Here is a 71,633-nt window from a genome sequence, read left to right as displayed (position 1 = left end):
CATTAGTTTAATGGAATCCCATAAAATCACAAGCAAATCTCAAACACAGCGCGGCTTCACTTTGAATGTTTAGGTTGTGTTGTCAGCACCATATTTTCAGTTTTGAGTCAGAACAGTGCATATCCGGAAGGGTGTGAACTTTCGTGAATTGGAAACACACCACATCAAAGTGACGACCATCTAGGTAGCTTTCCTGTTTATGAGCTGACGTTAGCTAAAGTGTTTTACAGATTTTACAGATTTTGCAGATTTCGCTCCAGTTTCTCTCTGCTATCAAGAAAGCCATTAATCTCAAACAGAAAAGGGGGACGAAAAACCATGTGACTCTCTTGGTAATTATCCATGCACATCCCATCTTTAATGTATTAATTACCTCCCTTAATTCTCTTTTAATCTGGCGCTGGGTGTTGACTCCAGAGATGATGATGATACACTGAGTGTGTGATCGGCTGTAATGAGATGTCGTCCGATTAATACGGCGGGGAGGCCAAGACATTACAGCGACAGTTTGTCCAAAGCAATCAAAAATGAGTCCGTAAATAAGACATAATAGATAAATGCAACAATAGATGAGGAGGAGAAGAAGAACGGAAGTTGCAGGGAGGAGATGCAGTGTTGTGTGTGATAGGCACGGCCCACGTTGCAGGTATCCAATTCAGGCTAATGCTGTTAGTCTCAGCGTCGGGCCATGACAGAGTCGTCACCGCTCTTTATTTATTTACCCTGACACATGCACAAACAGACATGTCACATATCCTGTAGAGTTAGTTTGATCACACAAACCCCCGCTGCGTAGCATAGCAGGCAGTTAGCAATCCAAACACACACACACACGAGCTAATGTGCATAATGCCTTTCCTAGAGCATGTCCTTCATGAGCGCACATCTCTGAATGCTCATAACAAGTCCTCCTCCTCCTCCTCCTCCTCCTCATTGTTCCTGTTTCAACTTCCTGTCTATGGATCTAGCCTCTGGGCTTGCCTTCTCATGTCATCTCAGGGTGTGTAAGCCTGCAGACCATATGGGCTCTGAGGGGCTTAGCGGACCTCCAGCCAGCCCCCCCCCACCCCCTCCACCCTCCCCTCCTATTCGGACGGCCTACTGTCTGAGGGGAATTCAGAGAGGAGCATCTTGTCATCTCTTCAGCTGCTTCATACTGTCTGGAGAATAGAAGAAGACAGAGCTCTGAGTGCTTGTCGTCTCACGTTCTCGTCCCGCTTTTCCTCTCCTCCTCGCCCCGTTCCATTTAAGCCTTCGCGTTTTGCATACATCGTCAGCAAACGCCGTTCGTCGCTCGTCTCGTCGTTGTGTAATTATTGTTTGGTTTGTGATTTGTGGATCTCGGCAATGCAGGGTGGACAGATGGCTCGATGTTGCTTACCAATGACTCTCTGTCTCTTCCTCTCCATCACATTTTCTCTCTCTCTCGCTCTCTCTCTGTGTCTGTTTGTGTGTAAATGTTCCAGTGTGAACCTACATGTCTTTTGTGTCTAAGTGTGAGTGTTTGTGTGTCGTTAGGAATATCTCCTCCATGGACCATATGGTACAACACTGCCTGCTGGGCAAAGATAAATCCCGCATGCAAAGGCAGCAGAGACACCAGTGCACAGACGCACACACATGCTCCACACAATTAGCCCAGCCTCGCTATCATGTACTTGTATTGTGCGTTGTAATTAGTCTGCACCGTCACGTCTGTTGTTGTATAACGGCGGTACCCAACAGGCCTGTCTTGTGTTCATCTGTCAGTCTAGCTGCCCTCCTCCTCCTCCTCCTCCTCCTCCTCTTCCTTCTCCTCTCTGGCTGATTTGCTTTTTACCTGCCTATATTTGTCTACATCACATTCTTTCACATTCTTTGCCCCCGGCCTACCTGAGTCACCAGGCCTTTTCCTGAGATGTAGTGCAAAAGTCAACTTCTTCCCACACAGCCAACTGCCCGAGCGGAAGTTTGTCTGTTCAATTTGTTGCTTCGCATGTCGTGACTCTTTCTCTCTACCTCCATTTTTTCTTAGATTTAGCCCCTCAGTTGCTAACACCAGATCAGCCATTATTCAGATCACATCGACGACTTTTTCTTTTGCACCTTTAGATATCATCATTATTGATGTGTTTATATTCGGCTCCAAATTCGGTGCGACATTTGGATCAACTACAACCTGATCGTCTAATTTCCTCTTCTTTTCCAAACTATACAAAAAAGAAGAATTACAGCACTAATAATGTAATTAGTGCAGCATTTGTGGTGTGTTAAAAGATTTACACACCATTTGGGAACTAATGGGAAAACAACAGCAGTAACTCCACACCTGAAAAGCGTATATATTTGTCGATAAGACGGCCAAACTGACAGCCACGCCAGTAAAATCCTTAGGTTTTGTTTGCTTGTTCCTGTCTGCTTGTGTTTGGTACCTGCGTAGACTTGCAGCGGAGCCAGACTGCACGAAAAGGGAAGGTCACTAAAATCAAAACACTCCAAAGCTCCCACGCCTCTCCTCTAGCCAGGCTTTCTCTCCCAGATTAGACAGATCACATAAAACCGTTTACCTCTGGTGTGTCTGAACACCAAGGTAAACAATGAAACAGGCGGTTTCCTCTAGAAATGACTTGTTGTTGTTGGTGGCGGAGGCGGAGGTGGTGGTGGTGGTGGTGGGGCTGAGGGGGGAGGTGGGGACTGTAAACTCCCCCGTAGCACAAATCCTCCACCCCCACTGCATCTTGTGCCACTGTGTCTGCCAGCCGTCTAACGTGGTAACATGGATGAGGGCACAGCTGGAAGGGGGGAATGCAAAGAGCCGCACAAAGAACGGGGCGGTGCGCGGGGACGAGGAGGTGCGGAGGGTGGTCAAATGCAAAGTGTGATTTTGATGTTTCAGAGCAGCAAGAAGAAAAAGGACACGGGGCAGGGATGGAGCGAGAGTCAGACGCGCCGAGCGGGGAGGTTAAGGATAAAGAGACGGGCGCAGGAACAAAACCGACCGCATTCAATATGAAACAGAATTTCAGAGGTAGCACTAGCTTAGTCGCCATGACAACAACACACTTAAACCACCATTTAATTGGTGCTGTCTGCACTTGTCTGTTGTATCTCAATCCGCTCCCTCTATATACAGTATATAATTACACTGAGATCTGTGGGTATTGTGGACCAGCACAGACCTGCTCACGATATGATATATATCATTTTTTCTGTTGAGAAAATGCAAGTTATCTGTAAGCTAAGGCTCTGTGTAACAACCTGTTGTGGCATTTTATTCCTAAAAGCAAATCTCTCAGGCGAGATTTACCTTCTGCTTATTTTCCGCTCGGATGTGTGGCTTGCAGGCAACCTTTGTATGGCATTTCCTACGTCTTCTGTCGCACACGTAACATCCACGCACGCACTAATCTAACACGCAGTAAAGCTCCATAATAAAAAGGCTTTCAGGCCGGGGCTTGCTTGTGGAGAAGGTGATGTGACGAAAATGCCCGTCTCCAGGCCCCTGCGCAGGAATCCGCGCGTGGCGGGCATCAAGCGGCTTCAATCACGTCCCCATCCCCAAGCCTAATAATAATCGTTTCACAGGTTTCGGTGTTTGCGTTTTAGCGTATTCTCGTGTGTGCACGCTGCGGAGCGTGCGAGAAAACGGAGGAGAATTAAGACGGGGAGACGGCAACATGGTTCGCAAAAGGCAATTTACTGTTTCTCAAGGTGCAGAGCTCTGAATGTGTCTTTCAGTGCTCCCTGTGGGTTATTTGTCTATTTTCAGAGAACTGTAGGCGGTAAAGAGTAAGTGTTCAAGCCAGGACAAAATGGAGATGTTCTCTTAAGAGCGCAACAGCTGCAGTGACAGAGGAGTACATCTATGGTTAGATGACATTTAATCGGACAAGAATCGCAATTCAAGTGCATGGGGGACGTTATTTAATGTTATTTAATGTTATTTAATTCCAATTGCTCTCATTCTTTTCTTTTTTTTCGTGCCTTTGTGTATATGTGATTATAAAGGTCTTTGAATCGACGTTTTCAACACACCGACTCCCACTGCAACAGGAAGTCGAGCCTCTCTGAGATTTATATATATAACTGATGCCAAACACAAATAGCGTCACATTTCTCTGAGTGCGAATGCAGGATACGCCGTTCACACAACACATCTCCTCAATCCCTGCCTTTTCCGCTTCAAAAACGTGAAGACCCAGCTGGCGGAAGCAATTTATTAAAGGGAAGATATTTTTTACAATAAAATGTTCATTTTCTTGACGTTGTTATCAACCGTGGGGACATTGAGATCCACAAACAAGCAAAGCAAGTAAATTCAACCTCAGCAAAACTCGAAGCTTAATAGAAAAAATGAGAAACAAGGTTGGGGGGGGGGGGACATACAGTAGTGTTTTGATGTAAAAACGCTCAGACTCAGCTGTGCATTCCTGTGAAGTGAATTCATTCCCCATGCCTCCTGGGGAACACACACACACACACACACACGCACACACACACTCACATGCTGCAGAGTTTTGTGGCTGTGTCTGAGCCTGCAGTTGATAAGATTGGGTTGGGTTACACAGCTTGCAGGCAGATACTGTTGTAGCCGTTGACAGGAAACTGAAACAGGGTGGGATGGTGCGCCTTCACATTTGCGTGGCCGTTTGTGGCCACATGTAATGCGGGGCTTGTTCGAGCACTCACCCCTCACCCTTAGTGTCAAACGCTGGCCAAACGCTTACCCAAAATTCACTGTTTTCGCCTTGATGAATGCCTCTACTCACTCCTGGACTGAGTAGGCTCTTGTGCTGCTCTGTGTGAATGAGTGTGTACCCACAAAAAAAAAAAAGGGAGCAAAGAGAGAGGAGCCATACTGTAGGTCAGTCTGCATTCTGCCATTCGGCCACCAGACGGGACAGTGGGCTGACTGTACTAGCTGGCACTATTGTGTTCTGGTGAATGGAGGCCCTGTCGTAGACCCACAAACACACTGACCCCGCTCTGTTCTGCGTCCAAGTCTCGGGTTTCAAGTGCAGCGTTTGTGTATTGTTAATGCGATTTTCTGCACAGGCATTTTAATACGCGGAACTCCTTTTACACAATTTCACACATGAATGCGAGGAAAAATGCTTCAGGTTTACGAGGCAGAGCTACTTCCATGAACGCTGTCTCTCTCTGAAACCAGAGAGATGCTGGACCTGTTTCATCGGAGGCTAGCTGCACTGTAGCTGCTGTAGTTGTGTGATATTATTGTGTTTTTCCCCCTCCAAGAAATAAGTAAATGAGGCTGTTAATGGACTTCAGTCAGGAGAGACTTCCTTCTAAGTGTACAGCAATGATTTTATTAATCATGTGTACATTATGAGAAATGTGAGACTCTTTGGCGATTGCACCCAGTGGGGATGTCTACACCCTGGTGGTGTGAACTGGAGGCTGGAGGTGTTAGGTGTGTCAAAGACACTTCGACATGTTCAATCGTGGCAAACTCTGCGAGGCTAAACTTGGAGCTACTAGAGTCGTCTAGTTGTAAAAACATGAAGAGGATAAGTGAGGATCAGATCTTCCTGACTGAACTTAACGCTGAGCTTTATTGGACCCACTAGCTGTGGCTATGGGAAACCTAATAGAGTGAAAACTGACTCCAGACCTACTGCATAAAAATTTTCAAGTAAGCGCAGAGAAGAGAAGATTGAAACATTTAAATTAAACGTTAAATCTAATTGTAAGAGTAGATGACTTTAGTAGTCAAATAATGAGTGCAATTAAAATGCTAATTAGATATTTACTGTTTACGGTGTGATATTATTACCCTTTTAGGGTATGAGAAGGCTGACTAATGTGAATTTGATAGGATCAGTACAAGGCACAGATTGACATTACACCGTCTTTAAACATAGGAAACAGTATTGTTTTCTTAACAATGTGCTATATTTAGCGATACACCAATCAGGCATAAAAACAGACCTAATATTGTATAGGTCTCCCTCCCTGCCTCCGCAACAGTTCTGGCTCATCAGAGAATAGACATGGGTCTTCTGGGGGTGTCCTGTGGTGTCTGACAACAGGATGTTGTTAGTGGGGGGTCCTTTGGGTCCTATGGTTTGAGGGGAGGGGCCTCTGTGGATCAGGCTTGTTCCAGTGCATCCTACAGATGCAGTGAATTTGCTGCAATCAAGGAGTGTCATTGCTATGAGGTGGAGATGCTTGGTCTAGGTGGGTGGTACATGTCTAAGTAACATCCACATGCCAGAACGTCCAAACGTTTCCCAGCAGATAGTCAGTGTCGGTGGCCGTAATGTTATGCTTGATCTGTGGCAGGAGAAGACAGAATCAGTTGCACCACTGGTGAGAATTAGAAAGAGCTTCAAGAGGATCAACAGGATGAAAGGTCAGGATGAAAAACCCTATGAAGCTCCTGCAAATCATCAGAGCGCAGTTACTCAGAGAAGAGCTCTATTCAATATTCTGACTCACTTACCGAAATTAGACCGAGCAACTTGTGCGTGTTCATGACGAATGAATAACACAGGTAACAGATTTTCTTTTCATGTTGCAATAAGCTGCTGGTAGCTTGGTGCACTGATTCAATCACTACCTGTAATCCATAGGCATGGACGGGCAAATGCACCCTAACGCGCTCCGTTTTACATACAGGCTTCGAAATTCAGGTTTGTGATGTGAAGGGATGTCACGGTGAAGTGCTCCATTAGTCTGTGGGGCTCACAGTCAAACAGCTCGTCTGGGAGTGGAGGCTCTCTTTCAGTGCACCATCCTTAGAGAGAGGTGCATAAAGGAGGGGTTAGCTGAGTGTAGATAGATGACTCACAGTGTGTAGGAGCAGGGAAAATAGATTAGAGTCCTCTGGACCCCGAGGCTTTTTATTTTATCACGTATTGCAAAAGGCTGAAAGGAAAACAAAAAATCGACGATCGGAATGAGGGCTATCTATCTATCTATCTATCTATCTATCTATCTATCTATCTATCTATCTATCTATCTATCTATCTATCTATCTATCTATCTATCTATCTATCTATCTATCTATCTATCCGTTGTAAATATTTGATTTCTGTTTTCCTTCCTGCCTCTCTCTGCTGCTGTGTGGGTGTGTTAAGTGTCAGCCTGCTGAGCTTTTACGTTGTCCTGAGATAAAGAGCATTCATCTGCATTATGGCACCACTCATTACATGACTGACACGAAACAAGATGCAACAAGGCATTTACAAGTTTATGTCCTATATATATAATTATATATAGATATAGGTGCTGTCATAGACTCTCAGTACTTTGGTCTTTTAATTGTTAGCAAACCACTTTCCTTCTTAAACAGAAGCTTTAGACTCTATATTGTAGTGAGTACATTGGAGGCTACTACCATATTAAGACTGGGGCGCACCAAAAATTTAAAGACCTACCTGCAACAAAGGACTGCTGTGTGAGACACCACGTCGCTTGTGTCTGGATCAAAATGTTGCACTTGAACACACCTCAAAGACTATTGTAACACAACTAGTGTATATCTGACAACCATGGCGAGGACTAGCAAGTAAGTTAGGAGGCCATAAAGAGCTACAAATTGTTGTACAGAGCTGGCATTTCCTGAAACACAGTGATCCAGTCGGAGTACGGTTTGCTAACTCATGGTGATCATGTCGTAGAAATATTTCCGGAGCCTTCTGAGTGTTCCCTCTTGACGTTGACATTCTTTGTAATTTCTCTTTACCGGTTCTCTAAGCTGCACATCCAGTCAGTGAGTGATGTCTCTTACTGTCACACTGATTCAACAGGCTATTCAGCAAAAAAACTAGGATCCCAGACGCTCATCAACAGCCTGACAACCCCGAGCAGCTGACTTTAGGGAATTGTGATATCACTGTAAATTCCACAAATACACTTTGAAAGCAAAGCTTGACCCCTTGTTGTGAAGCATTGGTTTGTCTTGTTCGTACCACATGTTTTCTGTCAAATATCTTACAAAAGCTTCACAAGATCACTGTCCACTGTCCACTGGTCATTCTCTAAGTAATCCACACAGGTTATATGGGCTGATATTTATATATTTACAAGTAAGATGATACCTGGAGAAGGTGATGACATTATGCAACAATAACACTACGCGCGTGCACATTTCGTGTACGTTTTAAAGTGCATGCAAAATGCTTGAGCAGTGTCCTACAGCAACTTTTAATTGCTATAGCACACTATATTTTGATTCCGCCGTTTCATTTTAATATGTAACATCTCTCTGTGAATTGTATGCATTGTGTAATGCTTTCAAAAACATCCTGTAATGAAACAAATGTGGAGGACCACTTTAGACCAGACATCCCACTCATGTGCAGAACACACACATCTCCGTTTAACAGGTGGTAAGGTTGTAACAAACAATGTGACTGTGATGTATTTATTGTTTTGTTATTTTTATTACATTTCAGTAGCTCAGCTTTGTTAGATGCAAAATTACAGATATGTTACATCTGTATATGTCAGTGATGATGCAAAACTTTAGATGCGTGACGTCTAACTTACAACTGCATCGTATCTCTGAGGATCAGCTTCAAAATCTGCTCTTCCTGGAACCAGTGACATTTGTGGTTCACAGAAGACGAACAGCTTCTACATGCTGACATGCTTATTTTTTACCAAAACAACAATTGGATTCTTCAGTAAGAGTTCAGCGGATGTTATGGACAATGGATGTACCTTGTATTGATTTTCACATAGAGAACCAGGGTGTTCATTTTAAGCACGGAGATAGAAGGTAAGCTAAGGCTGCAGCTGCATTAGTTGCATTAGCCACGAGGATATGGCCGGCACACCTCTATCCTGACTTGGACAGATTTCTCAGTCAATGCAACACTGACAGAGGGATGCAGACCTTCGTTCCTCCTACGACAACCATCACCACTGCTTAGATATCCACCTAAAAAGTGGCCAGTGTTACCTTTCTTATGTAGGACTACCGCTTTAACAGTCAAGACATGAGCTCACTCCTTTCAGTGATGAACTCATTGCAGGTTTTTTTTTTTTCTTAAAAAAAAAAAACACATCCACCTGCTTTAACCGTTCATCCCCACAGATCCCAAATCATTGCAGTCACACTGCAGTGGAGGGGGTAAAGTTGTCAGTGATGTCAGTCATGAGGTCCCGATGATATCATGGTTTCCGCGGAGGCAAGGCGTCTTAAACCATTTATTGTAAATGTCTTCGGCACCCAGCAGATTTTGATCATGTGACAGTGACTTCATAGTGCCTCAGTTCTGGAGTGCATGCGCTGTGTCAATACATCCCGGAGGGTATTTCCAGACAATCACATTTGGAGAAAATTTCCACCGTGCTGCCTCCATAATGTGTCACTAGTGCCGGAAGGAATTGATAAGTTGGCGAGTGTCAAGGCTCTCCTTCAGCTGCCGCGTGCAGTTTTTGTCCCAAGACTTACCAGGGTTTCTGTGAATAAGGAAACATAGACCCTCGCGTGAAAAAGAAAGGTCAATAACACCAGTGCGAAAGAAAAAGAAATACGAGTGGTGACTGAATACCAGCTGAAACCACAGGGACTTTAGCCTGGGAGGAAGATGATGTGAGCAGATCATAGAGAACGGGCTGCTGCCAAATTTGTCAGCGGCAGACGTGGCATGTTGGGCAGAACTGTCATTCCGTGATATTCTGGGCCGCTCAGGAACAGTGGATCCATGGCAAGCTGAGAGGGTGTGGGAGGGAAGACTGACAAGAGACGCAGAGGAGGGATCTATTCACAGAGCCTCTCTGTGTTATGGCTGACTGACAAGACAGCGAGGTGTGTGAGATGGATGGATGGATGGATGGATGGATGTATATATAAGTGATTTATAAGGACAGTCGCGTTGAGTGCGTTGTGTGCAAGTGTCAGACAGATGTGAGTTGTCAAACTGGATGATGTTTTATTTTATTTTTTTTTCGTTCTGCCTCTCGGTGAGAATGCTTTGAATGAAAAGAGCAATTTTGTCTGTCCTTCAAAAAGCACTCGCACACAGTCACAGGCTCTTCAACCGCCGCCAGTTTGAGAGTTCAGATTGGCCTAGTAGCACGCGTCAATAGTACTAAGCATCAGTGGACTTTGACTCACAACCCCGTCACCAAGAAAAAGGGAAAGAAAGAGGAGAAAAGGGAAATATGTAAAGAGACAAAACACGCCATGAAGATGCCTGAGGAAACTGGGCTGGAAGAGGACTGAAATAGCCTTTGGCGCAGTATGACTAAGACTTTAATTGCAGAGGGACAGAGATGCGGCCCTTTCTCGTGCATGTGTGTGTGTGTGTGTGTGTCTGTGATGTGTAGCCGCTTCCTCGTTTGTCTCCAATACAAAGATAGCGCTTACCGTGCAGTTTAGGAAAAAAATCCGTTACATGGTTGTGCCCCCCTCCTGCGTACCTGTCAGCCGGGTTTGAGCTCATGCACCATGTGTGAGAAAACTAAACAAAGATCTCTTTGTACCTATCCTCAGAGGGTAAATTGCTGTCATTGTTTGTTGACCTCCAGCCCAAACACACACAGATGCACAGTCGCTTTACGATACACCAGCATTCCTGCAGCTTTTGTCTCATTCACACTTTCTGTTCCGCAATAAACTTTTTTTTTCTGGTGAGTATCTTTCCCCTTCCATCTGTCCCCCTCAAGACACGTTGTGCCTTGAACTGTAAGCGTGTGCGTTTCTGCACGGAGAAACGTAAAAGGTGCGGACCTCGAGGCTTGCATCTTGGCTGTAGGAGATCCCGGAGGTGAGCAATTATCCCTAATAACCGCCAACATATCGCTAATGGGCCTCCGTTGTGCAGCCATTTACATAAAATACGACGGTGAATCAGCAGACGCGGGGAGATTTTCCACCGGAGGAATATCACAGACATAATGGGATTCTTCAGTTTTCTCAGCGTTTCCGTTTGCGGTTTAGCGAAGGCTCTGTGTCGACTTCGGTCCCTCTGGGCAGTGTGATTCAGTTTGTCACGGAGACGTTCACAATTTCTTTCCCACAGTCACAAGTCCACAGTTATCGAAAGGAAGTGATGCTATCACCAACTTCCTTTTGGATTCGACCTCCCGGTGTGTGTGTGTGTGTGTGTGTATGTTTACATTGTATGTATGTGCTTATGTGGGTGTGTCACGGCATTTGAATGAAATCATTTTAATCTTTGCCATTGCTGGAATTTGTTCTTTACTTCTTGTATTTATTGCTTAATTTAGCCAAGAAAGAGTGAGCAGCAATGCAATCCACACTGTGGCAGTGAGTCAAGACTGACTGAAACCCACAGCTCACTGAAGATGCCGTAGGCCCATAAACACACCTGGCGTCGGGGGCTTTTCTGAAACAATACCCAGGTAAACTGCTCCTACCCTCATGTCTCACACAAGCTCATCCTCCCGTAAACGTTGTCCAGACTAGCCCCAGTGGCTCCGTGAGCCGCAGATCTAGAGGAGGTGTGGGGTTGCCGACGCGAGGACACATTTCTGTTTTATTTAATTAAAGGCTTCATTAAGCAGCTTTGATAAGATGAGAAGAGTATTTAGTTGACTTGATGGGTTCACTGAAGCGGATGCCGAGGGACGAGGGGTGGGGGTGGGTGGGGTTGGGTGAATTACTGGACTCGGGGTTCGGGATGAGTCAGCAGCAGAGTGGTGGGGTCACAAGGTTCGAAGACAACTGGAAGCCTGTTAGTGAGTTGGGGCGGGATAGCTGAAAAAAGGACAGACTGAAGTGCAATAAAACTTGCAAGAGCACATTTAGCATTAAAACATTAAAAACTCTGACAGGAGAACTGAATAACATTGATCATCTTGTACAATGTTCTGCTGGAAACGTTTTGACACCCACCTAGACCAGAAAAGACTCCACCACCACCACCACCCCACAGCAATGACACCATCCTCATGCACTGGAACAAGCCTGATCCACAGATACCAAACAAAATGTTAGACATGCAAATGTTAGTGTTCTTCTTAACTAAGCTGTAAATCTACTCACTTCCTTGTGTTAGTACTGTCATCGTAAGCATGTTAGCATGAGCTACTAGCATGACTGTAAACTTTTATCATTTCCAACCAAAGCAAGCCGCACTGGGAATTAACTGTGCATGAACATAAAAACGTCTTTAAAAGAAAAACAATACAAAACAAAACAAGCTTTTTCTGTGTTCTGCTTGTTATTCATGTTTCTTGAGTTACTGAGATACTCTACCTCTATCTTTATCATTTTACTGCTAAAATCCATGGCAACACAATAAGCTCCACTGTGGCTTTTAGTAACACCCCCTTCAGTTGCAGTTCATTCAATGGACTGTGCTTCATTTTTTTTTTTTTATTTCTGTCTTGTCCAAGCATTAAGCAGATGCTTGTTGATGGCAGATAGAACAGATCAGTTCATTGACTCATGCATCTAAATAAGAAGGATTCAAGGATGCAACATTCTCTTTGTTATATTAATTTTCAAACAGGTCAACCACATTTCAAAGCGGAAATTCAAGCATCTTCAACTGCAAGTGTGCTCCTCTCTCACTCTCTCTAAATATGCCTTCTACTGTTTATAATTTGCATTATTTCAGTTGGCCGGGCAATGCAATATTTCTGAAGCATCCCCGCTAATCTATCAGGAAGTCTGATTCAAACCGAGCCCGGACACCTCTGGGTGTTACACTTCCACTGTCAGGACACTAAAACCGAGAATTATTCAGCTGTCACCTCCAGCTTTGATCTAATTCTGCCTTCTCCACCCATGCCCAGCAGTGCATGTCTCAATGCCACATCTACTGCAACATGCCAACTACGGTGACATCATCATCCCGGGGCAGACAGCCAATGAGAGCCCACGGGGGAGAGTCAATCACGGGTCACTGCAGGAACGTCAGCCAATCCGCACAAGCCAAAAGGCCTGTAACCATGGTGATTAGCCTGGGTTCAAAGCGTGTATATGTGGCAGATGCCCCCCCTGTGTTGGCTCCATATGCACGTCTGTACATAGACGGGCCCGCTGCATTAATGCTCTTTTGTGGGTGGGTATGTGCATGAAGGGGCACTCAGCTGAAGGGAACTCACTCACACGCAGTGAGCTGTTGTTCCAGTTTTTTTTTTGTTGCACGCGGCTTATGCATGCATAATGTGATCAATACATGTATTAAACAAGCTTTTTTTTTCTTTCTTTCTTTCTGTTTTTTTTCCTTCAACTCCGGCTTCCAAAATGCACTTCCTGATTGCCGCACACTTTTCTTTCAGCGACTTGCCGCCACGGTAATTACAGTCGTTAGCTCTCCTCTGCATTGTTCTCTGAGAGGATGGATGAGGAGACGTGTGGGTGGCAGTGAAGGGTGAGGGGAGGGGAGGCAAGGACAGCGAGCAAACAGCACCGCTGAGTAGGAGAGGTACAATAGGCTGTGAGTCAGAGGGAAAACAGGAGCGAGGGAAAGAGAGAGGTACGCTGACTAAAGGTCAACGTGTGGAGGGCTTTTTTAAAATGCCAGAAGACTCAGAAAGCTCTGGAATGTTGCAATGTACTGCGTGCATCTGTATTATGACTAAAGTGTTCATACTTGGCAGCAGTGACTCACGCAGGTAACTCAAGGTGAACAGAGAAGAAGAGACTATGGGATATTGTAAGCGTATTTATACGTTTGAATAGGTCGCATTTGATTTGTTTTTTCAAGGCAAAGATGAGTCCAACAAAACTGTCTCACTTCTTGTCTCCGTTGCACCGTTACTCAAGGATGTTTTTATTCTCCATCACAATGAGAAAGCGATCTGACCCCTGAATTCCTGCGAACAGACACGCCGCTGTCGCTGCGCCCATTGTGCGCGACTGAACTCTCTGAATTACATGCTAGGCCACTTTTGCACAACAGGCACCACAGTCATCCGAGCTATTTGTGCACACAGACTCTGACTTCTGACTCCCCATTCTCCCGCTAGCGGTGCATGCTTTCACTTCCCTCGGTTCTCGTCTCATATTTTATCACTTTGCTCGCAGATTCAGTTCTGTCAACATCAGATGGGCCGGAGTGATACTGACACGAGTTTGCGGGTCCTTGCCTGCTGCGCGCCTTCGTCGTAGGCCGGATAAATGATTAAGTCTTCAAGTATGTAAACATGCAGATGGCTTTCTTTTCTCACAGTTTGGAGAGGAGATAACCTACAGGGAAATTTCCTCCGAGCCCAGCACAATGGGGATGAGTGAGATTTCATCTGAGGTGCTCGCAAGCCTTTGAAAATGATGAGTGCCGGGGATAATGAGAGCAGCTCTGAAATCCTCGTCAGAATGCGAGTTATGAGTTGTGAGATGAATCTTGCTGCGCTTTCTGTAAATACTTAAAAACACACCATATGTTAGTCTGTACTGGCAACAAGTGATTTCCCTGTGCGTCTAAAAAACGATTTCACAACTGCTGCGGAGACGTTTTTCTTGCGAATGAAAACAGCAGCGGTGAACGCTTTAGGTTGAACACGACAGGTTAAGCCTCTTAAATACAAAAAGAAAAGCAGGTTAAGGCGGTAATCCTTCGGACTTGGTATAACAAGGTATACTTTTATTGTCATAATGCGCACTACATTTAGAGTATTAAAGCGTCTTAAGGGGTGTTTGAACATTCGTATGGTTTGGTCCATGAACACAGTTTTTATTTGGGCTTTTTATTAATGATACAGATATGGATACAAACATAATGCACTGTCTGCAAATGATTGTAAATCCTACACCTATCCTCCAAACAGATATAATGACAAGCAAATGTACAACCATAGACCTAACTCTACGTATCATTTTCTTTAAACAAGGATCTAAATCGTAATTGTAATTATTTGAAACGTATCACACTACACCGCTGTGTTTTTAAGTCAAGGGGAATCACAGTTTTGACCTCTTCCCCTTTTCCACTCTTTGCTTTTGTCCAGAAGCATGAAATCATCAAAGCTTTTTACGCAACCGGTGGCAACACTTTATTAGTCACATTCAGATGACAGAGAGGAACAATCTTCACGGTGGTTCAGGTCTGACGGCTCGTCGGTTTAAGCTCGTCACTAAGCTTGTTTTGGCTTCGCGAGTAGCGCATGTCGACGTGTTGAAAACAGCACCTACTAAACGCTACGCGAATCAGCCACAACATTAAAACCACTGACGGGGGAAGTAAGTAAGAGTGACGAATACGAGCATGTGGCAACACAATGCTCAGCTGGGAAACTAGACCAGACGAGGTGTTGACCTGGCCTCCAAATTCACTAGACTGATCAAATATCTGTAAGATGAACTGGTGCACAGCTAACAACAGTGTGTTGCCAGACAACACGGGACCCCCTCAGAAGGCCCACATCAATTCTATGATGTGTCACGGCTTATTTGGAGGCTCAAGACACAATATTAGACAGGAGGTTATAATGTTACGCCTGATCAGTGTGTATGTCTGCAGCCAATCAAGAAGACGTTGAGGTTCTTCTGTACAATACACTTCTCTTTATTTTTCATCTGAATTTCCACAGAAATCAGTTTGTAACATTTCTCTTCCATATAGTTTCGTCGACTCTTTCTTCACATTCTCTTCTACGGTAGATCAGTTGACCTTAACTCAACCCCCAAGCAGTTTGGAAGCAGCCTCTTGTTCAGACAAGCAAAAGCTCACGGCCACGGACGAAGCTAATGCTCTTACCTGGTCAATCTATGATGTGTGGCAAAAATAACACAGATACGTGGAGAAGCTGGGAGGATAAAAGAGCTTAGTGAAGAACACACCAGTTACTCCTCATATTTTCAACCGTCTCACCCCATTCTTGCTTGTCCGTTGATCCATGAAGGTTTGTTTCTTTTCGCCCCTTCACAAAGACTAGGGACACTAGGGATTACAGTCTTCATCTGAGCAGGGGCCTCGCATCTGGGGTCTTTCAGTCAATGGTTAGTGTCTTCCTTGTGTGATGACAGAGGAAGTACCCTTTTTTCTTTTTTCTTTTTAACCAAACACAAGGAAACATATAGCTCTTGTAAACAATACGACAGGATAGGCTGCTGCACTTCCTCCATAGAACATAATGAGGAAGAGTCTCACGGGACCTGAGTGACAAATACGAGCATGGAAATGAATAAAAAACAGCTTTGCAGTAATTGATGATTATGATGATAATGATGGTGATGCTGCTTTTGATTTTCTTGACAAACACTGCGGTGGTAGTTTTTCTGCGGATCTATGAGGCAAATTTATTTCACAAGTGATCAACATCAAGACAGAAGATCAGGATTATTTAGACAACTGTATTTAAATCTGCAAAATGAAGTAATGATGACATCGGTTTTAAAAATCGGTTCCAGGCCCGCGTTGAGCTCAGGTTCAGTTTCCATTTTCATTATGAGGAACAGAACTGGCAACTTTGTACATCTCTGTGTAATTGTGTCTGTAGCCTATATGAGGATGTTGCGTAACCCTCAACATTTTAATACTTGTCAGTGCGATGATACCCACCCTGGAACTTCTGTTAATGAAGAGTCAGACATGGAAATAACAAAAACATCCCTTAATCTGCTGCTGGACGGGAACCACAGAGAGCGTGGGCTATAAACAATTTGCACTCAGGTTACACATAATAGGCTGCCAAATCTAGAGAATGATGATAGACTTCCTAAAGCCTCCTCTGAGTCCCATCAGTTTTAAATGAGGTGTGCTGATTAGTAAACACAATCGCGCCCCTTAGTGGTCAAATATAGGAAGTACTGGCGAGCCACACAGGCCGCAACACACCCTTCTCCAGTACAGGCTTATTTACAGTAAGGACCCGATTAACCCTTCTGAAATGGTTGGCAACGGTTTCGGAGTTTTCGTGTGAGCAGTAAATATGTGACTTATGTTTCTGGAACTTAAAGCGGGTTGTTGAGTTTATTTAATTAGAAAACGCTTTTGTCACACACCCAGAATTGCGCAAGGAAAAACAAAATCATCATAGATACAAGCTGCGCAACACATTTGATTGGAATGGGAATGAAAAACAATAAATCCTCCAAGAGCATCTATTTGCACTCTATAGAAGAGAACCTCCACTTCAAAAACAACAAACAAATAATGATTACACTCACTTTGAGTATGCATAGAAATATCAGGGGGGAAAAAACACCCCTTGTGGTTTTTAATGTTGTACTTTCCACCACGTCTTACTAGAAACGCACCAACAAGTATTGCACAACAACCATCTGATGTGATTTTAATCACTGTTTGTCACCGTTTGTCACGGCTGCGTATGCCCGTTGCAATTTGCACAACTTGCCACGCGATGGCGCACGACAGCAACGATCACAAACGAGGGGATTTAACAACAGGCCTGAGTGAATTGAAGTTGATGTGTGTTCAAAACCTGTTCCAGTTAAAAAATAAAGCCAGTTTGATGTTTTTTTTCTGTTCCACAACACCCGCTACTCTGTCCAAAATTAATTCTGAAGTCCAAACTCATAGATTGTTGCTAAAAATAAACTATGCTCGTTTACAAGTACAGCAGATAATGTGCAGAAGGTAACGGCTCCGTGGAACTTAGAGTTGCCTAAATGCACAAGAACTAGTTCTCCTAGATGCCAAATACCGTAAGAAACTTTACGCAATAAGGCAAGAGAATCAGTGTTTTTCCAGGCAAAGAAATAGCCCAGCAAAAGTAGATTTTTCTTTTAGACATATTCTGTATTTAATTGGGTTTAAGGTGGATTAAACTCGCCTCTATCACACAAGTGAAGTACTTTGTTGTAAAGGCAGAGCATGTCAGATAGTATTTGTTGCCACCAAAAATGTCACCTGAAATCCATCGGATTTGAGTTTCTGTGAATTCGGGAGTGTTTTCGTCTCTCTCTCTCTCTCTCTCGCTCTCTCTCTCTCGCTCTCTCTCTCTCTCTCACACACACTCACTCTGATCAGCTTCTCTCAGTCACTCCCTCCCTCCTCTCCACTCTTGTGAGGTACAAACTCCTCTGCGCACTCCGCGGCGCTTCAGACGCGTCCGCGACTGCGCGCACGAGTTTCAAGTTGATCAGTAACTCCGAGCTCCGCTTCCACAAACATTTGGTTTCGGTACAATGCTGGGGGATCATTGATCGTCGCTATCGCCCCCAAAAGAGGGTTGTTTTCCAGCCGGCGCAGGTACAATGACCGCATACCGCAGCGGATCGACTGATTAGGTAAGCTTGTATCCAGCAATTAACGTGCTGGACAAAACTACTTTCTTCTACTCATTAATCAGAAAACTTTCTGTTGGTTTACAGATATTTTTGTAGGGACGCACACGAACAGAACAACTTGCGTTGAGATACAAAGATAAATATAAAATATATATATATATATATAAACTTAAACGTCAGTTACTGTTACTCTGTGCCATTGTTTCCTTTAAAATTACAGTAATTGCGCACAGCTAACAGTATCTTGTCTGCTTTGTGCTTGTAATTGGGGCATTTCACCACAATGAACATATACAAAAGAACCCTCGGCTGTTTTCTCTGGCTTGCCTTCAGTTCACCACTAGTGTCCCTTGTGTGTTTCTTAAAGTTCACCTGCCAGTTTCTATATTGGATCCTTGTTAATGAGTAAACTGAGGCAACTTGAGAAACTGACTGTCATTCCTCTCTTTTGTTTATCTTTAGGGGTGACATAAGTTATCTACCGGCCTGCAGTGTTTGCCCTGTGACCCGCAGTTTTGGACACGCACAGAGAAGAAGACTCAATAAAAACCATGGATATTGGTAATGATGTAGATTTGTCCAATAATAACATCATGCCTTTGTGGAGACGACGCACGGACAACAGTAAAAGCTCCCGGGACTTGGGCAAATCCAAAACGCGACCCCTGAGTTATCACTGTAATGGGGTCATGACCACGGACTTTCCTGTGGAGGACAGCAGAGGTCCCTTCACCTTGAGGCAGCCTGCTGAGAGACTGTTGGTCACGCCTGCGTGTACTGACACAAAGACTGTGGTGCTTAAGCACGTCCTAAACAAACCCTCAAGGAAGACCCGAGTTGTTCGAAGCATCAGCATTGGGCAGTTCTCCAACGGACGCTTCTCTCTGTCCAAATTTAGATCCGATGATAACAGATCCGCTTCACTGGACAATAGGGTGTGTAATGGAGACAGGAGAAAAACTGCCAATGGACAAACCGTATGGTCTGAAAAGTGCCTCGAGGACAACCAGGCACGCAGTCAGACCAGTTTGAACTCACGGAAAGACCAGATACCTTTTGGGACGGATTCACCTTCTCCTGAAGCTTTTCATCCAAAATCCTCCTCTCCTGTCCAGGCTCCACTCACTCCTAACAACAACCACTATGAAATTTCATCCCTTTCATCCATGTCCAGCTCGTCTCCTCCGAGCTGTCGCACCCTCACTCCTTCCCACAGCTCCACCTCCAGCATCCCCTCGCTCTCTTCCTTGACCTCCTCAGACCCCCCGACCCCACGCTCCCCGTCGCCGGCGGACAGGGCGCAGCCACCAGCCCGACAGTCTCAGCCGCCCTCGCCCGCATCCTCACAGGGACCCAGACATGCATCTTCATCTTCTTCCATGTCCTCCACCTCACCCTCGCCATCACTTTCCCCGTCTCTCTCTCCTTCTCAGTCCATTGTTCTCAGCACGAACAGCCCCGCTGCCATGAAAATGGGCACCCAGCAGCTTATTCCCAAGGGTTTAGCGTCTGATATTCGGCAGTGCAAGGCAGCTCCCGCTGGAACGCAAAGCCAAGGTTTGGCAGGACTGCTGGGGTTGGATCATTCAAAGAGGGCGTTGAAAGCCCTCAGCATGGTGGAAACTGGGACTTACTTTTCTACGGGAGGGGGCCGCGGCGAGGGGGCAGAAACTGAGAGCCCGGGGACACTAAGGAGAGGCTTGAGGAGTACGTCCTATAGGAGAGCAGTTGTTAGTGGAGTAGGTATGGAGGCAGATCCCAAGCCTCAACTGTTGAGCCAGCCTGTTGCCAAGGGACTAGAAATAAATGGTATGGCTTCACCAGTTAGCCCAACAGGTTCTGGCTCTGCTAGCCCCAGAACTGCCAAGCCTAAGAGCCCAGAGACAACCAAACCTGTGAGCCTTAGGACTTTGAGGATAAAGAGCCCAGAGACAACCAAACCTGCGAGCCCTACGCCTTTGAAGTCTAAGAGGCCCGGAACGGAAAAGGCTAAACTCAATGGGAAAAACAAGGTGGGTAAATCTGTTTGTCCAAAACGGGTACCAGTTTATTGGGAAGCCAATAAGAAGAGCTTTAATTTAGTCAGTGCTTTTTCTTGAGACACGTATATAAAATGTAGAGACGTATTAGTCCGGCTCTACCGAACAAGTTTTATATTGCCTGTTGATAACTGTGCATTTTTTTTTTTTTTTTTTTACCAGGATTATATTTGATCATTCTCAAAGCCGTGGATTTTCAGTATTAGTGGGTTGAAAGTCCAAATTGTTAAATTACGACACAGGCAGAGTATTGTGAAACAAACTTAGCAACAGCAACGGGACTTGGGACAAGGCCTTACAAGGAAACAATCAAGGCGCTTGTTGGAAGACAATGACGTAACGTGACACTGTGCCCGCATATGCACGCTTAAATACACAGTGGCTCCGTAATTAGACGTGGGTCAATGAGGGAGGTCACGGACAGGTGCACAAGTCGATTTCATTTAAGGGCTGTGTGCGCGTCCCTTTCAGAGTTCGCACTATACTGGTGCCCTGCTTTGTTTTTCAGAGTCCGGATAAGAAGAGAGGTTTGGTCAGTCAGCGGACCTTTGACAGTGAAGGTGAGAAAATGCCATCTGTTTTGCTCCACTCTTTCGTTATCTGTTCTTTTTTTCAACAATAACCGATACATCTGTCAAACAAACTGCGTTTCAGAAGAGGAGCTGTACCAGAACTACCAGGAGAAGGCCTTGCATAACGATTCAGATGAGGATGCCGATGCCAGAGGAGCCAAACCTGACAGCGGCATTGTGGTGCAGTATCGACCCATACGTACCTCCTGGAGCCAGCTCACCGTGGTTAGACATAATAACACACACGCATACATACAGAAAGCCATGCTAGCTTGCATTCTTCTTCTTCTTCTTCGTCTTTAGCTTCCTTCTTACCCTCAACATCCTGAGCAAAGACAGAAAGCTAAGTGTTGTGGCTGCAGCGGAGTCTTGGAATGCCAGTGCTCCGAAGAATGCTGTCATATCCAGTTTGGCCACAGTCCATACCCATCCTCCCACCGTTTATGCTTTCCTCTGTTTATCAGGGAGTACAGGAGCAGCTCTTCTAGGACTCGGGCAGGCTGGGAGGCAGACGCTCAGCCAGACCCACAGGAAGTCTTGGGAGCACTGCTGGGCTTAATGCCAAAGTGTTGGCAAACTCCGCGTACTCGTCAGACTGCAAATATGCTTAAAATGTTGCCACTAGGGAGACATGTGGTAGATGTGCATTACATAATATAGTTAAGGAGTGGAACTGAAGGACGGCAGAATATATTGGATGGGACTGAGCTAATTTAGTTTTCTACTAAGTCATTTCCATCTGTTTGTTTACTTGGAAAGTGTGGGGAGCAAATCCAGGTCACAGCAGAGGGTGAAGCGGTTATGACTGGCTCAGAAATAGTTGTCTGTACACACAGAGAGACTCTAGTTAATGGGAAATTCGATTGATACTAGAGAATCATCAGGAATGTCTCTGCGTTTTCTGTCAGCGAGACAGAGAGGTGAACTGGAACAGTCGGGCCGTACCAGGCCTCTTCTAAAATAAGCCTTCTTTTCCATCACATCTGTTTTACAGCTGTGGATTTGTTTGTGTCCATCTGTGCAAATGTGTCGGGCCAGACAGCACATGATTTAACGTTGGGGAATCGCGAGCCACCTTTCAGACTTCATAGTAAATGCTGGCATGATATTGTTGTTGTTGTGGGGCGGCAGGAAATTTCCAGTGAAGCCAAGAGCCAGATGTACAAGTTGTCCTCGTGTGCCTTATCGGCATATCTCCCGACAATCAGCTCCTCCCTTATTCTTATTACGCACATCTTCTTATTCACGGTTGGATGAACTGTCACATCCAAGAAATTGAGCATTTCCTCGGAATTACCATTGGAGCCGCCACCTCTCGTGGCACGAAGGTGATGTCGAAAGTGAAACCAGGAAACAAATTGAAGCCACAAATAAAAATAAATAAATAACAAAAAATGATGATACCCAATGATGCTGGTAATGCGTTACTCTAATCTGACCACTTCATTCCAGTAACGAGTAATCTAACGTGTTACGTTGCTACTTCCAAACCAGTAATCAGATTAAAGATTTTGATTACGTTTTCTGCATGAGGACGACTCATGCCAGTGACACAAATGTAAACAACAGTGTGTTTTCGGGCTGGAGATACTGCCACTATTTTGAGTTTGTGTCAGCTATAGACAGTAATAGCTGTAATGGTTAGAGAGTAATGGTTAGATTACTTTTTCAAGGTAACTGTGGCGACACTGATGACGCCTAATTGATTATGTTCAGGGCACACCGTGTGAAACAGCATCAAGTTCAGTTTGTGTTGTTGTTGCTAGCGCACTAAAAGCTTTCAGGGAAATAGCAACTTAAGTCTTTGGGAGGGAGATTTGACAGAAAAGAAAGTAATAGTAAAACGTGTGACTGTACTCGTGAAAGTAATCAATCCGGAGACCTGCCAGTGATGTTTGATCTGCCGCAGCTTTGTTTGTTCCCAGTGTTTGCAGTGGACTTTTGTGTAGATACTGCCCGACCAGGAGCGGTATCACTTCCTTGTCACCATATACCAAAAACAGGACGAGAAACTAGTGGAAGTAAGGGATAAAGATCGCTTGTGTGAGGTGGTGCGGCGCAGTGTGGACTTGCCCCGGGTCGTATTGGCTGTATTTGGTGAAACACGAGAAGGAGGAGAAAGCGTGCTTTCAACTCAACCTCACACTCAGTGGAAGAAAGCCGCAGCCTGATTAATTCAACAGCCCTCCACGCCCGGTCCATTCCCAAACATTGCTTTGTTTCAGCCTTATTTAAATATCTGTGGACCAAAACCTGCCAGCCGCATACCAACATGGGTTCTTTCGCTCACTTTCTTTTTGCCCGTCTACGCTTTTGTGCCAAATTACACTTTGAAAGCATAAGAGTAGCCTGTTTTGTTTAGTGTATTTTTTATTTTTTTTTTGTGGCTACAACAAATTTTCCCCTTTTCCTCCCCTCGCCCTGTGCCTCTGTATTCAGCAGTTTCTTGTTTCTTTTCCCATTTGTACATCAACTTCATCGGGCTCCCTATTCACTGTGGTATGCAAAGTGTGTCTTTCTTTGTGTGTGGGGGCAGCAGCCAAAACACACCCCTGCTATAAATGCAGAGGGTAGGGGGGGAGAAAACCTCGTCAGACAAGTGTGACTCTGTTTTTCGTGACTTTTAAAATTCTTTCTTATATTTTTTGTCTCTTCTGTGTAGGTGAAGAAAAGCGGCCTGTCCGACCAGATGACTCAAGAGGAACGCAAAAGACAAGAGGTAGGAAACATATTTCACCCTTGCATCATGGGCTGCTATTGCAATGCGAAGGAGGAAGACAAACTCTAATTCATGATGTGTTTAGAGACATTCCAAACATGATGGATGCCGACTGGTACGCCACTTGTTAATGACGGGGCCTTTCACTAAATCAAAACCAAAGGGGTGGTAACAGAAGTCAGAATGTTTTAATTTCGCGTAACATCTGTGCTGCTTTCGCTCCTCAGGCTATCTTTGAGGTGATCTCGTCGGAGCACTCCTACCTCCACAGCCTGGAGATCCTGATCCGCATGTTCAAGGACTCGGCGGAGCTCAGCGAGGCCATGACCAAGACCGAACACCACCACCTCTTCTCCAACATCACAGACGTCTACGAGGCCAGCCAAAAGTACGTGCGCGGGCGTTTTTCTCTCGTAGCTCGCTTTATTGCTGCCGAGGCGTTAGTTGTTGTGGTCGCCGCTCGCTGTTTGCAGGCCTCGCTGGATGCGTCAGTGTTTGCGGATTTTGAGTAATGAGCTGGATAAGTGTCTCGTTTGAACGTAATCGGGCGAATCCGTGCGTCCCGCGTGAGGCGTGTCTCAATATGTTTTTTTTTTTTATGCTATGCCTGTACCAGTCTCTCAGCTATTCTTGTGTTGTGTAGTCAGAGCTGTTCTCAACATGAAAGGGATTATCTCCAGGCAGTGCTGGGAACTTGTGTGTGGTCACATGTTGATAGACAGAAAACAGAGTCAGGGAAGAAGTGAGTGACACAACAACGAACAAAAGGCCTCATTCTGGTTGTCAAGTCAACATGAACATTGTATTGTTGTATCTCTAACATAAACATTCTTAAATACCTGCAAGCACGGAAGTGAACTGTTTTTCTCTTTCTTTTCTTTTTTAATTGATGAACGGTTCAATAGCTCAAATTTGCTTCTACGAGCCTCCCGAGTTTACCTGTCAGTCATGATTTTTACAGCGCACTGTTTAATGACATTCCTGGCCAGGGTAGCCATGAACTTCCAAGGATCCTATAAACTGATGGAATAGCTCATGCTTTAGAGGCCCCCGAAAGCTGAGCCTGGTGAAAGCTGTGCTGCTTCAGCAATTACTGTCCTAGACTTCACTGCAAACGATTGACAGGGAGAATTTCTTGCCCCAAGTGTTCTGCCTGTAAAGTTTTAGATGTGATATAATTTCCCCGGGTGCCTTTCTGTGAGATCAGAGTTCATTCTGACAATGTGCTTGTCATTTCCTTTTGTTAATACTGTCAAATCTAATCAGTCCATGATTCTTCTTTGTTTACAGTGGCAAAAGTCCAAAAAGTCCGTCGTTATAGGTTGTTCACTTTGTTTAACCGTTAGTTTGGTCTAAACGTAGTTCAAGACTTTCAGTGTTCTAACACAATCAAACACAACTGGGACATTCAAAAGCATTGGCCAAGTGAAAACCAACCCCGGGCCCTAATTTTAAAGTGTTATCTCTGAGCCAAGTGCTTGCAGCAAAGTGTGGGTTAATAAATCTTTAAGCGTGAAATGAGGTCAAACTATCCTTTTCCTGTTGCCCAGGGTGTTGGTTCCCCCGGGACTAAAAATGCGATTGTGTAAAGTGTTTTTAAGACCATTCACCCGCTTCGTTCGCCTAAGTGAGAATGTGTGCATACATGTGGAGGATTCGTTGCACGTGACATTTGCTCGAGGATTAAAATGACACAGAAAACAGTATACCAAAAAAAAAAAAGTATACCATATACAAATATAATTGATTTTTTCCATTATCTGGAAAGAAAAACTCATCTGAAGGTTATTTTCATCTGGATGTGTCTCTGCTTATTTCTGTGAATTTCATAGTGATTTTAGACACGCTGCATCCCATTACTCCCCTTTCTCATTCCTATACAAAGGCCACACAGGACAAAAAAAACAAGTGTGTGAAACTGTACCCTCCCCACTCATATGCACTTAAATCCCAAAATACAACATTGCTCTGAGCACTAGTTAAACAAGATGTTTTACTTGGAACAGGTTCCGTGGGTTCTCCTGTTAGTCTATGTGCAATGGTGAGATGAGTATTTCACATGGAGGTGTGCCTCTCATCATGTTTACATTGACTTCATGCACTTAATTAATAATACTCGCAGTTCACATGGAGGAACGCCGTGACAGATTGCAGTTCTCTGATAAAAGTTTCATTCCTCTTGCTGGTGGGGCTCTTTCACTTTCATTTCGAGTTCTTGATCAGTGCCACACTTTTGGGTTATTTCCTTTTTTTGCTTTTTTCATCACCCCGATTGTCCACCACTACTTTGACCTTTTTCCTCGTGGCAGCATGCCATTGTTAAGGTCATTAGGGTTTTGCCTCAGGAGGTAGTGCAGACAGAATTTCTGCAGCCTTGACCCGTTCATGTCTGTGTTTTTTGTTGTTATCTAGTATGTCATGCCCTCATTATGAAGGGTATAGTTCACGGGGCTGGGTCAAGCATGGACACAAGGCTACATGGTTGCAGCTGACATTGTTTCCTATTGATAGTCAAAGCTCCTCAGTGTGTGTGTGTGTGTAGAGTAGGTAGGGATGTGACTACATAGGAGCTCTAAAGGTCTTTTGTAGATGGGCTCAAACCTGGTCCGGTCGGTCAAGGTCAGCGTCCTGTGTCCTGTGCTAGAGTTTCCTGTTTGTCACCTCGGTCCGCTCATGCAAAACACTCGTCCTCTTGAAGTTGGGCCTGTGGCGTGCTGTTAAACTGGCCATCTGTTGGTGCTCAGGAAGAGGAAAAGCCTCCGTGTTATGTTTAATGGTAGGCTACGTCTATTTTAAGTGGCGGGGAGTTCCTCTTTTGTGATCGGGTTTTAGAAGTGTTTGCCGCACTTCCCGCCTTCCTGACTTTGTATCTGTCATTGTATCCTATATTTTCCTCAGTGGGCCATGACTCACGTTTTAATGCTCCGCGCTCCAGCTGTTTGCCATGTATGGTATACTGTAAAGTCCCTGACATAATATCCCTTCACCGCCCGCCTCTGTGTTTAGGTTCTTCAAGGAACTGGAGGAAAGACACCAGCAGAGCATAGTGATCGACGGCATCAGCGACATCGTCTCCAAGCACGCCCAGTCCAACTTTGACCCTTACATCACATACTGCTCCAATGAGGTCTACCAGCAGAGAACCCTGCAGAGGCTGGTGTAAGTGACCGAGCGAACGCACGCTAATAGACGTTCTTATCGTACCGTGGATGTGATCCAACACGCCCTGCTCTTCCTCTAGCTGATTTTTTCCCCTCGCACCTTATTTTTTGCCTCCTTCCTCCCGTGCAGGTCCAAGAATCCAGCTTTCAAGGAGGTGCTGACCAGGATAGAGGGCCACCCTGACTGCCGGAATCTCCCCATGATCTCTTTCCTCATCCTGCCCATGCAGAGGATCACTCGCCTGCCCCTCCTCATTGATGTGAGTGCACTAAACGCATTCAGTAGCCGAGATGGGGCTGGAACACTTTGTCTCTTATGCAACAGTTTGTTTATTCATACTGCCCTAACTAAGTCTACGCTGGGTGTGTTCTAAGCTCAAGAATGTTTGTGTGACCTTACATCATTCCTTAATAATCTTAACTGATTTAACTCTTCTTCCCTCCTCCTAATGTTTTTTTTTTTTTTTTTTCCATTATCTTCGCTTTCATGTTTCCTTTGACCACATTATTCTTCCCTTGTTCTCCCTTTATCCCCCTTCTCGCCTGTCTTCTGTCAGTGTCTCTCTTGGGACTCTGGGATTTATACTCATGCGCTCGGAGGCTTCTGGATCCTGAGAAAGTTTGGTTTCAATTCATTTCTTCCCACAGCTTCGATATTTCACCCTCTGCTGCTGATAGAGTGCGGCGCACGCGAGTGCAACGACATGTCACGGGTTATTGTGCTTGATTCCGCATACGTCTAAATGTGCGTCTCTGTGTTCACAGACAATTTGTCAGAAGATGCCCAAAGACTCGGGACAGTATGAAGAGTGTAAGAAGGCTTTGCAGGCGGTCAGCAAGGTCAGTGGCCGTTTAAATGTTTGCACCATCTCTGGAGTTTATTACTTAGGACAATGTCCAGTTCTTTTTCATTTCGTGACTGTGAGTCAGAAAATTTCCAGCATATCTATCAACCATCGTGCTCTCATTATAAACATGTATGGTACATCATGACTAATTGATACTGCGTGACTGTGTGTGGCCAGGTTGTAAGAAAGTGTAATGAAGGCGCTCGCACCATGGAGAGGACAGAAATGATGTACACCATCAACTCTCAGCTGGAGTTCAAGATCAAGGTACGGTGAAAAATGTTATCATTTCGCTTGTTTGCTTCTTGCCAAAAAGTCTGATGAGAAGATTGAGGCTGTGTCCTCTCACTAACTCGGATAACAACATAATCAATGCAAGGAAGTTTATTAGTCGATATGACCCGAGGAAAGCAGATTGATGGATGAAAGGGGGTTGCAGGGAAGGGATGAGAGGGAGTGAACGTGGAGATCAATGATGATCTTCAGATACGGAAGAACCTAGGGAGTGAGAGCAGGGATGGGAGGGACGTCTCGCGGAGCTTCGACTTCTTGTCTCCTGGTAACTGTTAATGAAAGATGGAAGAGAAGGCGAAGGAATCAGCCGTACCTTTGTGGGGCAAGTACATGAAATGGAACGATGTGAGGCGTGGTTCCTGAAACTAGAGACAGCCGCTGGTTAGCTTGCTTCCTTATAAAGACTGGAAAAGGGGAAATGGATGGCACATTTCCTCACGCGTAGACAACAAAGTGGCGGTCTAGAGCTTGATTTATGGTTTTGCAGTGGAATTCAGACTCACGCGCTGGTATGTTTAATTACTCTTGATGCGCAAAAGAGAGAAAAGGTTTGAGTAGATGGTATGTAGGAGGCAGATGGTCTGCATCACCGGAGCGTGTAGTCGCATTTCTGGGAAGGTGCGTGTGAGGCTACGGTGAAGACAAAGGGCGTGAACCTAGTGCATACCTACGGAGTCGATCTAATGCAGGGACAGAAATCTTTTTTGAGTCACCGTGCTGTCCATAAATAGTCAGATGAATTGATAATATGTTTATTTTGCAGATTTTTTCACAGATGGTCTTTATGCCAAGCTACGCTAAATATCTATTAGTTATAGCTTCATGTACCCCATGTGTTGCTCTTCTTCTCATGTAACTGTCAGCAAAGAAGCAAATTGGTTTCCTTGAAGTTGTTTTTTTATTTGCATGTATTACGCCTGTGAAACCTGTAGTTAAGCAGCTGACATGTACACACATGCAGACGCTATTCACAGTTGGTGACCGTCTACATACACAATACACACGAGGCTTGGCAGGTTCAAGTGTGTCTGAGTAGTGTGGGAAATGTGGTGGCACATTTGGGATTAACATGTGCTGCGTATTGTCTTTCTGCGTAACCAGCTGCTCACATGTGCACTACTGCAAACTGCAATTTAGCATTGCCTGACAGCCCACCCCAAAACGTCGCAGACATCTCTACATTCCCCGTGTTCGGTTTCTTCCCTCCCGTTCACCATAGTTTATTTTTTTTTCTTTCCCTCCCCTAGGCTTTCCCCCTGGTCTCATCCTCCAGGTGGATGGTAAAGCGAGGGGAGCTGACCGCGTTCACGGAGGATAACGGCATCTTCATCAAGCGGACGACACGGCAGCTGGTCTACTTCTTCCTGTTTAACGACGTCCTCATCGTCACTAAGAAGAAGAGGTGAGTCACGAGTGTGGGACGGAAAACGGTCGGGCATACAAACAGCTCAAGCTGACGCGAGCGCGGCCTTGATGTGCGGTCGATCCTCATAACTCACCTGTTCTGACTCGTTGAAGGCGAAAGTGTAATTGTAATCCTTTGGTTTTCTCTGCGTGTGTGATTGTGTGAACCGCATGAGCCCGAGGCCTTGAGCTCTGGGATACTTCATTTTGTCTTCTTCAGCACAGTGTTTGAGTTTATCCTGGGAAATACGCCCGTCCCATGGCTGTTTATGTCCATGCTGTAAAGAAAGTGAAACTTAAACACAGGGCAGACAAAACAACTGCGTTATTCACAGTGAGAAGTCGATACCGAGGGGGATTTTTAAAAGGTTAGGAGAGATCGATATCTCCGGAGGCACTTAACAGTCGTTCACGCCGACGCTGTTCTTCATGGGTGTGTTTATTAAGCTGAACAGGTGTAGTTATCTGAACCTGTCGCGTCTTGGCACTGCGAGTACGAGATTTTTCTGAAAAGCCGGCGTGGTTTGAACATGCCCCGCTGACATGAATCACCTGAAGCGAGTAGGACCTGCTCATTGTCAGCCCCATCAGGGAGTCTGCTTTCCTCATCCTCTGTTTCCTCTAGTTTTAGACAAAAACAACAACAACAACAACAACAACAACAACAAAAAAACATCAAACAAGCCATAAAGAGGACTTCCTTGAAAAGATGTGGTTTTCATTTGCGTGTGTGGGTGTATTCGTGTCTGTTTTTGCCCCAAAAAAAAAATCCTACTTCCCGTCCATCTCCCCGGTCCTGTGTCTGGAACTGATTGTCCCGCCACTTGCAGAATTCCTCACAATCATTTAAAAAAAAAAAAAGAAAAAAAGAAAAAAAAGGGAAAAAAAGAAAAAGAACATTCCATGCGATATTTTTCTGGGAATCTGATCTGGCACAGCAGACTCCAGCAGTGTGTGGTGTCAGGCCTGGTGTTTGGAAGTCGGATTTGGGGAAAAGGGAGTGCTCCGGAATTCTTTTTTTTTTTTTTCTTTTTTATTGGAGTCTGCGTGCAGTACATTTTAACAGGAGAAGCTGTTATAATATTGGTTTGTACTGTGGGGAGCAGTGAAGCCCTGCTGTGGCACGCTACTACGCTGCACTCCCATCTGCAGTCATCAAAACAATAACACGCCGGTTGCACAAGGCCAGCCAGGCACCGGCGGGTCACGAAGCGTCCTGGAGGTATATATCTCTCTTTTCGATTATGTCTTGGACTGCGTGCGTAGCTCACACGCGTGGGTAGCGCGACTGCGCGACACCAAGCCGCAGTGGTTCAGCCTCGTTCTCACAAGCTTCCATTTTTAGGAATGCTATCAGAACCAGAAGGAAGGGGTGAAAAGGTTAAAGCCACAGCGCTTAAGTAGTGGAGAGAAAACCCGTACCTTTGACCTTCTCGTGTCTGTTTCGTATTATTCCAAAATGAATGTGTGTAGTTTTTTCCTAGTGTTACAAAACAGAATATTTGAGGACTTTAACTTCACCACTGGGAAAACTGTTTGGGAATGGACATTTATCTTTCTATTTCTGATGTTTTTCTGATGTTTATTAAACTGTTGTTCGATTAGTTCAGAGAATAATCATCGGTTTAATCCGAAGTAGTTAAAGCATATGTTTTTCAGACCAAGGACCCCTCAAACCTCATTTGCATTCATAAATTTGTGGGGGGAAAAATGTATATAAAAAATGTCTAGTCAACCAAAAATCTTGCGACCACCTATGCATTGTCTTAACGGACCCCCTGTTGAAGACCTATGATCTAGCCTTTTCCGCAGGTTTATGTTTTTGGGATTGTTTTGTGCAGTGCCACTCTCATTAAATAACTCTTTAGACTGGATCCATTCTTGGACTGGCTATTGGAAACCCATCCTGTGTCAAACAAGGGTATTGTCACGTACCGGGAAAGTGTTGATCGGCTGCACTCTGGCTCGCAGGAACACTTACATAACGCACCAGCTGGCTCCTCTCTCATCCTCGCTACCCTCCCCTTTTCCTGTGTGAACGCCGGGCATCATCTAAACATTCATTATTGCTGAGGTTTTCATCCCCCCCTTCCTTTTTTTTTTTTTTTTTGCTTTTTTCTGTTCTTTTCCCTGTTTTTTTTCAGTTGTAGTGACCTTTTTTCTTCCTTGTTTTTTTTGCCTATCCCATACTCAGACTGGAGGTGTGTGTGTGTGTGTCTGCCTCTCGTCTCTGATCCCATGACTTTCTTTTCTGTTTCTTCGACTGTGCCAAGTTTCAACACTTTACATTAAACACTGGATTCCTGGCTTGACATCTGTTTGAGGACTCCTGTTACTTGCGATCGTTCGTTATAAAGTGGCACGGTTGCGATACTGTGCAGTGGATGCCAGCGCAGTGATTTTCATACCAGCAAACATGCCTCTTTCAAAGCTCCTGTTGCGCACGGTTTCCGCTTCAGATCATCCCAGATTTAATCGCCCCTCTTCTACGTTTCATCACAGGATGATGCTCCTATTTCCTACCTTCATTCCTCGTGTGTATTTAGCAATAATCGGTTAATACGCTCACCCACACATGAGAGAAAACTCACCCCGCAAACATGCGGCGTCCCCACCCATCCTGTTCGTCAGTGTCATGTAAATGGCATTCCAGGTATTTTACCTGTAGGGCTGCTGCAGGAGCCTGCGCTCGGCTGATGAGATTCACACCTTGAAATAATGAGGATTTTCACTTTAGCTCTGTTTGTTTGGTGGAACTGATCAGCTTTTGAAGGGATTTGTAGTCCAGCAGTAGTTGGGTATTGACATCTTACATTGCCATTAATTAGCCAGTAGAGCTCACTGGATATTACTTTACCAATTTAGGTGAAAATCACAGGATTTTTCCTAAACATAATAATAATAATAATGATAATAATAATAACAATAATAATAATATAATGGATTAGTATAGATATTAGATATTAGTTTATTAAAAGGACCAAATGGATTATTTGAAACCTTAAAATATTCTTTATGTAATATTATTAGGCCGCTTTTAAATGGCCTAATAACAAAGTTATACACTGATCAGGCATAACATTATGACCTAATGGTGTGTAGGTCGCCCTTGTGCCTCCAAAACCGTTGTGACCCATCAGAGAATGGACATGGGCCTTCTGAGGGTGTCCTGCAACAGGATGTTGTTGGTGGAGGACATCGGGTCCTCTGGGTTGAGGGGAGGGGCGGGGCCTCTGTGCATTGGGCTTGTTCCAGTTCATTCCACAGATACTATCTTGTGAATTTGTGCTGTTCTTCATGTTTTTTTTCATGTTGAGTTCTTCCTGAATCGTTTTTGTGTGTGTCTGTGTCTGTGTCAGGATGCTATCACGGGGTGTCCTTGCTATGAGGTTTGGGTGGGGGTGCCTGGTCTGCTCTAAGTGGGCGGTACATGGCACAAACGTTTCCCAGCAGAACATTGTATTGTCTTAACTTGGCCAATGTTATTTACTCCTCCTGTCAGCGGTTTTAATGTTATGCCTGATCAGTGTATCATGTTTTCCCAAAGTGTCCAAAAACCAAATAACAGACAATTTGTGGTTTTCCTCTAGAGCCTCTACGGTAGTTTCCATCAATCTGTTTCTCTGCTAAGCTAAACTAACTGGATTTTGGCTTTATAGCCTTATACTATAGCTCCAATGGTGAAAGAAAGCAGAATATTAAACTATTTCTTTGGTTCCTGTGGTTACAGTTACATGCAAGTTCATCATGCATTTTGGGGACCATGCTCTCTTTCCTTTTCGTTTCCTGCATGTTTGTTTTCTTTTTCTGAGTCGTAATTGCTTGTGGGCATCACGTTCTGACCTCATAACTTGGTGGGCAATAAGAGGCTCTTGAGTAACAGTTGAACTTGCTTGACTGCAGCCACCGGTCATGACCCCGGCGTCCAGAGTGTTTAGGTGAAAGAGAGACATGGACGGATAAACTGCTCCCGTCCTGTTTGTTTAAACGCCGCCTCTGTCCCTACTTGTGTACAGCTTGGATACGTGCTCTAATGCACATGCTGGATGTATAATAAGCTAGCCACTGTTCAGTAGCTTATTAGCTTGAACTGCTGTGTCAGCCTCAGGTTGATAAAACACATGAGGGCAGGACTTAAGCTCCTGCTCCCAAGAGCACTATGAAAACAAAACACACGTTATCTGCAGGTTACCAGGATGTTTTTTTTTTTTTTTTTACAATTAGCTCCAGATGTTTCTGCCACGTACTGCCAGAAAGTGGGTCATGGTCCACTCCCGGGAACTGTAGGCACGCACTAAAGAAACCAAGGGGCAGTTGATTTATTGCAAGGATATGTGCATGTTTGGACTTCAGACTGGCACAGAATCTGAGACGTCATGTGACATTTGATTTATCGCTCCTGTTGAATTTGATGACCTACGCGCTCTGCATAGCTGAGGACTAAGAAACTAGATCTCTGCTGAAAACAATAAGCAGGTGTTAGATGTTTGAGGGGAATAAAAGGATGCATGGTGTAGTGGGTACACAATGTACAGGTAACACATTTCAAATGTAATTTTGTCTCCTTTCGCAAAAAAATAAAAAAAAATAGCTCAAGTTTTAATTTTATTTTGCTTAAAACTTTGATGTATAGCATATTTTATACAATATTCCTTTCATTTGTTCTAAATTAATTAACTGACAAGGGGAAAAAAATTAACTGATTAACTACTAAAAGCAATGTTAGCGATGCATAGTGCCGATGTATGGAAAACTTCAACATAAGGATAAAACATCTATGGAATGATAGTAATATTTTAAAAATTGGCGCAATGGAAACATTCATGTTGGAAAACCAAATATTCAAGATTCATAATGTTTATTGTCATACACACAGCAGAGGTTACGCTGAGCAATGGAATTCTTGCATTAAAGTGGCAATATTGATGATTTTTAATCAATTAATTTAATTTGGAAAGGTATGTCTCTGGTGACGTTTCCACCCATAATCATGAGCCACGGCCAATTCGTTTGTTTTTTCGAGGAAGCGGAGGTTAAATGACACACCTGCAATTATCACTTATTGCCACGGTGGTAAGCACAGAGAACAAAACTTTTTCTTTTGTTTTGCTCCATTGAACAGAGTTCGGGGAATAGCGTTTCTGAGCGAATTTGACTGTCAAATTCTGTTTTCCACTGAAATCTGCATATCTGGACACAATACCAAGAGCGGTTCGACTTTGTTTGTACGTGTGATGCATTGTGTACACTGAATTTTCACGTGGCTTTTCTTAATGGATGAATAAGGGAGGGGGGAACCTCATTATCTCATAGCTTTCCCTCCTAAAGCCGAAGAAAAGACACGGATGAAGGTCTCCATCAGCAGAACCTCTGTCGCAAAGCTAAATATATCCGTCTGGAACTGAGTTGAAAGAAAGCCGCCGAAAGACGAGCAGTCCTCTTGAATGCTTACACATTTCTCTTCTGTCTTTGTCTCTTTGGCAGCGAGGAGAGCTACACGGTGATTGACTACGCTCTGAGGGATCAGATCTGGGTGGGACCCAGTCAGCCCGAGGACCTCACCCTGTCGCCCATCAGAAGCACCGCCGGCATGCTGAGCTCCCGGCAAGCCGGCGCCAACCACCTCTTCCGTCTGAGTTTCCGTAGCAACCACTCTGGTGGAAAGGTGCACATGATCCTCGGGACGGAGTTGCTGTGAGTGCTTTATATCTGTAACCTTTGTCCGCATTACTTAACTGCTCTGTTCTTGTTTCACTTGCATTTCAGTTACAGATTAATGAGGCACCTGTGAATCATTTGTGCTCCAGACATGTTTTTACATACACCAATCTGGCATAACATTATGACCACATTCCTAATATCGTGTAGGTCTCCCTTGTGCCTCCAAAACAGTTCATCAGAGAATGGACATGGACCTTCTGAGGGTGTCCTGTGGTGTCTGGTCACAAGATAATGTTAGTGGGGGGGCTTTGGGTCCTGTGGGTTAAGGGGGAGGGGCCTCTATGGATCAGGGAGTTACATTGCTGTAAGATGGGTGGTCCACAGTCCAAAAGTTTCCCAGCAGAACATTGTATTGTCACAAGATGACCAATGTTATTCACTTCTCCCGCCGGTGGTTTTAATGTTCTGGCTAATTGGTGTATTTACTGCTATTCCAGAGAACTGATGTCATTTGGGCTTGTGATGTTGGTTTTAGCTCGAGACCTGGAAGCTCTGAATCAGGTTTTAATGTCTTCATATTCTGTGAGGGACAGAAAAACAACTCCCTTCATGTCGGATTTCTCTTCGCTTCTGTGCTTCATGCCTTTTACCTTGGAGTAAGAAAATCCTCCCCTCTATCCACAGCTCTTATTTCCCAGTCTTTTCGCACCATTACAAGTCACAGGGATATTTTGTTACGTCTATTCTCAAGGCCGAGCCCAAGACCGAGCCCTGCCGTTGTTGTTCATGTGACCTAGGAAATGAAGCCTAGTCCTCCGTTATACGGTCGACTGTGTAGTGGGTTTGTCGTGCCAGATAATGGTTTTGTTGACATCGCTCTGGTCCGAGCATCTGTTCTCAGGAAAGCAGCTCCCTTTTGTTTTTAAAGCCGTAGCTGTTACTTGAAATTCGTTTCACGTGCAGCGTATTTACACGTTACAGTGATTACTCACGCGTCACACCTACACTGTCAGCTGGCTAGAGCGCGTTCGCTAAAGTTCATCTCTCGTGTGGCCCCCGTCTATATCCGAAAAGCGAGAATGTTCATATTATATAACCAGGACAAACAAAAAGGGGATCTGCCATATATTTGGCTTCATACGTGGGATTTATTTGTTCTAGCTAGTGTGGGGATTTGCATCGCGGGCGCGCGCACACGCACACACACACTGAGGCACAGGCACACACTTGGGTTGTGACTGTAATCATTTGCTGTGGTTTCAAGCTTTGTTAAGGACTGTTTTCATATGCACGGGGCCTGTTCCCCTTCATTCCTGTGTAGTTAGAGAACCTCCCTCTGAATTCTCGGCACCGAGTCTGTGGTTTTTCCATTGTAGGCAGTGTTATGTGTACATAGACTTATCCACCGTGCACAACGCTGCCTTATAAAGTCTTATTTAAAGCCTTTTTTCTAGTGTTTTTCTTTAGTTAGCCAAATGGCTCCAAAATATATTTATCACTGTTGCCACTGTTGGTGTTAAGATTGAATCCATAAACTTTTCAATTTGACTTCATGAAACAATCGCAGATTAAAACATTGGGAGGGATTCAGTCGATGATAATTAAGCAGACGCCTCACAGCGAGGCACCAACCTCATTACAGCAGCTCGGTGCAAGTAGGGTTGCACAAGGGACGAACTGGAACAGTTAGCGGGCTAATCGATATGCAGGAGATGAATGTGCAGCCCGTTACAATAATATATTATACATAATAATTAAAATGGATGAAGGGTTTTGGGCTAGCTATGAGAAAACCACCATCTTATTAACCTATTACATGATATATTCTTGCTAATAAATAATTGTTAAAGTGTGGTCGACTATGGCCGTCCGTTGTACTTAAGTTAACCCAGCTTTGATTATTTGTAATCAATGCTAATAAATCACTTATTAAATTGTTAAAACATCACACTGAGTCACCTGCCACCATTGAAAGCTAAAAACCAGCCTCCTTTCTTGTCGCGTAGCATCAAAACCTTTTAATAATCTCTTTAGCAGGAAGATATTAGCAGCTAATAGCCATGTACACACTGGGATAAACACCGTCTGTGTGTGCCTGTTGTGTGTTTGCCCCACGTGGAATATACATGATGTGATCTGACTGAGTTACGTGGAGGGAAGGAAGCATGACGGTAGCAAAACACAACTGGTCTGTGGCTGGCACAACTTTACTTAACCTCCTGAGACCCAAGCATCTGTTGGGAATGCATCTTCATTTCTTTAGGATACGATTAAGATCTTTAAGTATTTGGGAATAGTAGGGCCTAAAACAGTAAAAAGTATAAAAAATAACCATCATCTTTGAACTGAAAGTAGTTTTTCAAAAAGATTATGTGGACACGGGGATTATTTCATTGTATGTTACAATTTAAGTCCCTAATGTGTACCAAAATATACAACTGTAATTCTGCAAAAGAAGAATTGGAAATGATCAGATCCTAATGTCGTCAAATGAATACTTGAATTTGTTAAATTTGCATGTCATATCAAGCTAGAATACTTAATACGCATAAATAAATGAGTGTATTGACCCTTCGCTACCAATACATGGCAGACAAAAATGTCTCCTTGTGAAGAAAACGGGTCTAAATGGAGCAGAATAAGAAGCTGCCACAGACCTAAAACATAACATCCTCATATGAGGACGCTGGGTCTCAGGAGGCTAAAATGACTCAACTCTCGATAAAAGAGATTGCCCAGTGCTTCAGTGGTTGAAATATTTGAAACAAAGCTGAAATCAATACAAATGCATCAAATGAATGAGACGTGGAGTTTATCTCTCATCTCTGACCAGAATGATTTCAGTCTGGTCGAGGAAATATTGTCCATACAAACGCAGTCAGTGTTAAATGTGACTGTTATTAGTCTGCGTAGGAGGCAATTAGTGACTCACTGAGCCTTTGGATGGTGCCCATGTGGACATGATGTGGACGCCATGTCCAACTGGCTCCTCTGTAAAGTGCGACTTGTTGTGGAAAGCCCCTGGACTCTGTCCTTTGATGGCATGCGTTGGGCCCCCCGGCTGAGTAGTGATGTGAGAGTGAGTGGAGGGCTCTGTGCTCCCCTCACTGTAGTAGGTACTGAATGAACTGAGGACATGAAGGGAGAGGCAGGGGGGCCCTGGCAACTGTCCATTGTTACAGTGGTTACTAGGCATTGTTTAAGCGCTGCTTAGCAACAGCCCATTGGTAAGAGGGCTGTTTCCCACGACTATCCCTCCCCCCCGAACATGTCGCTTCACTCCCCCCCTCTCCCGTCCCCGTCCCCCCTCGCCACCCCGTGTCTCATCTATTAGACAGCAGCCAGCGTCTGCTCTTTTGTTTCTGATGACCACAGAATAACTTCCTCTTCCTCCGTCCATTCATCCCGATTCAGTGATCTAACTCGAGGTGACACGTGGAAGTGCTGTTACATTAGCAGGTCCATTGAGGAGCTTAAATGAAGCAGGGCGGATAAATGAGTACGGGGTCTTTCTCAGAAGCGGCCGTAACAGAGGGTGGCATCATTTGCTCAATCTGTGTGGACAGAGTAAAACTACTTTTACTTTATTTTTTTCTCTATTCAATCACAAGTTCACCAGGACATTCAGGTGACTTGATCTTTGAATGGTGAGCTGTCAGATAGAGCAGCAACAACTTATTATGAAATTAATTATTCAATCAAAGAGAGATAAGAGTCCTGGAAATTATTATTAAAAATGTGTGAAGCAGAAAATTGATTAATTGATAAATCTTCTGTTTCTGTCTGACCAATCAGTTAAGAGTTTAAGTAGTGTAGCAGTAAAGTAAAATAGAAACATTATTACGTCTTCGTTTAATTCAGTTTCATTGTTTTTGGTGTACAAGAAAACAATCTTGTTATTTCAAGATGGCTTTCTAAAAATAAACATGTACCCGTACTGTACATTCAGTCTTCACAGAGTAGCCAAGGTAGCGTGGGAGGGAAGCTTCTGATTGGACAGGACAGGGCGGTCCTATCCAATCAGCTCTCGCTGTCACAGTCAGAGGCCACAAAAATGCAGCCCAGTGCATGATGTCTTTGTTAATGAGTGTTAGACCAGCGACATGCATGACTGTGCTTGAAAATAAGTTTAATCCGCCACAGAAAAAGCAGCTCTTGTGTACATACTTGCCCGCATCTGTCACTTCACCACTGAATTTAAGTGCGGCTCGAACTCCAGTGTGAAATTTCACACATTCTGAGCAGGGGCGTGTCTGCATGTTTAGTTTATTTTAGAAAATAAATCTTCGAATTTTTTTTTCTCATGTATGTAATTGTTATTGTTTCTGCTTCAATTTTTTTAATGATCTGATCTGATCTGATGTCCTCACATGTGTTTCACCGGTAAATGCCTATTGAACGGGCTTAAAGCGGAGTGACCTTTGACCTTAGCCGGGGCTTAATACGCCAGGAATCCTCCCGGCCAGCTGGTTTGGAGATGGCACAAGGCCCTCTGTGTGGCTTCTGCCCGCCCTTGAACATTGTTTATGGTCCTCCTCTTCCCCCGTCTGGGTCCTTCTTCCTTTTCTTTTTCTGTGTATCCTTTTGTTTGACGCGCTCATGTTAGCCTGCCTTCCACGTGACCTTGATGCCGTGCCCGGCCCGGAGTCAGTGAATGGTGCCTCTCTATTAACGGAACAGAGCCGCTACACAAGTCTGCAGCAAAACAGGCAGACATGCAGCTATAACACAAAGCAAGCGCGCATTATGTAACGCAAAGGGAGTCTGCACTTCTGATGCACACTTACTCATTGTTGATGTGTTTTTTTTTTCTCCTCACTCTGTCTGCTCCCTTTTTTTGTGATAATAATAAAATTTGCTGATGGGACTTTCCCCGCTCTGAGTAGAGACACGCCATGTTTTCGTCTGAGAAGCAGGGATTGTTCCCAAATAGCAGTCAAGGAATCTGCGAGAGGAGTAAACAAACTTGATAGGAAAGGGTCAGCAGATGAAATTGAAATGAGATGAAAACCAGTTTCAGGGGTAAAGGCAAGACGGAAAGAAGCTGTTGTCGCTCTTTATCAGAAAGTTTTACAGTGGAGGAGCGGGGGTCTTCTCCTCCTCTCAGAGCTGATACTCGAACCCCTGACAATGGATTTATGACTCCTGGCATTCTCCCACTCTCTTTAGCGTGAAAGGTTGAAGGCGGAGGGAGCTTTACTACCACAAATAGACCGATCCTGCTTAGACGTGAAGTCACCTAGAGGAGGGGAGGAGGGCGACTATCTGCTGTTTGCACGTATGAGAAACATTCACATGCCTTCATGTAAACACCCTCTCGCAATCTTTCATCGCATGCCTCGCAGTCAGCGGTACATCTCGCGTACATGCACAGGTTTGGTTATCTGCTAGCGCTGTGCATCTATGAATGTAAAGTATTTCAGCTGTTTCGGCCCGAGAACGGGTACCTGTCGCAATCACGCACATGCGCTGCGTCCGAGTGTCGGCACGCATGTCCAGCTGTCAGGAGCAACAGCCAGCAGCTGTCTCTCCCACAGGGCAGCTCGGATGAACCTGAGGAACTCGTGCGTTTAGTGCAGAAAAGTAACCGGGAGCACTGATTCTCTTGTATCTTATGGATTTACTGGAATACCCTGTGTATAAAGTAAACAGTGCATTAAATTGTTTCTGACCTGAACTGTGACCTGACGTGAGTTAAGATTGGTTTTGTTGGCACAGGTCGAGACAATAACATTTATTGTCTGATTCCAAAGGTTGAACTTGACTGGCGCCGATACTGGCGCAGCATTTTACGTGTGTCCCAGAAAAACTGTTTTCGCACAATGGGAACACAAAAGCGAGGTCTGACTCATGGGATTTGCCCGTCGAGATGCATTTGGGGCCCCTTGCGCCCGCCGTTCCGCGGCCCGTGATTGTGCGTCGACGCAGGGCTCAACGGTGCTGAGTCATAGAGAGGGGCAACTTGTTCTGGGTGATTTCCTGAACCCCCTTTATCCCCCGCACCCTCCCAGCTCTAAATCCTTCGGAGCAGGTGAAATGAGAGATAGCGGTTTCAGGGAATCTGACCTGCGCGACCCCACCTACTTTTTGTTTCTCATGAAACCTGCACAAGAGAGAAGGAGAAAGCAAAAGCAGGTCTGTTCCCTTCCGAGAATCGGCCTTTGTGCTCGCTCCTCTCAGTTCTCTCCGACTGAGTACACACCTCTGTTCGCTCTCCGGCCGAGGACCGAAAAGAAGGGCGGGAATGTAAAACTTGCTTGGCAACAAAATTACCTACTTATCCGATTAGTTTGAGAGGTTGCGCGCATGCAAGCCTGAGAACATTCAAGCAAATACGGCAGAACTTTGCAAATTGAAGAACATCTTAAGTGTTTTTTTTTTATAGCTGCAAACAGTGGTAGCAAAGTGTTTCCCGCACCTGCTGTTCAAAATCAAAAGAATTACGCTCTTAAACCTTTAAGCCATCATGTTTGGAGCGTTGTGAAGTTAAAATTCTTTTTTTTTGCAGCAGAAAAGTTTAACATCTCACTCGTTGTGCTTTTAGGAACGAGCGCGCCCGATGGATCACTGCTCTGGACCAGAACATCAACAATAAGAAGAATCAGGACAGAACCAGTAAGTTGCCACAAATGGTTTTTCCACCTGTAAGAAAAGCTGCTCCCTGATCTCTGGATTTAGCCTGTGGCTCCACCTTGTGGTTATTTGTTGAAACGCCTTTCATTTCATTTCACATAAATAATTTTTTTCTGAATTAAAGACGCATTAAAGACGTATCCAGATCAGGCCGGTGTGACTTACCTTAAATGACGCGTGTGTGTCTGTGTTCGTCCAGATGTCATGCAGGTGGAGGTGATCAGAACGTACACGGCCAAGCAGCCGGATGAGTTGTCTCTGCAGGTGGCTGATGTGGTGCTGGTCTCGCAGACTGTGGAAGACGGTATGTTGGCGCTCTCTCCATCTTATTCTCTCTTGTGTCTCTTTTGTTTTATCTTTTTCTTTATTATTCTACACATTTTCTGCCGTCGTGTTTCACCGGCTCCCTTTCACAAACTGTTCTTTACAAGTACCTACCTTTTTCACACAAAGGACCCGTTATCTGTATGCGTTTTTTCGATCTGCCTTGAAGCCAAAGGTCACTGCCTTTGATGGTGACCATAGCAACTGATTTTCACACAGCACGCAACATGGCGTTCACGTCAATTTCTCCGCCGCAGGTTGGTACGAGGGCGAGCGGCTGCGCGACGGGGAGAGGGGCTGGTTCCTGACGGAGTGCGCCGAGCCGATCACATGCCAGGCCACCATCGAGCGCAACATGCAGAGGATGGACCGCCTGCAAGGCCTGGAGACCAACGTGTGACGGGACGCCGAGCCGGCTTCTTCTCAGCCGACGGCGGCCCTTCCACTCGTCCTTTTTGAAGAAGTCACACGAGCTCAGTGGCGGCGTCGTTGACCCGTCCTCAGAGACCAAACGGACCCGCGACGCGAACCGTGCACCTTCGGGATGTTTACAGCGGGATACAAACGGAGCCATAACATGCGGACGTCTTGCCCGGCGTCCGCTAAATGTCACGACGCAGGGTCCGAGTTTCAAAGACAAGACGGTTGAGAACAAACCCAGCGGAGCAGCAGAGATTCCCCTAATTACTGAACGCTCCTTGTGTGGGTGGCACGGCTTGACAGTGGGCTCTGTCACATTGATTCATTCCCCGGCTGGTTAGAAACTTCACACCCACAGCCAAAGTCACCGCTTTCAACACCCGGCTGCATGTTGGTGTGATATTTGTTAAAAAAAAAAAAAAATGTTTCAAGCATATTCTTTGTAAGCAATGTGCAAAGTAATAAGCGAGCGCAGTCCCGTCGCCGTAGGAGGCAAAGTAGACCGAATAGTGTGAAACCGACGGCAGCTCTGTTAATGAACCCCCCGGCCATGTGATCAGAAGCTTTGCCATTATCAACTTAACCGCGGAGATCTTGATTGGGGGAAGCGATAATAAGGCACGAGGGTGGGATTCGTCAGCTTCTTCGCGGCGCGTGGGTTAGTGCGGAAACTATACCGCGCGCGTTTCAGCTGCATCTGCACGACCGCAATCAAGCTGGAGGTGTTAAACGTCAACAGAGGGGGGTTAATATCAAAAAAAAAAAAAAAGAAAAGAAAACATGATTGCCACTTGTCTGAAAGTGGAGGCGCCTTTTTAAACAGTCGTAATTAATCGGACAATGTGGGAGGTTTGATCTCACGCGTCATCCACGGGTTTCGGGAGAAGTATCCGTTTTCTACCTTTGCCGTTCGTCACCGGTTAATGTCGCCGCCATGAATCAGACTCTGCATTTGTGTCACAAATGCCACTATCCTCTCCATCCACTCAATGATTCGGACAGCCTGAAATATCGCACACACTCCACATGCCAGCCAGCCAGCCAGAGGAGCGGGCGTATAAATAATTCCTCTTGAGATTTATATATCTGTGATGTTTCAGAAGCTTTCTAAAATTAATTTGTGCGCGCTGATGATGACGCCGATGACGACGGCAAGACCGGAAGAGACGAGCCGGCCCCGCCTGGGCCCTCTGCTTTTAATGTGATTGTCCGGCGTGACTCATCTTTTTTACTGTTGCTCACGCTGAAGGAAACGAATGGCTGGGTCAGAGTGTGATGGTGACACCATCTATCAAGCCTAATGCTACGGGTCCAGCCCAAAGGACAACCACGCCACGGAGTGAGCACCCAGACTCTCCAGAGTCAACAGCTTTGCACTCAGGGAAAAGTAGCTATTCGATGCCACGCTTTTTAAATAAGCGCGAGCCGATCGTGCTTCAAACCGTTTCCTCTCCTTGTAACTATTGTAAATCATCTCAGTTCATGTAAATAATGTAAAACGGCCTAAACTGTGACGTGTATGTATTCGTAAATACAGATTTATATTGAAGAAGCTTGCCTTTTCACCCTTATATATTTGAATCACTGATGATAATAAAAAATAAAAGCTGAACTACTTGGAGCATCTTCTTGTATTCTGAATGATCAACGCAAATTTCTCTGCAGGAAACGACTCCACTTTCATTCCTGAGGTGATGTCTGGGATAATAAATTAGCTGTGAAACGTGCATAAATCCAGCAGTTTCTTTTTCAGGTGTTTATGATCCAGCAGCTGTCGTATCAGGGCTGTGCAACAGCAAACGTTAACTAGGTGATGTCTCAAAGCTCAGAACAAATTGTGTTCTCCCATCATGAAGCTGGTAATATTATTGCTTTTTATTTATTTATTTATTTGTTTTGCTAAATCTCAGCCTCATAAGGTGGACGAAGCTTAGCATGATGATGGTACATCTTCTTTTTAAAAGCTACAGTGAAACTTAACAAAACCGCTACTGAGTGTATTCAGAGATGGTCCTTGCAAAATAATAACCAGACAGGCAAACATAACAAAAAAAAAAAAAAAAAAAAAAGTTATTCAAGTGCGGGACACTTTTCAGTACTTTGGCCTCCAGTGACCTGCCGGTTAGAATAAATATTCCAACTAACCCCTGTGTCCAAGTACGCAACCAGTCGCTTCAGAGGATCTTCATAGCCGACCGAACCCCTCGCCACTTCTAATCATCGTCATCGTCCTCGTCGTCGTCGTTGAAGTGCATATGCTGTCCTCTCGGGGCCGGCGCCCACGTCCTGCCGTAGCCCTTGCCGCCGCCCGTGGGCTTCTCCTGGGTAGTGATGAGGTCTATGATGGCTGTGATGACAGCGCAGTCTTTGGACTGAAGGTTCTGCCAGTCCACGGGAGCCGGATTGCGGATCTTGTCCTGCAGCAGAGAGTCCAGCTCTTTCTTTAAACTCTGTGGAGGCGACGAGAGAGCAGGATTGGTTAAAATAAATTAATAAAGACTCAGGATTACTTTATAAGTCCCGAGGGGAAATTACTCTTCGTTAAAGTATACCAGTGTTCAGAACAAAGAGCAATGTAAGCGATACGATTATGTAAGAATAAGTAGGCAATTATAAAAATAATAATACACGAATCAATGTAAACAATATAAAAAATATGTACAAGTATAAGTGACCATGTGTTCTGAGTTGTTGCTCTATAATAACATTGAATATGGGATATTGCACAGTGGGAAATTATTGCACACGGTGAGTCCAGAGCCCAATATATATATATATATATATATATATATAAATATATAAAGAAATACAATATGTACAAGTAATTGAAAAGAAAGTGAACATGACACAGGCAGGAATGACTTCCTGTGGCGCTCTGTAGAGCATCGTGGTGTAACCAGTCTGGTGCTAATGTCTGACCAGCGTGTCATGGAGTCGGTTGGACGCATCGCCCAAGATGGTTTACAATTTGCGAAGCTTTCTCCTAGAGGAGAAAAGAATCTGTGCAGATTATTTGTAGCGAGCTTACCTTAACAAGGTGGGCGATGCGCGCTGGGGACCTGAAGACAATCCACTGGTCCACCGCGATGGTCTCCTGGCCCTCGTCCTTCTGGATGGTGATGTCTCCCCCAAAGAAGAGCAGCGAGAACGGGGACACCTCGGTGCAGTCGTACAGAAAGATCTGAGGGCAGTTCAGAAAGAGAGAGAAAGAGAGATATGCTACTCACGCACACAGCAACAAACACATTTGCACGTTCAGCGACAGGGAGCGGCATCGTTATGACACACGGCGCTGACAGCTATTCTGTGGCGTGGGCTTAAAGTGTCCTATTAGTGAAGAGAGGCCGCGTGAGTTTGAAATGTGCCTCCAGTGTGAGGAGAAATGTCATCTTGCCCCGACTGCGCATCTCGCTAATGTGTTACACTCTTCATCATCCTTTTTTCTTCTAAGAGCTTAACTGACAGCTGCTCATATAGAGCAGCCTTACTAATGGCACCCAAAATGAGAAGGTGTTTTTTTTTCCTTCTTCTTCAATATTCTGAATATATCAGACATTAAATAGACAGGAGACTAAACGTATTGTATGCACAAAACAAAAACTCCTCTAAGGCTCTAAGGTAAACCGTTACAGGCTGCACGCAGGCAGCTGACAGGTTGAACAAAAGATATTTATTATTCTTTGTAGGTAACAGATGGAAAAGTTGGAAATTAGCGTCAGGCAGGCGAAGAAAGGTGGAGGGAGTGGGCAGGAGGCAAGGGAAATAAAACGAAGGAGAGAGCAGGCACGACTGCATTTACCCCATGAATGTGTAATTTAATGAACCACCAAGGCGAATGCGTCAGAGAAGATAAAGTGTAACGTCATCCCTAGCTACTGACCTCCCCCCCCCCCCACTCTCAACAGCTCTGATCTTCTGCTTCCCTTTCTCTAACTAAACCGATGACCTTGGCAGTCTTGAGCTCTCAGAATACCTTCCTTTCACAGACACGAACGAACGTCACTGCGCACGAAACCGCTTATACGCCACGAGGTAGGAAGAATACACTGGACGTCGGTAACAGCGGCGGAGAAACACAGCAAAACGCTCTTAAAGACAAAGGCGGCAAAGTGTGAGAGAAGCCATAGGCGGCAATCAGGAGACATGAAAGGTGTTTTTCTGCCGAACGGAAACACTGACAAAAAGAGACGGTACAGAAAGAACAAAGACGGAAAGATGGAAGGGAGGGGCGAATGGGAGTGTGAAGAGGAGCAACAACAAAAAAAAATAAAGAGGAAGAAAGAGGAAACTGCATTGACCGTTTTGCCCCTCCACCCCCCCCCCCCCCACCACCATCTCTTATATTGTGTTTGGAAGCTTTGAAGAACAAGAGCCTTTGAGAGGGAGTTGAAAGGCAGTGTTTTAATCAAATATTCATCAAGTGCAAAGCTGGTGCGACACCCCCGCCAACCTTTAACCAGCGGCCCTCCTTCCCACTCGCTCGCACCCTTCAGAGGGACACGAGCACAAAGATGCACGGCGGCGGCCTTCGAAAACACACGACGTTTCGTGCAGCAGCGGGAGAACGCGCCACAACATAACGCTTACTCACACTGCTTGTTCTCATCTTGAGGTGGTAAATGAGCCACGTGTAGTTGAACTCCGTCTCTTCGGCGTTCACGGATTTCGGGTGGATGCACACCTTCCCGTCCGCCTGGGTGTAAACCTTGACCCTGAGGAAGATGAGATGTTACACGGGCTCAGGGATGCCAGTAAAAATGCGTTTAATCGTTTAATAAAAGCAAAAGGCACAGTCACTGTTGGCGTCATTATCTCGAAACCTTGCAAGAAGACGAGAGGAAGCGCTGGGCTCTTGGGAATTTTCTTCCCAAGGCAAGAAAGACATCTCGGTTGAAACACTTTTAAAAGTAACTGACACCAAACCAACTTATCTAACACAAAAAATCTCGGCTTTTGTCGTTTGCTCACACAAAACAAGAAATGTGGAAGTTAACCCTTCATATCCAGGAACCTTGGCTGGAAATGACATCGACTAATGACTTTTAATTGACTTCTAATGACAAAACTTATGCCAAAACTCTGCTTAAGACTAATAGCTAGGTTAGCTGGTATTAGCACATCTCCCTGAATCTGTATAGTTAAGTGACTCGGGTACAGCAGCTAATGTAGATATGAACTTTGATGATTCTTTAATGGTTCATTGTGAGCAAACCTTTAGCATGTTTCTGTTTCTCTGCTAACTTTTAAAACGAACCTGAAAAAAAAAAAACGGATGCTGAGTAAATTACCATAATGACAAATCTTTTAGGCCAGAATTGTGTGTTTTATATATTCTTGTGATCTTGCGATGTACTGTGCGCCCAGTTCTGTGAATATTCCAACACAGCAGAAGACAAAACGTTGCGAAGCTAATGCAGAGAGCTTCTAGAAACAGCCCATCAAGTGCTCGTGACTTGCTATTACAAAGCCTCCTCCCATTATATGCAAAGACGAGACCTTAGAAAAACCACGAGGCAGTCTGCGAATCAACTCTAGCACGAAAGTGACAGCGTTTCAAAATCCTGCGTGTCAGCCAGACAGAATCGACTGCAGAGAACGGGCTGCTTGCACCAGACAGCTCTCTGACGTTATCAACCAAACAAAAAAAAAACAAGCAAAGACTTCATTAAAAACTGCAGAGCTGCGGCGCGTAAACTCAAACTTTTACAGCTAGTTTTCGACTTCTGACTTTTAAGAATTATTTATGCAGAGGAAAGGACCCGCAATTCACTGCGGACCCGGGTCTAAAGCTGTCACGGAGAAAGACAAACAAAAGTGAAGGCTGTGCCGTCAGAGAGTGTCTGTGCCCCCGGTGCGTGCGTCTGTCTTTTGCAGGTCGCAGCCGATGCCTGTGACAGCTGCCTTAGGGCAGTTTTATGATGACTGGATTCATCTTCAGCTGCAAAGGTGCCTTTGACCATTTTCCTAAAACGCTCTCTTCACAGCCTCAGGTAACTGTCACAGGACCCCTTACACAACTCTTAAAAGAGAGGTCTGATGAGATATGGCCAGAGAGCGAAGGCCATTTTTCTGTCTGGAGATTAATAAGAATGACAGAATGTGCACCTCTCTGCCTTGTGATGTGCAGCCCTTTCCCGTCTGTCATCTCCCTCTTTTAAATTAGCGCACTCACCCGGGCCTCTTTTTGCTGTGAGACGGTCTGATCATGGCGACCTTTGGGTAGAGACCGGCGACAATCACGGCCTTGATTAACTTCTCATTGTCTGCGGGAGAGAAGAAAGGACGAATCAACGCCGCTGCATTTACATGGCACACGTCGCATCGTGTTTCCGCTCCACTGCCGCGGTTAAAGAAACAGAACCTCTTAGTTACCTGAGTTGACATTGGATTTGGGATCTTTGGGGTCTCTGCTGCTGACGAAGCCGGCATGCATGAGATGTTCAGCAAACTGACCCTTCATATTGTGCAGCATCTGAATGATAAAAAACAAATTACATCTAAAAAAAGGATGCCCTTAATTGGCCAGACAGAAGTCAATCTCATAATATAATCATGGACTACCCTTACTTTTTCCCCCTAAAAGCACTTCAGTGTAGAGCACTTGAAATAAGCCTGACTCACCTGGAGTGTGTTTGCAGACAGGAAGTTGTCCCAGCAGAACTCCCTCTCATACCTGGCCCCACGTTGCTTTGCTTCCTCCCAGCCCTGGCCAGTCAATGCACGATTATTTGACAGGTTCAACTCATACAACAAACCGAGATGAAAGAAAATTCAGACGTGACAGAACAATTATTATTATTTTTTTTTTACCTTGAAGGCATTGACAATAGTGAGGTGGTCACTCTTGGAGTTTCTAGACAGGGTCCTTCTCCTCATGTCTGCCATCTTCTCTTTACCCTGAGAGGGACAGGTGCGTTCAAGAACATTTCTTTAAAGTCTGTTTTGCAATTTTAGAAAGGCAAAAGATAGAGAAGTGTACTGAAGTGCGTGCTCGCGGGCGGGCGCGCACGTGGCTGCAGACGTAAGCTTTCATGTCTGTGAACTCGCCGACCCACCAGTGGTATGAAGAAAGGGTCTTTGAAGCTGAGTGAAGCAGCAATGGTGAGCACGGGGTCGAGGCAGCCCAACAGGGCTCCGAACAGGATGAGTTTGCCGATGTGGGGCTCCACGGGCAGACGGGCCAGGTGGACGCCCAGCGCTGTCAGATTCTCAGAGCGGTCCAGAGCGTTCTAGTGAGAGACGGTCACAGTGTTCATCAGAAAAGAACATACTTCTAATCTCCCACACAGCGAGCTTGTCTGATAAAGGCAGTAATGAACCAGGCTTTTTAAAGGGCTTCACAAATATTTCCTTTAAGTAACAAATGCTGCTGTTTCGGATTATAGATTTCTATTGGTTTTAAACCTTGTTAGTATGAACCTCTACCCTGTTTAGTTCTTAACACTTGTAGGAAGAACAGATTTTACTTTTGGCACTCAGTTATTTAGCATCTGGTGCTCCAAAAAACAACCTCCTTGAAATTCCTTTAAAAAAGATAATGGTTTGAGACAGGATACCCGGAAACCACATGCTCAGGTCATGAAATAGTCTGTGGATTTTAGGAGAACTTCACTGAAAGGTGAAACGACTGTTAATTCACTTGGTGACCTGTAGAAAACTTAACTTTTTGGTTGTGAGGATTTGAGAACTGATAATTTCAGGTGAATTTTAGACCATTCTAAATATTCTATAGACTAAACAGTTTTGGTCTTAAAAATGTTTCCAACCGTTACTCTTTCTTACCAGGTCAGTGAGGTTCTTGATGGCAAGGTTGACAGCCTTTTCAGTGGGAGGGTCCAAAGCCTTCTCCAAGAACTGACCAATAAACCCAAGCTTCAGTATCTGGAGAGTTTAAATCACATTACACTTCAGTTAAAAAACAGCAAAAAACTTTTTTTTTTTACATTAAAATCCCCTCAGTGCAGTCAGATTTATGTGTCTTCTACACCTGTTTCATAATAATGCCCCTTACGAGAGCCATTAAGAGATAACCGCATTAACATGCCTCTCTAAGTGCTGGGCCAAGAAAAAAAAATGTCATGATAAGAGCCGATACTGTGAATATCCACATTTACTAAATGCGTATTCACTTCCACATCAAAGAGAGAGAGACATTTAAATACACCCTCAACGTCTACCTGCGGCAATCTGTACGAGTAAAGAAGCGACCGCATCTCTACGTCTGACTAATAGGGGTGATGCTGGAGTGTTTGTACATTAGAGAGTCAGCTCAGGGTTAGCATGCTGTCAGTGTTTCTCTCACTTTAAGGACGGTCTGATGCATTAGCCCGCCTCTCATCCCCTAGCTGCAAAAACCATACTACACACATATTCGACACCATTCTGCTGAGCTGGGTGGAAGACACGCGCTGAAACACACAAAGCCACCGGTGAGAACAATCAATGCAAACGCTAGATCTAAGTGAACTTTGGCTTAATGTTCCATTAGCATTGGTTAAAATACGTTTGAGTGGAGTATGAGGATTAAAAAAAAAAATAATAAAAAAAATGAAAGGGAGGAGGGGTGGTGTTGGTGGTGGTGGTGGAGGGGGGGTGTATTAAGCAGCGAAAGCAAAAAAAAACTGACGCTCATGTGAGAGAACAAGGCCCAGAAGAGGAATTATTATATTGTGGGTAAAAAGAGAGAGAAAGAGCGGGAGAGCAAGGGGCATGAGTCAGCCCAGGATGCTCATCCCTAGTTCTCATTAAGCAGGAGAGGCTGTAATTCAGCACAAGACCAAAAACAGCAGCGCTGTCCTCGTTTCCCCCCCTACACTAACCAAACTCATTCACCGCTGATCCTATCCTCATCTCAACTCCCAAACCAACACCTAGTTGTCTGTCTCCGTCACTGTGCGCCCCCCCCCCACCCCTTCCCTTTCTCTCCGTATTCGCTACCTTGATCTGCAAGCAGAGCTCCTCCAGCGGCGTCCTCATAATTTCAGGTAACTGATAGGCGTCCAGCAGGCTGGCCCTGAGACCGTTGTACAGGTGATAGCACTTCCCGGGACGCACTCTGAACGTACGCAGATAAGAGAGTGGGAGAAGAGAGAGGGGAAAATGGTTACATGTTATACCAGTCCTGTGACAAGGGCTTAATTTAAAACCAGTGGGATGAGACTGCACACAGTAAGCAGCTCCTGCTAATTGGGGCTTGCTGCACTTTGATGTCAGAGCTATCGAACAGAGCAGACGTCTCGAGTCACAAGACTGGAATAAACCTGGGAGTGACTACACTTTGCCTTTCTCAGAGATTCTAGATATGAAAGAAGGAAGGACTGTGTCGATAGGGAAGACTGACGGAGAGCTCGGCTGACGAATGGAAGGACTGAAAACCCGGAGGCTTCCATACAAAGTGGTTTCTCATTACGAATTAACCTACAAATAACCCTTGTGCAGGCGAACACACAAACCTGCCAGCGCGTCCTTTCCTCTGTTTGGCGTTGGCCAAGCTAACCCACTCGGCCGTCATGGTGCTGATGTTGTTGTTGGTGTCAAAGTGCGTCTCCTTAATCTTCCCTCCATCTATCACGTAAACGACGTCGTCTATGGTGATGCTACGAGGAAGAGACACAGCGGAGGAGAAAGAGAGAGAATTAAGATGAAACAACGCGCAAAAAAACTTCAAAGCAGGGGAGCTCGGTTAAGACTCTTACACAATCATTCAGAAGTAGAAAATAAAGTGTAGCCCTTTGGTGAGTTTAGAGACTATATTTAGAGGAGTGATGCGAGGGAGGTGCAGAGGGGGAGACGGCTTCTTAATATGCTCTGTTTGCGCGAGTGTGGGGCTCTGTGCATGCATTAGCAAACTGCCTGTCGAGAGAGTTTTCCAATATGACAGGACTTGTGATCAGATTGAAAAAATACATGTTAATGGCTGAGAAATCAGCATTACATTCATACATTAAGAAAAAAAGAAAAAACAAAAAACATAAACGCATGACTGAATGCGACAAACTAATCCGCACGTATCCACACATGGTGCACTGTGCATACACACCTGGTCTCCGCTATATTTGTAGCAATCACAATCTTTCTAACTCCAGGAGGGGGCCTTTTGAACACCTGAGCGAGAGAAGAGAGATGAGGCTGGATTTTTACAGCAGTAAAAGTGGGATAAAACGGTACAATCTGTCGACAGAGGAACAGACAAGGAGAAAATAAACAGAACAGTCCTGACCTGTGTTTGGTTAACGGTAGGCATGAGAGAGTGCAAAGGGATGATAACAAACCGGTCTGAAACACAATAGGACACAAGAGAAAATCTCAAACAAAGCAACAGTTGCCAATAAGACACTGGAGCGTGAGGCCGCACAATTATTTCTTACATAACGACAAGCAGCTTATGGAGCATGTAGTAAGCCGTCAACATTACGTGTTTAGTTAAGTCCTGTCGCCTAATAAGAAACTATATCTGCATACAGAGCGTGAATACATTACATTTGATGCTCCGAATCTCTCCGAATGAAAAGCATCTAATCGAGCTTGATTTGCAGTGATTGGAAATTTCATAATTCACCTGTATTTAAATAATAAATATGCTGAATGGCTTCAAAAAGGATCCAGGTAAGGTATGTAATCAATACATGTGAGCTGAAGGCTTTAAATTTACAACTATTCTGCTGAAATTACTTGGTCAGTAAATTATAAAAGGATATAAATGTTAAAATTCACACAAACAACTGTTTTAGCTCTGCACACCTGTGTAAGTTGTATATTGGATCAGAATTAGCTTATTAAACTATACTTGTAATTAATTGGAGTTGAGGTGAACAGAAGGAATCTTCTGCCCATCGTTAAACTCTGCACAACCATCTTTTGCACAATAAGGCACAAACCAACTGTGGGAATAATAATCCAACTGAAATTATTTGAGTGGAATCAGAAAAGAGTTTGGTGAATAATAACATATTTCACTTTACGCCAACTTGCAAGTAACTCGTGTGCTTCGCGTACCTGATCGGAACATCTGCTGAGCCATGAGCAGGTCATTGAGACCGCTGATGTTGTCCCAGCCAGGCAGGAAGACTAAGACTGCTCCTTCCTGTCAAAAGATGCGAAAATAAGAACGCGGCTGAGAGACACAAACCCAGCGGGGCGTCAGAAGGAAGAAAAGATAAGAGCAGATGCACCTTTGTTGTTCCTCCGTAGAAGGAATTCAGGATGACAGAACAACACACAGAGACAAAAATCTGCCCATACACACGTCCTAAGAAATATCTACACTATAAATATAAAAACACACAGCATCTCTGGTAAATTATGTAGTATTGGCTAAAGAAACGACGGTGTCTAGATGGTGCCAGCAAGTAATACGCCGACAGTATCAGACAGCCTTTAAACCACAACGAAGTAAACTGAACAAAGTGCTCGTGTCCTTGGAGAACTTGGGCAGACAGAGACGCCCTGTCCTCAGCTCCCAACCTCCACATTCAGCCACACACACACACACACACACACAGATACACAAGGCACTGACACTTCCTGCCAACATCATTATGACAAATACATCTTTCCACTACGGGGCAGCCTCTGCTTCACATTAACACAGCAGGGATAGACTTGGTTCTCTCACAGCAGCAAAAGAAAATGAAAACCAATTAGACCAGCATGACAGACTTATTCCAACGTGAGCAATTCTCTGCACATTTAACCGCTTGCCAGTGGCTGCAGGCAGCTGACCGCTTGATGTGCGGCAGCCCTCGGCTCCTGCACCACGTATTCAGAAGGAGAAATTATACCATGTTAAAAGAAACCAGACCGATTTGTAAATTTATCGTCCATTACCAAAGCAGACATCTATATAGTATGTTCTATACAGAACATACATGCAAATGTAAACTATCAAGGTACTGTTTGATTCATACTATAGCCAATCGGCGGCAAACTAAGGTGCTAAGACTCACACAGACTATGACATTTAAAAGATGCATGTAAATAAAATATCATCCAAACTGAATAATGCTTAATTTCATCCCCATTTTGTGATTTTGAATCATCTAATCAAAGTAAACTAAATCCAGTGAACTAGGACTTTTATGCCAATTTTTAATAAGAACTGCTAAATACATTTCGGCGAGCCAGAGGGCACGTCGAGATGTGTCAAGAAGTACGTGATCAATCTCTTAAACAAATGCGAAGGCTCCCGTTTATATGCAGACAAGCTTGCGCAACGACACCCGCGGCAGTTTAAGTTTCTTAAATCTGCGTGCAACAAGCAGGTCAAAAACAAATGAGCTAAATCCGTCTTCGGTAATAATTTCAAAGACGCGGATGCCAACTCAAGACTAATAATTAGGAAGCTTTAAAGTTTAAAAGCCTGAGCCAAAGTTTCTGGAAGATGTATTTCGCCGTGTCAAAGACCTAAATTTAAACAAAAAATTAGTCTCGGGATAAAATTAAGCCGTTATAATATAACGCGCGCTTTAAAAAGAACCGAGTTATTCATTTCCTGAGAGAAATGACTGGGATGTGAGGTTCAGACAGAAAAAGAAGCTCCTGGGCCTTGAGCGCCCTTGCCTTTTAATTAAAGCTAATTATTATTACCAGAGCTCAACCACTGGTAGCCACATGGGACTGCGTATGTGTGTTAATGTTTCTGTACGTGTGTGTGTGTGTGTGTGTGAAGGAGGGAGGAGGAGAGAGGCGCAGGCAGCGTGCCTCGTCTCAACCTGACAGAACTGCATCGTTACGCACAGAAGGAGGCTCTCGTCGCTTCTAAGTGAAAATTAAGTAACACTGCAGTAAGTTTTTGTACCGCTGGCCTACTATTTAGCAGCGCGCACACCATACCACCCACATCCATAGCTGCACCCAGCAGGCACTCATTAATGCCTGCATGTCAACTCCCTAGGTGTCTAATCACAGACCCCGGCAACATAATTAACCAATCATCACAGCCAAAAGCCTGGCAGACGGCCCATAACCCCCCCGGTTCAGAACGCCGTCACGGGGAAATCAGCCTGTTCCCTCTCAGCCGTTTGACAATGCCACGGTGAATCAGCTGGCCCGACCGGCTCGGTGCGGCCGTGACTGATGGAGATACGGCTCCGTATGGCAAAGGATAATTATTCTGTCTGTCTGCGTTAGTCACTCCTCATTCCACGCCTGTCCCCCCCCCTCTCTTCTTACTCCCTTGTGTACGTTTTTGACAAAATTGAGACGAAATACCGCAAATAAGTTAAACTAGTTCCACTTCTCTTGGAAATATACAAGCCGGCGAGAGAGAACATGTGCCAGTATTATTTTTCTTCCCTCAATTCTGGCTCATTTTGGTCTCATTAGTGACAACAGTCTGCACTGCACAGTGTTGTTTATGATACCGCGTTCTATTGTTCAGGCTGCACTTATTGACACTAGGCTACATGGAAACTGTTGGTTAGCTGAAAATCCAAAAAGGATGCTGCAAAGGCTTACTGTACCTACTGATGGAACTTAGATTTAGCTCTGAACAGAGCAATGAAATAAAGCCGACGTAAAGACGACACTTAACGAGAACTGGAAAGGGAAAAGAGCGAATGAACGTGCGGCGGGAGAGCATCTGTTCGATCAGTCATTAGCACAGATCTGCTGCCAGAATCGGTGTTATTTTCTCTGATCTGATGACACTCTGCGTTTGGAAGCTGGCCCTCTTGATCCTTCCATCTGCTCTACCTTCGAATGCACTGTACTTCGCTCCTTTTGTCAGCGTCATTAACTTTCATCTGATCGCATACCATGTCCCACATGGGCCGCTGCTCTTTCAGTGATTAAAATGTTCAGAGATTTTTAAATGATTTTGAACTCTTCCAAGACAAGTTCCGGTAACAGAAGCACTCCGAGCTTATGATCATAACACTTACTTGAAAATTACAATTTTTAATCTGCAATTTCCTGAGATTAATTAAGCATTTCTTCTTTGAAAAATGTCGTATTTAAGACAGAAGAATTTTGCCAGTCTCAGGCGCCTGCACTGAGCCACAAATATAAGGAAACACTCACCTCTTCATTGAGCACAATATAACGGATCAGTGCCAGGATCAGCTCCAGATCGATCTTCTCATCACCGTCTAACATCTCCAGGGCCTCAATAGTGTTGTCAGAGTATCTGTGAAAGATAACACAGGGACGATCAATAAAAACCCACCGTCTCCCACCCGTTAACACAACAGGAAAAGCGTTTATGCTGTTCCCTTATTTGCTGCTTGAGGTATCACAACTCTGTTATGTCTGCAAGGGCTGTATATATATATAGTAGTGGAAGTTTTCTTTTACTTGTATCGGCATTGGCTGATACGCAGGTGCGTTCGCCGGTACATATATTTTTTTTTCCCCGGCAAGATTTACAGACACACGCATCCACAGGCAGCCCTGTGCGAACCAGTGCAGCCCATACATTGCCCCTCCCACACTAACAGAGTGTGTGCAGCTGGAAGCTGCTTGTGCTCTGCTTCTTTTTAACTGCATATTTTGTATGCATAAGGGCGTTAAGTATACTTTTAGTTCAATAAATGTTTACGTTTTTGGTTAAATTGAGACTTGTAACATTTGTTATTATTGTGTCTTTTTTGTCATGTAAATTACGGGAGAAAAAGCCGTACCAGGCTACAAATCAGCTCAGAAAAATCAGCGGTATCAGCCCTAACAATCCATATCAGTCGATCTCTAATAAACAGTATTGGAAAACAATATATATCTTATCAAGAGGATACTAATATGTTAAAGTTCTGAACTACAGTCTTAAGAGATAATGATAATAATAATAAATATGATAATAATAAGAGTTTAGATGCCAAAACAAGCAGACTGTCATTTGCTGCAAATAATTCATCCTACTCTATTAACTGTTTTCAGAACAAGACAACACTCTGCATTTACCCTTCATGCTGTGCTCAACTTGACAGTTATTTATTTAAAAATGTGAGCGTCACAAAGCCCAGAATCCTCCCGCTTCCCACTTTAATAACACAACCTGGCAGCTGTTCCGCCAACATAACAACGGCGCCGCTCACACCAGCTCACCTGCCCTGCAATGTGCGCGCGTAACAAGGCCAGCTCTCCTTGTATTCAGCCTCCTTCTCCTCCTTCTCAGGTCTGGAGTGGCGTCCCTGCCAAAAGCCTCTCTTCCACGAGGGACGACGATCCTGGTTCGGGGGACGATACCTGGCCGAGGGCACACCGTATGTGGTTTATATAAGAGACGCTGTCGTTCCAGTTTTTGTACATGTGCACGCTGACTGTCTTTTTTAAGAGTAGTGCGGTTGTACCTGATCATCTCTACGATATCCTCAAGTAGAAACTCTTCCACAGGGAACGTCAAACCCGGGATGTGGATCATCGGGCAGTTGTCTAGATAGAGGACGACACAAGCAAAGGGGCAGATGAGGTAGAGGAAGCATTTTTGTGGAACAGCAAAGATGTGGCGAGGCTGTGGGGTGTGGTGTTGCGCACCGAAATATCTGGAAAACTTCTCCGCGTTGAGCGTGGCGCTCATCAGGACGACCTTGAGGTCATCTCGGAGGCGGAGTAAGTTCTTCACAATGATCAGCAAGACGTCCGACTGGAGGTTCCTCTCGTGAATCTCGTCCAACACCAGGTGACTGATACTGGACAACAACCTGGCAAAAAACAGAGAAGGGACAATTGCACGGGTTATTTAAGGTGAAAGTATACATCTGTCAGGCAAAACATTATGAGCACTGACTGGTGGTTAAGGAACAAGGGAGACCTACACAATATTAGGAAGGTGGTCATAATGTTATGCCTGATCAGCGTATGTTCTAAAAAACTTAATTATTATATTATATATTATATTATAATTATTTAACCATAAGTCTGTTGTTTTTGATGGACCATATTCAACCATTTCACAGATTTGTCACAAATTAGAATATTCGGCAAAACCCTTTTTCTGCTCTTTCTATAATAAGAACTAATCTTAACTACTTAACATATATTATATATGTTAGATATATATTAGATGTTTAGATCTAATTATAAAAGGTGTTTAACATAGCAGCCTTCCGAGCAGATTGTCAACTTGTGAGCCGGCGGCTGTGTAAATCGACCCCAATGCCAAAAAGTTAGAGCATTTTGTCAGACTACTGTAGCCCACAAATGACTAACCAGAGTCGTGCCAACTCTGAAAGCGCATGTAGCCAGTCAACAAGGCGAAGCTGGCACTCTCACTTAGTCTTTGCTTTTTCTGAAGACACTCAGAATGCCAGCGAGCATGCAGGGATGAGTCAACATAAGCCGGGCGCGCGTGTGTGTGTGCGTGTGTCTTCATTTTTCTGTCTACGAGAATGGGGACACATACTAATGAATCTTCCACAAACTGCGGAGCCGACCGCAAATCAATCGGGACGAAAAAGAAGGACAGACACGGGGACGAGAAGCAGAGAGGAGACGCATTTAAACGTTGTGATGAAGATAAGAAAGCGGGGATGGGAGCAGACTCACGTATCCGAGCGAAGCCACTGTAGAATAATGCCCGTTGTACAGTACAGGATTGAACCTTGTCTCCGTGGTAACCGGCTGTGAAACAGGAGAAGAGAGAAATAAGAAAAAAAAAATACTTTACATTTGTCAAATGACACAAATTGTGATGAATGTAATGAGAAAACAAAGGTCACCAAAATAAGTCTCTATTCTCTCAGATAATGTCCCTTTGATTTTCTTTGCGATATTATTTATTTCGAACAAAATAAATTAGAACAAAGTAGAAGGAAAAAAGAAAAGAATATACAAAGATCAGTTTAAAAAGGAGTAGGTAGAAGTATAAACTTATTAACTGCAAGCCCCTTATTACCCTATGATTCACTGACATATTGCATACATGTATATATATATATACGTATATATAATGAACGGATTTAATATACAAAATGCATTGAAATATAATCACTCACCTGCACCAATATACGCCTACAGTATATAATTATACTATATACATTGTCAATCAGCTTCATTACAGTAAATATAACAAATAACAGCTATAAAAATGTATATTACCACTATAAATATACAACAGTTGATTACAGACGCACACACACATAAACATATATTAATAAGAAATGGATTTAATATACATCATACAATAGTATATAAAAGAATAATTAGTCACCCTCATTTTTAACAAATAATAGTTATATCTATAGCTGTTATATATTACAGTTATACTGTATTTTGAAGTTAAACTATAACCTTCTCTGTCACCTTATAGTTTTTGCAAGTTGCCTGGTAAAGTTTGATTCCTTGCCATGAACATTATTAATACAGTTTTGCAGTTGATTAAATCGTCAGCTTCATGGCATGTGATTTCAGAAACAGAGGGTTTGTACGATCCAAATATCCTCCACTACTGATTATCCCGATCCCGCTTTTTATCGAGGAATGTATAAAGGCTAGATTACTTCTATATGCGTTACCTAAAATCTGTGCGCAGTAGGCCAGATATGGAAATACCAGTGAGCAGTGAAATGTTGCTGATCAATTAACTCCATTAAAGTAATGTTACTGCCTGTAAAAGGTCTTCACAACAGCTTCATATCATGCTTCACCTAACTATTAGTCGGAGGTAAATATATATATACACACACACACACACACACACACACACACACACAATGAATCATAAAATTGCTTCTCGTTTATTTTAAAATTAAATGAAGCAGAAATACCATGAAAAACACATCTCGCTGACAACTGAGCTTCATTAAAAGGTTGTGTTGTATAATTGATGCAAGTATGGCATTTCAAAAAGAAATTATTTTTTTATGAAGCACACAGGCCATCTAAGGAGAATTCAGAATCAGTTTCAACGCACAATGAAAACAACCAAAGTAGCGAAACAAACTCCGTCAGCTGGACTGCTGAAAGAATATTATGAACCACCGACAGCCGTGAGACGCATAACAAAGACATCATAAATATAACGTATTGTCTAGCAACATAAACTACAGAAGGACAAGGTTACGGTAGGCCAGGAGGCCCTATTAAGCTTCTGACGTAGCTCAAAGCAAATAGGGCTTCTGGGCTTCTCTGCATCTCTTTCTACGCAATGAGCCGTGCCTCAGACTGCCTTTAAGGCCGTATAACTTGCTTTAACCTGGGCTGCAACTCAACCTGCTTGTGCATACTGAGGAGGTCCAGTTACCTAAGAGCGCAGAAAGGCAGCAGAGTCCAGAGACCACCACAGGCTACGTTAGCCCATAAAACGATAAAAAAATTATAATTACTGGTGGTGTTCTCCATTATATTTATGAAATCTCATAAATCTCATCATCTTTGGTCTGCGATCAGGTGACAGTAACATCAGGCAGCGACAGCGCCGTCGTTAGAAATAAAGCTCAAAGAGATGTCTTTCTAAACTGTCAACCTCTTTGATAGAAAACATTACTTTAGATATTGTTTTCCCTCCACGGAGCGCTATGAATTATAACTATAGTACCGTCATGAAAAGAAAACGACAGCTTGACATGAAAACCTTTAGAAAATGGTCTGAAATTCGCAGTCATGCACCATGTTATCTTCCCCATTTCTCTGAGAGTAATAATTTTCTGCCCATCTTTTTTACTTCTAATCCCCTGCATCAGTCTTCCTTCATATTACGCCTGCCTTGCCTTTTTCCCGCCCCTCTTACTGCGTGTGTCTCTATCTCCCACATACTCTTCACTCCATTGTATATAATTTATTTTCGATTGGTGCACCCTCTCATCTCCTGAAACTCTCCGCTCACTCAGGCTGCACAGCACTAAAGTGGCTACTGCCACAGCTTTGCTCATCTCTTGCTCAGACCAGTATTCCCATCTCCTAATCCCTGCATCGACTGTTCTTCAAAAACAATTTCCTGTAGTTTGCACTCATCCAGTGTATTTCCCATCTCAATTTAAGCCTTCTCTCAACAAACACCCTTTCATGATAAAATTGGATAGTGGTTTTGCAGTAATACACATCAGACATGCACACTTTACGTTAAATCTGAATTTGTGCTGCATAATTTTACAAGGTACATTTAAAATGCCTGAGTCTGTTAAACTATGTATCTATTTTGTGTTACATGCAATGTAGCTGTAACATGGCATTCTATGCTAATCAGGACTAAATCTCAGTTTAACATGTCCAAATCAGTCGCACTCTAATCAACTTTAGTCTAAGCTGCAATTGCTCTGTTGCTTTCTCCAACTCTGTTTACAGTATCGCCAGAGCAGAAATCAGATTAGGAAAGGAAAAGTCATGGAAAACAATATCTTTGATAGCACCAATAACCTTTCTAACAACCTAACCAATTGTGACTCATCGCCCAGATAGCTGTAACAGTGTTAAAGCTGGAGTGTGGGAGTTTTAATAATAAATGAACATATAATTCAAGTCCTTGCCAAAACATTTCACGCAATGCCAGTAAAGACAATACATCTCTCTGTAATCTGCAGTATTCTAAATCTAGTATGTGGAGAAATTTCCTAGCGGGCTACTGATGCACCAAAGTACCCATCAAACCTTGCATTAACCACCCAACCGCGGCAATCTGAAGGCAAGGGGCCAGCTTTAAGCACCAGTGGTCCCACCATTAAAATGCATCTCCACACGTGTCCCCTGCCAGCGCCGAAATCAAATCTCAGGTTAACACTCTATATGCAAATAAACGCAGACATCATCTGGGGCGCAGTAGAGTATTGTAACAGCTGCTGTCTCTGACAGATCTCTACCACTGTGTCAGAATCACGAACATCTGTTTGTTGTATGTGCGTGATGGTGAACTGATGCGTATTTTGGAACAACTGTGAAGTTTCTTTCTCACGTGCATTAAGTACATATACATTTATTGATCTCACCCCTGCTGTTATTTTAGCAAGCTGTCATTACTAATGAATAGTTTTTCCTTCTCAGGCAATCATTATAGCGGTTGGGTGTGTGTTTTTTTCTTAATAAATGAGGTAAACGATGCTTAGACAAAAGCTCCACTGCTGAGTAGGTGCTTTTTAATGTGACTCATTGTGTGTTCATACTATCACAGGAACGCAGTCAAATGTGGTCTGAGATCGGATCACTCAGATGCATCCTTAAATGTGTTCCTGGTGCGATCTGATTTCCCAGGATGGATGTTAAAGTAAGGTTTGAAGTGGGCCATAAATCAACCGACAACGACAGATTTGCAAGAGCTGAAGAAAATCTAACAATGCTCTAAAAATATAAGAACTCTAGGTTCAAAAGTTGACAAGATGACAAGAATGCCATCGATGATGAGGACAGACAAGGATTACCATTGGTGTGGTATCTCCTTGTTGGAGAGTGTATTGAAGGCAGGCACTAATGTCACCTCACAGCTCTTCAAAAGATGGACATTTGAAATGTATTCGTGGTAGGCAATGGAATTTACCTAATTAATGGATTATTGACGTGGTGGACATTTTTCTGTATTTTTTAATTATTTCTGAACACAAGTGTGCGACATTCTAGACAACAGTTTTGCATCTTTAATGCTGAAATTTGATTTTTAACAGATTTTTTTCATTGTGGATGATGAATCCTCCAAACTGCTTCGGGTTATTGCGAAGGAAGGAGGATGACTTACAGTTAGTTTCATATATGCAGCTTTTTTGAGCATTACGCTGACATATTTTGGATTGTCTTTCTGTGGAACACAATTTTCTTTGTTTATGGATACTCCAGTAGAAGTATCTAAACAAAGATTTGAGTTTCCAAGATGCATTTCTGTTAAAGAAGAGGATCGTTAATTTCTCAAGTAAATGTTCTTGTGGCTCTGTGTGGATCATAACTGATGTGACACAGTTTCTCAGTGCCAATTGAACATACAGTGATCTTGACCAAACTACCGCACAGTTCTTTAATTTTATGCATCAGCATATATTTAAAAAAGACCTCCTTACCTCTGCAGTCTGATTTGGTAACCACAAGAATTTCCGTTCCCTACACTTTCCGCCCTCTCTGCTGCAACACGCTCTGCAACCTGAGAGAAAGCAACAATATCACTGGCATGGCACGCTTTAACTTAATATTACACAGCTTAGCAACCATATCTATCACAACAACAACAACAACTACATACAATCCCACACCAGTACGTACCGAGATGGCGCTGATGCGACGTGGCTGCGTGCAGACCACCCGGCACAGTGAGCCCATGCCTCTATTGATGTAGTCATCCAGGATGAACTGAGTGACCTGAGTGGTCTTTCCACATCCGGTCTCCCCACTCACCACTAGGACACGGCTGGAGTTGATCAGCTCTACCAGCTCCTGTGGAATGATGGAAGTGGAACAGTGGAAGGATTAGGAGATAATGAAGATGTGAAGGGTGATAAAAAACAATTCAAATTAAAAAAAAAAAAAATTAAATCTAAGTAGAAATGGAGTGATTGGTATGGACATAAGTATTTGCTTTAAAAGAATATGGAATCAAAACTTGCCTCTTTTTTCCCAAAGGATGGTAGTTTTTCCCTGAATGTCTGAAACCAAAACAATGAGTAAAATAAATAAAACCAACATCAGAAAGTCACTTTAAGTTACAGTTTTACACCCATATTTTCTACTATAAGCACCAAAAATGTGTTAATTGGCACAGTGGCTTGGAAATTCAGTAAATGTCTTATTGTGTAGTCTGGCTTTGCAAAAATTTTAGGTAAAAAAAGCATCTATTAATCTGTAAATCCCAGAGTACTCAAAATAGCAACAAAGTTACGCAAACCAATATTTTAAAGACTAATTTTGAAGACAAAATAAATAAATAAATTTAACTTCCATGCCGTACACATCAAACTTTATGCTCACCACTTACCAGCATTTCTTTGTATTTTAGATCTGATTTCTTGCCCTGCAGGTTTGTCTTCAAGTAGTCATCCAGTGACCTGTCTCTGACTACTTCCTGAACTAAGAACTCCAGATCCTTGTCTTTGTGCATCGGTTTCTCTTTCTCCTCCACCTCCTGATCTTCTTCGTCCCACGTGTCTGGAGGCTCATCTTCAACTGCTGCTGTAGAGAAGCCGCTAAACAAGGACATGAAATGTTGTAATTACTCACAATATAGTTTATCACCAAACAATACTGCTTATTCTAGAGCACTCAAATACTGAATTTTGGAAAAGAAAACAATCCCTTTCCCTTTGCATCTCATTTTCATGTAACGTTACCGTCGTGATTTGTGAGTTGCTTTCTTTTGGCCTGAATTAAATTCTTCTTCCTCTCCCTCAGATTCGTCCTCGTCCTTCCACTTGTGGTCCTCAGGCAAATCCCCGTCAAAGTAACTGATGGTCATGAACATGTTAATTAGAGTTGTGCTGCCAGCAGTCAGAGCTGGGAAAATCAACTGACAATACAAGAAATTTCACTCTGTCGAGCTTTTCCTCATTGTAAGCTAAATACTACACTGTGCAAGCCTTAAAATGGAAAAGCAATGCAGGCTGTTCTCACCAGTGTCCACTATCGGCAGCTGTCTGGCTGTTGCTGGACGTTGAAGCTCTTGCGCCCCTGCCGTCTCTCTCTGGGCCAGGCTGGTTATTCTGGACAGAGTTGAGCAGCTCGGTAATGTGCTGCTCTCTGGCCTCATCCATCTGGACCACGGCTCGCTGCACACATAAACGGACAAGGTGAAGCTCAGCATTGACCTTGCAGTAACTAAACTCTGCACACTGTCTGGGTTTAAGCGTTATAACACTGAAAACGTCCACCGAATGTCACCATTACTTTTCTAAACCCGTGAAATGCACATATCAGCGATACACACCGCTCACGTTTCAGTTTTAAATTGCACAACATCAGTAAGTTTTGTTTGCTTTTGAGGTTGAAACCAGTACTTTCACCCTCGTGTGTCCATTTGACACCATGAAAAGAAACACAGGTTATGTTTTCTGAATTAATGAATACCTCGGATACATCATTAAAATAATCCAGTTTCATGAATATAACTGAATATTCATTCAAGGAAAGTGTGAATATTCTCTATGTAACTGTGTATTAACTAAGTTCATCAGGCTCTGGGTGGCATACTACCTTCGAGCAGGATTTTGTCCTCTGTAGAAATTAAATCAACCAATTCCACACACATTGCAGCTGCCACCTACATCATACGAGTAAAAAACTTAGTGAAGAGTAATGTTTAAGTCCCTTCTGTATGTCATATACACCATATAGTCAAAAAAAACTATTCACTATAGCTTCACACACATATGAACCCAAGTGACATCCCATTCTTGATCTACAAGGTTTAATATTGGCCCACCCTTTGAGAGCTTCAACTGTTCTGGGAAGGCTTTACACAAGTTTTAGGAATGTGTTTATGAGAATTTCTGACCATTCTTCCAAAAGCCCAAAAGAGGAGGCCTGGCTCACAGTCTTTGCTCCAACTCATCCAAAATGTGTTTTATCGGGTTGAGGTCAGGACTCTGCGTAGGCCTTGCTTATGGACCTTGTTTTGCGTGCAGGCATGTTAGAACAGGAAGGGGAAAGGGTCATCCCCAAACTTCCCACAAAGTTGAGAGCATGGCATTGTCCATGCATTGTCAAATCTCTTAGTATGCTGAAGAATTCAGGGTTCATTCCACTGGAACTAAGGAGCCAAGGCCAGCTCCTGAAATGCAACCCCAAACCATAATCCACCAAACGTCACACTTGGCGCAATGCAGTCAAATAAGTACTGTTATCCTGGCAAACATTAAACCCAGCTTGGTACATCAGATTGCCAGATCGAGAAACGTGATTCATCACTCTAGACAAAATCTCCACTGGTCTGGAGTTCAGCGGCGGCGTGATTTACACCACAGCATCAGACGCTTTGCATTGCACTTGGTGATGTATGGCTTTTATATCCATTCCATGAAGCTCTCTACACACTGTTCTTGAGCTAATCCCGAAGGGCCACATGAAGTTTGGAGGTCTGTAGCGATTGACTCTGCAGTTTGAGACCTCTGAGCACTATGCCTGAGCATCCGCTGACCCCACTCATTTTTCACAGATGTTGTAGAAGCAGTCTGCATGTGCTTGATTTTACACATCTGTGGCCACGGAAGAGATTTGCACTAGACCTGAATTCAGCTATTTGGATGGATGAGCGAATACTTTTGGAAATGCAGTGTACATGCCGGAGGTCGAGGTCCCCGTTTCTACGAGGCTGACAACATGCAGTGACACAGACAAGACATTGTGGAAGAGTATGGGTCCAAACTCATACCGATCTCCTGTCAGCTTGTTTCCTCCTCACGGCTCCATATCTCGCGTACCACAGACCAATCTCACGACCCTTCAGGTGTGGAGGTGGACGGTCCCTTTGTCCACCGCCACCGCCACCTCCTCGGTCCTGATCAAAGTCGGAACTGTGTCCTCTCGAACCTCCTCCTCCTCCTCCTCTGTCCCATCTTTCTCTGCTGCCATCTCGGTGCCCGCGACCTCCTCTTCTACCCCTTCTGCCTCCCCCACCGCCGTATCCATAACTCATACCTTTGTCAGAAACGAGCGGCAGCGACACCGAATTCACAATAACGGTTAGCCAACCGTTGTAGTTTAAAGAATACGATGGCTCTTAGCTACCTGCTACCGTTACTTAGCCTACAGCGGTATCAATTTGTGGAACAGAGACTTGAGTTATACTGCACCCACTTAGCTACTGACAGTTAACTTCTTGACTGCTACATGTGAGACCCGTTAACCCACTCCCTAAATAATAACATGCAGCTTTACAAGTGTTTCGGCTAATATGCTCGTTTCTATCCGGCATGTCGCATGATGATGTCGTCAGAACTTTCAGCAGCTGGATTATGACGTAGCGCTCCAGGATTGGTCCTTCTCCCTGTTGGTTATGTGGGTGAGGGTGAAAATCCCGATCACACAAACATTGCTATATTAATTAGGTACAAATTTAGCCAAGGGAAAATGAGTATTAAAAAAAATGTATGAGTAATGGATTAAACACCACATAAACACAGCCTGTAATAGTCCCAACTCTTTTGCTTGATTTTTGTACACTCATTCGGTACACTAGTGAAAAGGAATGCATTCAAATATTCTAATATAAGAGCGTAAAAATCTTCACTTTGTGAATTTCCTAGTATATGGCATTTGAAAATAAAAATGGAAAAAAATAAATAACCCAGATAACACTTAATTAATCTGCGATTTCGTTGGAGGCAGCAGCTGGTAGCACTGTTGAATTGTGCTAACAGGAGCTGGACTACATAACAGAAACACTTTTGTGTTTTATCCAAGTTATATAGTTAAACGGTTGTAAAGAATCAACACACTCACACATACACGTGCACGCATACACACGCACATGCATACACACTACACATACACAAGCACACACGTGTCCAAACAATATACACACTAAAGGTGTTAAAGAGACATGGCTTGAGGCAAGGAGGACCCCTGGGATTCCATGCCAAAAATGAATAAATAAAATACATTAAAATGTATTTAAAATAAGTAAAAAAATCTCTTTATCCAGTAAGAAAAGGTTATAAAAGGAAATAAATGAACCATGTTAAAATAGGCCATGTAATACACTGATAACATAAATATAAATCAACTGTGAAAACAAACAAACAAAAAAACAAAATAAATAGGTCGTTAGATATTCATGGGACTCCCAGTTCAGTCAGTCACATTTTCAGAAGTCTTTGCCATACAAGCACCTTCACTTGATGTTGTGTGTTTACCATTGAGATGTGATCATGTGAGGTATCCTTCCTTTTTCAGCATGCAAAGCTTTCAACTCACCAGCAGAGCATCAATAAATTGACTTGTTTTTTTCTCCACAGCCACTCATAGGTGCTATGTGGAATTTAGGTCAAGGGGAGGGTCAGTCGGAGGCTCTGATGTTCTTTCAACAGGCGGCTACAGTGTACTTTGAATAAATATCCTGTTGAATGATCCACACCTGTTTAAATACAGTTTTCATCCCAAATTTCTATGTATGTATTAGCGCTCATGATTCAGTAAATAAAAGTTCCTCCTCTGTTTGGACAATTTTCTCCCGACAGATTTGGACTCTTATGAAAACAGCACACGTCTCAAAAGGTTGCTGTCTTATTCTTTGAACTGAACAGTTGTCTCCAATAAATGCTCCTATTTCGGTGAACTGAGGCGGTAATTCTTTTTTATCTCTCAAAGCAATCCTTGCTTCTGTTTCTCACCTGTCTTTTTTGATTATATTCGCAGATGCGGTCTGGTTGTTCTGGATCCATCTGCGAGCCTCCTGTTGCCAGTCATGTGCAGAATAGCAGATCTTTCTACATGCAAACAAACAGTGCCTGATCTCAGAGCTCACTACACTCATCTTTGCCACATTTACAGATGCTTTTCACTTAATCGCCCTCGAGTTCCAACAGGAGCCTCAGCGACATATTGCAATCGCAATTTATGCAGATCTTTGTGTTGTTACTTAAAGCCGTGCAAAATTTTGTTTGTCTAACGTTGTATGAAATTTTACGGAATTGCTGGTAAAGACTCATCTGCTGCTGCAGCCCAGAGGAACATTAGGGAATGACCTGTTATCTGGGCTTTAAAGGTTACAGCCAAATGAAAAAGATCTACCTTGACTGCTATAGACTGCCACCTCAAGGGCTCTGGTGCATCCACTTCAACAGCGGTTCTGGTCTGAAATGTGATGTCAAGTCACCTGTTTGGGTAAAACAGACGAATTAGCCTGTTATTTTATCCTAACGGTGGCATGTTATGATTGGCCGTAGAGGAAATCATGTCTTACAGTCAGCCACATTCACTTGACAACTGTTATGCTATTTGTGCTTCTTTCTCATTACTGAACACTGTAGCATTTTTTCTTTTCATTTCTGTATTTCACCCTCCACTGACTCTTTGTTTCAGAGTGTTCCTTCCACTAGAATATATCTAATGGACCACATTGCATTCTCTTGTTTTAATTTTTTTCGCCCAGTCGTCTGTGCCATGAAGAACACTGACACTAGAATAAAAAGAATGAAAAGGTGGGGATAGTGCGTGATTCTCACGGGGAGATGAAGAGTGGATCCCACCTGTAAGCCCTGTGCTGTCGCCAGCAAATATCATGCGTCACCACTTTACAATAAACTTATCCCTTTTCGCGCTTTCTGTCGTCATCGTAACAATGGCGCATTCAAGGATATGAAACGTTTCCTTTTATAGACTGTGAAATGAAATTTTTTCTGCAGTTTGTCCACATTCCCCTGTTTTGCAATTCAGGGCAGACACACAGAAGAAGATAAGTTCATGAGCTGGGAAGAGTCATTTGTCTGGATAATATAAAGTAATTATTCTTTTTCTTTGCGTGAGAGATGAGCCCTAATTCATATGAGGTTCTCGTCCCTGTTTATATTTGTTGAGGAGTTCATTTTCATCAGCTTTATCCCATTTAAATCCTTAACTATTTGAAATTTAAAAACTAAATCAACAGTGATCAGGTAAACCTTGAGTCCAGTGGGACTCTCAGATCTTCACCTCAGCCGCCAACGCTTTTATCCGTGCCATTATTTTTGAAATATGTGCGCACTATCAGTGCTATCTCTGCTGGCTGGCTCTAAAGGGAACAGATGAGGGATTTGAAATGAGCCGGTGACAGACAGTAAGCACTGCAGGGAAATACTGACAGAGTAAGGGAGAGTATAAAAAGAAAGTATGAAAAAAACATGCCGATAATACGCCTGAGAATGGAGGGTAGGAGCCTTTTGAATAGTGGAGAGGTTGTGAAAAACAAACTGATATGAGAGAAGAAAGGACGGGTTCGCAGGCTTTGAGCCTCCTCCCCATTCTCCTCTCAGCGCTGTGGCAGACGTGCGATTCATCACCTTGTTTTCATGCCCTCAAGGCTACCTGTGATCCATACCAACGATCTCAGACTCTAATGAATCATTCAGCGAAGACAAAAACTGAATGAAAATGAACAAAAAGCCTCATGCTTATTGTTTAAAAAAAAATTAAAAATTGCATGTGTTAACCAGAGGTGCCAAGCAGAGCCATTGATGCTACGTTTTGACTCAAGCTTACCTGCACCTTATTGTTTGAGCACAATCAGAAACAATCGAATGTGGGAGTGGAAAGTCCTTGAATCAGAGAGAAATTATAAAGCATTAGGAGCAGCAGCCGCTCAAGGCCTTAGACCGTCGCAGTTTTGATATTGCTCTGCTTCTTTTTTGTCGCGTCTGGATTTGTCAATTTTTCTCTTGCTCTCCTAAAATTGGATTTCCAGTCTCCGGCTCCTCTGCCATAATAACAGATTCTCTAATTACGAGCCGCGCACAGATAAACTATGCTGACTAATTCGCTAAACCTTCCTTAAACACAAAAAAGGGTAATGTCTTTACTGCTAATTTCACATCAGCTCAAAACCTAAAGAAAATATATAGCTGCGGATTAGCGCGATTACTGTCAACCAGCGGGCACGGCAGCCAGCACTGTTACATGCTATCTAGGTCAGTCTCCAAAGTACTTAATTGCTTTACTTTATTTGCCTTCTATTTTGTTATATAAAATCCAATTTGAGCAGCTTGTGTGTTACCGGATAAGTTTGGATGCTTAATGAGTAAACATGCAAACACTAGCTCAGGGGTCTTCAAAGGCTAAGGACCCCCAGACTGATAAGAGATTAAGGAGGGACCCCCTACCTGGTATGTGTGTTCTATATTAAACTGGGCCTAGTGCTATTTATCAATATACATTATTGTCATAATTTTGCATTCAGTATTAAGCTATTCAGATAATACATTTGTTCAAAAAAAAAAAAAATATATATATATATACATATAGTGGTCCATTTGTCCTCAGTAGCTGGCTAATGGGAGCGAGCTGCACTGTTAGCTTCTCTTATGCTAATATTGCAGCGTGCTTCTGGATTTCACCTGGGAACTGAATATCAGGGGACCTGACAGAGTTGGCGTGTAATATGCAGCTTCGTGATTGGCTCAGCAGCAATAGGGGCGGGGTCTACTGTGTACAGGAAGTTAAGATTGACAGGTCTTTAGTGTGGCGCTCTGTGTGTAACGGTGGCTGTTGAGACAGCTCCTGTATCGCTGAATGAGTGTAGTGCTGACTGAAAGACACGTCTTCTATTTCCATTTATCGCTTTACTAAGATATGTTGAATTCATGTTATTGTGTAATTAAAGAAATTTAAAATTGTGGGGAAAATTAAGAAAATATATACATATAAAAAATGCCTTATCAACCAAAGATTTTGCGACCTCTCTGCAGTACCTCTGCGGCCCTCACAGGGGTCGTGGGCCCCCTGTTGAAGACCTGATAGCTCCTAGTTCTCAAAAATGAGACAAATACAAGTGAATTGATCAAAAAGATTTATGAGAACAAGAGAGTAGCCAAACTGTAGCCTTGTGTAAGAGCGAGAATAAGCAGATGACGAAATCACTTCCACTCTGTCAGGCCGCAGGGATGATGCACCGCTCAGCCGAAAACCTTTGACA

General features: G+C 43.9%; 3 protein-coding genes across 3 annotated transcripts in view; 1 reads left to right on the top strand and 2 right to left on the bottom strand.

Annotated features, from left to right (window-relative positions):
- The first annotated feature begins 17,888 nt into the window (after positions 1 to 17,888).
- LOC125013149 (rho guanine nucleotide exchange factor 26-like) lies at positions 17,889 to 43,805 on the top strand. Its single transcript, XM_047593524.1, has 15 exons — positions 17,889 to 18,118; positions 18,581 to 20,130; positions 20,666 to 20,717; positions 20,812 to 20,954; positions 23,392 to 23,448; positions 23,676 to 23,836; positions 26,455 to 26,607; positions 26,740 to 26,869; positions 27,375 to 27,449; positions 27,635 to 27,724; positions 28,999 to 29,153; positions 34,640 to 34,849; positions 41,361 to 41,431; positions 41,649 to 41,753; positions 42,031 to 43,805. The coding sequence occupies exons 2-15, from the start codon at positions 18,670 to 18,672 to the stop codon at positions 42,171 to 42,173; spliced, it is 3,006 nt and encodes a 1,001-aa protein (XP_047449480.1). The 5' UTR covers positions 17,889 to 18,118; positions 18,581 to 18,669; the 3' UTR covers positions 42,174 to 43,805.
- Positions 43,806 to 44,067: 262 nt separating this feature from the next.
- Positions 44,068 to 66,952, bottom strand: dhx36 (DEAH (Asp-Glu-Ala-His) box polypeptide 36). The gene is made up of 26 exons (XM_047593523.1): positions 66,399 to 66,952; positions 64,643 to 64,797; positions 64,363 to 64,476; positions 64,011 to 64,218; positions 63,643 to 63,681; positions 63,302 to 63,472; positions 63,103 to 63,182; positions 58,673 to 58,747; positions 57,662 to 57,828; positions 57,478 to 57,559; positions 57,233 to 57,373; positions 56,213 to 56,318; positions 53,189 to 53,276; positions 52,413 to 52,468; positions 52,233 to 52,297; positions 51,646 to 51,789; positions 51,131 to 51,248; positions 49,976 to 50,074; positions 49,249 to 49,422; positions 49,004 to 49,090; positions 48,815 to 48,898; positions 48,566 to 48,665; positions 48,366 to 48,456; positions 46,785 to 46,905; positions 45,222 to 45,374; positions 44,068 to 44,643 (listed from the first exon to the last, which is right to left on the bottom strand). Exons 1-26 carry the CDS (start codon positions 66,660 to 66,662, stop codon positions 44,407 to 44,409), a joined length of 3,219 nt encoding a protein of 1,072 aa, XP_047449479.1. The 5' UTR covers positions 66,663 to 66,952; the 3' UTR covers positions 44,068 to 44,406.
- A 4,542-nt stretch (positions 66,953 to 71,494) lies between these two features.
- The window catches only part of LOC125013573 (probable G-protein coupled receptor 149), a 10,341-nt gene continuing 10,202 nt past the window's right edge, over positions 71,495 to 71,633 (bottom strand). Inside the window, exon 5 of the mRNA XM_047594359.1 lies at positions 71,495 to 71,633. This exon is cut by the window's right edge and continues 2,165 nt beyond it. The gene's annotated coding sequence lies outside the window, so the exon portion shown is untranslated.

The sequence above is a fragment of the Mugil cephalus genome, chromosome 9 (assembly GCF_022458985.1).
Source record: "Mugil cephalus isolate CIBA_MC_2020 chromosome 9, CIBA_Mcephalus_1.1, whole genome shotgun sequence".
NCBI lineage: Eukaryota > Metazoa > Chordata > Actinopteri > Mugiliformes > Mugilidae > Mugil > Mugil cephalus.
Note: the sequence above shows the minus strand (reverse complement) of the source record. Positions and strands in the feature narration are given on the sequence as shown.

Bases quoted from the DNA above. Each gene is read 5' to 3' on its own strand.
- LOC125013149 (XM_047593524.1), top strand. From the start codon at position 18,670: ATGGATATTGGTAATGATGTAGATTTGTCCAATAATAACATCATGCCT. The intron at 26,870-27,374 runs GTGAGTGCACTA...CTGTGTTCACAG, and splicing joins GCCTGCCCCTCCTCATTGAT to ACAATTTGTCAGAAGATGCC. The intron at 41,432-41,648 runs GTAAGTTGCCAC...GTGTTCGTCCAG, and splicing joins GAAGAATCAGGACAGAACCA to ATGTCATGCAGGTGGAGGTG.
- dhx36 (XM_047593523.1), bottom strand. From the start codon at position 66,662: ATGAGTTATGGATACGGCGGTGGGGGAGGCAGAAGGGGTAGAAGAGGA. The intron at 63,682-64,010 runs GTAAGTGGTGAG...TTTTGGTTTCAG, and splicing joins TAAAATACAAAGAAATGCTG to ACATTCAGGGAAAAACTACC. The intron at 49,423-49,975 runs GTAAGAAAGAGT...GTCTCTCACTAG, and splicing joins TCAAGAACCTCACTGACCTG to AACGCTCTGGACCGCTCTGA.